The sequence below is a fragment of the Ammodytes marinus genome, assembly GCF_949987685.1.
Source record: "Ammodytes marinus genome assembly, chromosome: 4".
NCBI classification, from domain to species: domain Eukaryota; kingdom Metazoa; phylum Chordata; class Actinopteri; order Uranoscopiformes; family Ammodytidae; genus Ammodytes; species Ammodytes marinus.
The window spans coordinates 31,762,621-31,819,996 of NC_137233.1; the positions used below are offsets into that span (position 1 = coordinate 31,762,621).

Genomic DNA, 57,376 nt, shown 5'->3' on the forward strand with positions numbered 1-57,376 from the left:
AGGGTTAAGGGGTTTTGGTAAGATGTGGCGTTCATATTTTGGAATCATGTAAGGTAAGACAGAAAGGGAAGGAAGCAGGCTTCAGAGGACACTTCTGGTTTGTGCAAATAGGAGACTATAAGAAAAACATTTTCATAGCGAGTTATTTACACACACACAAAGCAAACACATTAGGTGCACTAGATCAAATATAGATTCTTCACAAGCCAAAAATATCATGCACATTTTACTAAGGCAACTTCATAAACTGCAGTAGATGTCAGCTGTTAACACTGAGTTGAATCACAGGGGGCACTGTAGCAAGGCAAGTCTGTTGAAGTAGAAACCATTGTACAATGGAGTTTGATATTTATATTGGAGCCATAGTTTTATGGTAGCTTATGTAGATGTACATGTAAATGTAGAGGTACTGTGAATGAACAGCAGTGCAGCAACTGTTGCTATTTCAGTGTCCGGACTGCTCGTGTAGGCTATCTACAACGTAAAGACTTTCAGGACTCTTTGAGAGGGATGTTTTCATATCATCACATATATATGTTTTTTTAATTGCGCCAGAATATCCAGGTATCAAGTCCATCATCAGCACCGCACATTATTAGCACATTAAACTGCACATTATTAGCATTCTCTATGGTACAATACGAGGTTGCAACCTTTAGTTTTGTTTGTTTTACAAGGCCGGCAGCCTTGTGATAACATTTGACTGTTTATTTAGCTTGCTAGATCATTTATAGGTCAGCAAAAGACACAACTCGATTAAATACTTTGTAAAGATACACACCCTGAGTTTGTTAATAGCAAGTTCCTCTTAGCATCAAACCATCTTTTCTTACTTTCTTTGAGGTTTGAGTAACCTATCAAAACTTATTCTAGTTCGTGATTTTCAATGTTTCTTGAAGACTTACCGACAAATTAATAATAAATAAATGTAACCCCGTCACTGTTGAGCTGGAAGGATTTTTTTGTTTACGATTCGGAAGTGCCACTGGATGTTATAACAAAATCAGAGTGTATATTTAAGCTTCACCTTGTGTGAGCCAAGTCTAAACTTTACTTAGAAAAACATTAAGCCGCTTGTTTCTGTACACCTTCAACTGTATACTGGTTCTATGTGAGGAAGCTACCATACATGGCCAGAGCCCTGGGTATGTTCTGAATGGAAATGATCAAGTTTTTTATATGTTTTCACTAGAAAAGTGCAGTATTGCAGCGCAGTTTTTTATTTTTATTTAGGGGACTATTTTCTCATGGGTTCAAATGGAGGTATGTGTCAGCAGCATAATTATATAATCTCTGGTGTGTGTAGCCAAGTAATGGCTTGGGATAGTGCAAATGTGTGCAAATATGTACTGTATTTGTTATGGAGGCAGAGTGTAGCTAAGCTCAGTCATTTTGGGGCGCAGTACAAGCCCCGTGGTCAGCTGCCTTGGAGATGAGTGAGGGCACATTTGTTTGTGTGCACATACAGGTGTGTGTGCACGTGGGGGAGCAATGCTTTTGAGTGTACTGAGCTGTGTTTAGCCTTTGATTGAGCTGTGATGGTCTGAAAAAAGGCAGCTCCTCCACTGTGTGTCTCTGGTCCTTCTCCCTGACCTCTAGAAAATGCTTTGTCTTCGGTTCTTTCCTCGAGCTGAGAAGAGAAAAAAAAATTTAGATTGATTGAACACTTCATTTGACAATCTTGAAATCCAGCACCTTTTCCAAATGGATGTATGTTTTTATTGATATGTCGGATTTACTGATAATTTTTAATTATTCATTACTGCCTTTTTAACACTGTGGAACTGGTGAAAAAACAGCATTATGTTTCGCCTTGTATGCAAATACAGTTGTGAAATAACAATAATGGAAATCTTGATCTTTTTTAAAGGGATTATTCAGCGTTACCTAGCACCACTTGAGACAGCTTATATTCGTCAGAGAAAGCAGTTACTCATGCTTGCACACTGAAATACCTTTCCTCTGCCATTTGTAACCTTTATTAGTTGGATGCTACTCACTGGCATAGAAAAAAGTGTAAATAAATGTTTGTATAAATAGGTGACAGTAATCTCCATTTAATTAAAATAAAAGCCTTTGAATGTTTTAATTTTTCTTTTCAGGTCCTCTGAGTCACTTCTCTGTGGTATTTCTTATTTGTGTCAGAGTAAACCAAATATGCATAATGGCTTTTTTTTGCGGATCTTGCTTATTATCTTTGAAAACACTTCAGCCTATTGCAAGTTGTGTTCAGCAACACACTGAGCTGGACATTAAATTCTGTTTCATTTAAGACAGTTCAGGAAAACTTATAGTATGTATAAGTCCTATAAATACTATTAAGGTAATATTTTCCTTTGAAAATTGAAATTGTTCACCCTTAGAGTAAAACTACGAAATGGACAATGCCTACACACAGGATGTGCATATTGCGCACCAGATTCTCATTAACCACTAATTGTCACCGTCTAATGCTGTACAAAACATGTTGCATGTAGTCAATTTACAGAACTGCTATAGTTGATCTGTATGTGAAGAAATTAGTTTGAATAACAGTGACTTGACCAAAGTGAAGCCCATGTTTTGAGATTGCGTGGCAGGCGAGCCCCAACCACACCGAGTTCTACCATCATCCAATGCTGTCTATATACTATCTATGGTGGCAGGCAGCTTACCTAAAGGCTGGAACACTGAGCTGCGGTGACCAGGGTCCTTCTGCAGCTGCAGCTCTCTGAGGGAAAAGACTGAAGCCGCTAAAGAGGAAGAGTAGGAAAACAGAAGACACCTATGAAGCACACTCTATATTCTATTCTACTCACACTCTATACAATCATAAGTGTGTTCTGCCTTCAATTTCTAAAGGTTTTTCATACAGGAATGCATTATTGCCACATGCAGTTATACAATAGATGTTATCATAACCCCAAGGTTATAGCTCGACATGCGAGCTTCAAAGACATAACCAGACATGTGATCGTGTTAATTCTTTTATTTTTCAGTTCTTGCTCGTGTGACTACTTTCTTTTTGAATCCTCTGTATTTTTGCAAAGTGTCCTTGGATTTCGTGAAAGGCGCTATATAAAATGAAGCTATTATTATTATTATTATTATTATTATTATTATTATTATTATTATTATTATTATTATTATTATTATTATTATTATTATTATTATAATAATAACCATTTTGTATAGTTTAAAACAAATCTGGAAACCACGTTTTATAGTTGCACAGTAACCTGTAATGTGTACATTACATTTTGCAATTCTACTTTCTTTTTTTTTAATGTTCAAACTTGTTACATTTCACAGGATTCAATGTTTTCATGTCCTTGGCCAAGAGTACATACTGCAATGTAGTGTGTGTGAGACAGTGGTAGCAAACCTTGGGTATAGGCTGTCATAATGCTTCATACTTTGCAGGTTGTGTAACAATATTACCTCATGCAGTACACTAATATTCGGCTTCTAATCCTTAAGGATTGGATGTGTGTTCATCTTTGTGGCAAGCTGGCAAGTCAAGTTACATTGTCACACACTTTGGCAGTAACTTCAGAAATTTCACAATCACAGACCATGCCTCACTTGGAGGTTCGAGAACAACTGACCAACATATTCAGCAGCTCAGCTGAACCATCAAAAAGAAGAGATTCACTATATCTAAAGAAGGTTTACATTCATATCGTAAAACTGACAAGTGTGAGTCTGTATGTGTGTATATATACATATATATATATATATATATATATATATTGCTTTTTGTTGCTCGTCTGTCAATAACAGTGATACTGTCAAATACTTGTTTTAATGTGTGACAACAAAGACTGGCAGTTAAATCAACAGGCAACATGCTAAAAATGCAAAACCTTTAACAAAACATCTAATTATAGCAAATAATTGGCCACGTAGGGTTTGTAAAGATTGTACCTGCTGGCACACTATTTAACAAGACCACTGGTAAACTCAGCAGGTACATTAAGCATAACCAATAGTGTAAATCTAGCAGTGTGTTCTGAACTGTTCAGACCGTTTCTTTACCTTTATCCCGTGCTAGTAATGGACACTTTTCTTGGAATTGTTGTTCAAAATGTGCAAATTGACATATGAACTGTGTGTTTTTTTTTAAATGGCCAAAGCTGAGATTTCAAGGTAGCACATTGACAGTGTCAGTGGCATTTGGCTGTGTCACATTCTAAGTGTGCTCAGAGCTGTTGTTGACCTCAAATACACATACAAGTTAATTTAAGGGTGTGTTCACCACCGTGTGCGTCTGTGTATTTATGTGTGTGTGTGTCTATGTCTTACTGTCTGCCAAATTGTGTATGTTATCCCCCAGGCTCTGGAAATAGGGGTGTCGTAGAGCAGCTTCAGCGGACCATCTGCACCTGGTGTCGTACTGCAATCAGAATACAGAAGCAAAGTGATTCAATTACGACCGCCTCTGAAATCACACTTCAGTTCTGTCTCATGTAAAGGTGCGTGAAGGCTTACTGTGACATACCAGCAATAGAGCAGTCAGTAAGTCAATCCCCTCTGTGTCCAACCTGATGGAAAGCAAAGCAATCACTTCAGTTTGTGTTGTGACTATTCAGGCCATTATTACACGAAGATACTGAAAATAAGAGTAAATAAAGGAGGGGTGAATCTTCTTAAGGTTCCTCCCCCCCCCCCCCCCCCGCCCCCCAAAGGATCCCAAAGTGATCTGTTGTTTTTATCTAAAGCAATATTCACTATAAGAATATCAATGTTAAAGAACAGATCATTTCTCAGTTCTTTTAATTGACACAACTTAATCATCCAAAAGTGTTGAAGTTTGTCTTGAGTTTACCAAAATATAAGATTAACAATAAACCATGTAACATATTCCACAAAGGGAAAGAGAAAACACCACTTCACATACGCATACAAGGTCTGTGTTCTAAGGCCAACTGTGGCAATGTTATTGTATACTACAGACTACACACTACCAAAGTATGAGAAAAACAACCCTCTATGTTTTTCTCCAATTTCACCTTTCTGTTCAAAAACGCCCCCTCATTAATTTAGCATTACTTCCACCTGTGAGGAGTCATACCCCCAGATACCCCTGGAATGTAATTGGTAGTATACAAACCAGCAGTTATATTCAGGGCCAATCAGAACAGACTGGGCTTTTTGGAAGGCGGGGCTTAAAGAGACAGGCGCTATAACTGAGCATTTCAGACAGAGGCTGAAAAGAGGCGATTCAGCAATGGCACAGTGACAAATTAAAAGGGTTTGTTTTTCGGAAACTAGGCTACACCATAAAAACAGTTTCTAGTAGAAACCCAAATTACAATTTTGAACCTAAAATGAGCAGAACATATTACTTTTAAACAAAGAACCCTGCTCTTTAATCATAACATTATCACATATTCTAGCCCCTTGAATTGTTATAATGTAGGGCATGGCAAGGACAAAAAGTTTCCTTGTGCGGTATAATCGTTAATGACCAAATACACATTTCCATCAAGCTCAGCTGTAGCTAATATTTATTGATGATTAGAACATGTCAACATTTTAAACAGCTAAATGAACAAACCAACCATGTTGACTTTGACATTGTCACTTGTGTTGTGTTACCTGGGCACGTGGTTGATGAGGGCTTGAGGTCTGTATTGAGGAAAGAGGTAAGACTTAAAGTCCTCATTACTGCTGATACCAGGCCATGTGTCTTCTGTTGGCGTGCCTAGAAGACCAAGAGACACAGAGGAAAGTGTTGGTGTAGCTGGCACCAGATATACTGTGACTTATAATATGTGTTCTTACGTGTCTTATGTTCCTGGATATTAGCCTGGCCTGTAAGATACGGTAATGTGCTACTATCTCACCTATAAGCCTAAAGACTAAGTGTAGCTCCTCCTTCACTGTGGCACCAGGAAACATGGGACGACCTGTTGCCATCTCAAACAGGATACAGCCTACGCCCCTGGAGGATGAGGGAGGAGATGAAGATGAAGCCAAAAAACAAGCTGTGTTCATCAAGTGCAAACAAGTGCGGCGTGAGTGGGAACAATGTAGCCTTTTATGATATCAACTGTGATGGGTTGTAAGACGCACATCATGTGGTCTGACGAGAGGAATACGTAGCTAAGGTGAGCTCACAAAAAGGATGTTGTGTTGCCAGTGAGTCATACTGTATTTTTAATCCTCAGTGGATTTTTACCCGGAGGCGCGCAGAGTTTCTCACCGTGGCAAGCTGCTAATGAGCAAAAACACATGAGGAAGAGTGTGTGACCAATAGACCAACGCTACATTTTTTATCACTATTTACTCATCTCTTACGACCTGGGAGATTTAAATATATGCATGATTCATGATCATTCTTGGTTGATCCTCAAGCTGTTAGACAGTTTAACTTACTGATAAAACAGCACAGCTCAGTACCAGGGCTGACACTCACTATATGCTCCGTTCAGATCCAGGTCTAGTTTTTTAATGGAAAAATTCAAATAAAAACTGGTGTGGCTATTTACTATCACTAGGTTCGAGCCTCTCCAAAAAATATCACTTCTCACTAGATAGAGATAATGTCAACCGTCACAATCACACAACATAGTATTTTTACCCCACCATGCTCTTCCACGTATAATAGTTGGGACAGTTTGCAGCGTAGGAGGTCCAACCAAAATAATCAGAAGTTAATTGTGGCACCGTGTGGAGCAGTCGGCTGTGTTTGAAGGCAAGTTCATGTTAGATCACTGATGAATCAGTCATCCATATTGTACTGCTCACCACATGTCGATGGGTGTGGAGTATTCTGTGGAGCCCAGCAGGACATCAGGGGGCCGGTACCATAGAGTCACCACCTCATTGGAGTAGGTCTTAGTGGGGACAGACTTGGCCCTCGCCAGGCCTGGACAAAACACAACACAGTCAGGGTTTAACCGTGTGAGGACTCAAGTTACAGCAGAATGGCTTTTTGCAAGGCTATTTTAATGCAAACCTGACATTTGGGCTAGTATTCCCTGCGGTACTACCTTTGGACCAAAATGAAAAGTTTGATCTATTTAAGTCTTTCCTTTGTTCCTTGTTGTTGCTTTGTGGTGAGTTGTGTCCTGTGTGTTCTCTGAGTTTCCTGTATTCCTTTTTTCCTTTTTGCCTTTTTTGTCATTTTTGGAGCAAATAAATCGTTGTTTCCTGAAACTGTCTGCAATTGGGTCCTACCTGCCTGCCTGCCTGCCACCCGCTAACCATAACAGCTACACCTCATAGCTACTTAGTCCAAACGTACTGTATACACAATGTGTCATCATAAAGTGATAAAGTGAGGGAATACTGGCGGGTTTATCAACGCTTTCCTTGCACAGAATTGAGAGAAACCCAGGGAGAGAGGCACAGTTGCTAGGATACAGGAAATAAGGGTGCTAAAGTAATCAGGACAGGAGATCTCCGAATGGCAGTAAAATATAATTGGAGGAAAACAGTGGCAGCAAAACGCGCTATTCCTCTATTCCCCGAGGGCCTGTGTCTTTTCGACCATATATGTGTGTTGTTGATGCCTAAGTATGCTATACATGTGAGCCCGCTGTGAGTTTTTTCCTACCAAAGTAGTTCTCTGTTGTTGTTGAACAAGTATTGTAAATGTTTATACTGTATGTACTGATAGGTGCTTCTTATTCTTTGTTAGCTTGTTTACCTTATTTTAAATACATTGTTATATTTTTCTTTTTTTAAATTGTACTCTTATTTAAATGTTGTTCTTATTTCTATTTTATTTGCCTTTTTTCCATACACCCTAAATGTGTGTTCGTTTGTGGTGATGTTATGTGTTTTTTTATCCTTTTCTTCAAAAACTGATTAAGTGTCAAAATAAAATTATAATAATCAGGACAGGAGATCTCCGAATGACATTACACATATAATTGGAAGACGACAGTGGAAGCAAAACGTTCTACCCCTAATTCCCAAGGGGCCTGTGTCTTTACGACCATATTTGTGTATACTGGACACATGTGAGCGTGCTGTGAGTTTTTTTTCTTACCGAAGTCGGCCAGTTTGAGTTCTCCCTTGTCGTTGATGAGCAGGTTCTGAGGCTTCAGATCTCTGTGGAGGATTTTCCTGATATGACAGTAGGACAGGCCACGCAACAGCTGGAACATGAAGATCTGTGGGAGGGAAAGTGAAAATGTTGAATATAAACAATGACTGTATACTGTAGATTATAATGGATTTTTAAAACCACCGCGGGTGCCATATAGTTATAGGAAAACACCTCTAGCATACTCTATGACAGGGGTGGCCAACCCGCGGCTCGCGAGCCGCATGCGGCTCTTTGCCCAGCTTCGTGCGGCTCTTCAGTTCATATCAAATTATGTGATTATAATTTTTTTTTTTTTTTTTTTTTTTATACTTTTTTTTTTGTGGGCCTATGTGTGTGCATGTTCGCAAACGTTTCATGCGGCTCTTACGTTCGTTTTACATGTTGTCTATTATTTCATTTTTTATTTTATTAATGTGTAGGCCCTATGTGTATGCCTGTTCGCAAATGTTTAATTGAGGACGCAACATAACGTTCGCAAACGTTTGGTGCGGACGCAACATAAAACTGCCCGCTCAGCTTGGAGGGAGGTTTTCCGTGAGTAAACTATTTGTGTCAAGTTCGCTCCGAAAAAGAGTGGGAGAGTTCATATTTTTTGTTGAATGTTATGGCAGGCCATTCTGCCTTATATGCCAGGTGTCATTTGCGCATTTCAAGGCTTCAAATCTTCGGCGCCACTTCAGCTCTCTCCATGCTAAAAGTAAGTCCCACAAAGCAACATGCATAGTAAGAGAAAAACGCTATTTTAAATTGTTATATTTATTTTTGTTTGTGGACTTGGTTGAACTGAGAGTTTGTGTGTGAGGCAGTGCACACAATGTTCATTGTTGAAAATGACTGCCCTGTCGTCTTTAGTACTGTAGGTGTCCAGTCCTGTCATTATCACAGGGGCGGCCTTAACGATCTGGGGGCCCGTTTCAAGTCCTAGTGTGGGGCCCCCTTTTTTTTTTTTTTTTTTTTTAATAAATAATGCTTGTGCATGCATGTGCAAGCTCCCCGCGAAAATAAAAAACGCCCCCCCCCCCCTGAAATCTTACTGGCCACCCCAGTGTCCCTCCCCCCAGTTCAAATGTTATTTTTTATTTTCATTTTATTTTTTTAATTAAATTTTTTTCCTGCTATGTGTCCTAGTTCAGAGATGATATGTATTTTTTTTTCTTTCTTAACCTTTTTTGATAGGTAGTTGCCAAGTTCATCACACAAACACTCCAATCCACTGATATGAGATCAGTTTGCAATTTTCAATTACTAAATTAATGGTAGGACTGTGGCCACTAGAACTGGTCTCTGGTCAGCAAAGGTCTTGAAAACAGCATAAGTGTGCTTTTGACATGCGTGCCACCCATGCATGTGTATAGGCACGTGTCCCAGCAGATTTTTTAAATCTGAATAAAAAAAATAAAGTTTGTAGTTAGCGAGTGTAACATGTTCTTAGCAAGGGCAGACTTTCATAAATAAAGGTTTATTTTTTTAGCAAGATATTTGGTCAAAAGCTAGTGGTCATCCGTCCCTCTGTGCAGTTGTTAGGCATCTGGCTGCTAGCAAGTTATGTTGTCTTGCTAATTTTACTATTCATCTGAGCTGAAATAAATGACTTTTTCCTTTATTATCTTCGCCAGAATGCATCAGAATGCTTAGATTACATGTTAAAAACACAAAAAAATCTTCAGGGGGGGATGCCCCCAGACCCCCCTTCAAGGGTTTAGTTTTCTGACAAACATTACAATGGATACTAACATGATTTGGGCATTTGGGATTATAAATCATCTTTGAATTGGTTGTACAGCATATCACATGCTATTCATTCAGGGGTGCGATGGCTACCCCACTCTAACTCTGTGGCCCACCTTGGCCACCCCCAGTCAAAATTTCCTGGAATCGCCACTGTGTGTACCCGTGTGTACGATGTGGCTCTTTGCAGTAACACAGTAAACAAATTTGGCTCTTTGTCTCTGACTGGTTGGCCACCCCTGCTCTATGACCATTATCAAGCTTTCACCTGCATTTTCTCCCTCCTATTCAACTCTCCCCTCCATCTGACCCCTGTATGCCTGTTACTAAAAAACATTAAAATACGAACTAAAAATAGTCAATATAATTTAGGGAATAAGACTTTCAAGTTTGGCTAAAAAAAAAAAGATTAAAAAAATATGCCTTGGGAAATTTTGAAAAACACAAGTCATTTGAGGCGACACACTGCAGACAAAATCCTTCTTTTTTTTAAAGCACTGGACAGTTTTGAGATCTGTGTCTATTTTGCATTTTGTCTTCTTTCATAATAGTATAAATAAAAGGTCCAATAAAAATGTAGTTGTTTATTTAACTAATCCTTGTCTGTTTGCGTCTGTATATTTATCCCATACAACCATCTTTAACAGCTAATACCCCCCCCCCTCCCAAAAAAAAAAGCAAGTTCTCAAATCAGTCTTAATTAGAAATTTGATGCACAACCTCATGTCTCAATTGACCACGTACAAATCTCAATATTTTAGTCACAAAGTGATCACTATATGTGGGTTTGCGTCAATCTCAGCAAATAGAAAATGTATAAAATTGCCAGGATTCAAATGAGTCAAACGAGTTCCTTTCCTATTTTCCTTCTGGAATCCAGAATATTTAATAATTTTAATTTTAATATTTAATAATTTTATAATAATTAATTATTTTAATAATAATTCATTCCACAATATAACGCCAGCAGCAGCAGCAGCAGCAGGGAGGGACAGAGTTAACATAGGTTTATGGGTGTGGCTCACCTTGACATTATGCATGCTCATGAGATTCCCGCAGTTGTCCAAGTACTGTTTAAGGTCACTGTCCTAAGAGACACAAAAGCCAAAGTGTTCACACTCCAATCCATCACAAAATCTGCTTTGTTACAGTTGCTCCAATTTACAAAACATGAAGAAACATCTAACATTATAACATATAAGATTTAGAGATGTTGTAGCTTAATAAATACAGTTCTGGAAAAAAATTAAGAGACCACTCCAAATGTTTAGTGAGTAGAATGAACATTTTGGTTTTATAATATAAACTACTGACAACATTTCTACCAAATTCCAATACATTTGTTGTCATTAAGTGCATTTTCAATAAGTTATGGAGAGATGAAGATTTAAGAAAAATACAGACTGGTCTCTTAATTTTTTTCCAGAGCTGTAGGTATATCAAAAAGAACACACACAAATATATAAAAAAAAAATAGAAGTTAAAAGTAGGAAATAAGAGAAAAAATAGTCTGATGGACTCTCTAACAGGCAGTATGCACGGTGACCAGAGGCCAACAGCTTTCCCCCAGCATGCTGAACTAGTACGCACCAGATACTCAAAGACCAGAGTGAGGCAGCGCTCGGTGTGGATGATGTCGTGCAGCGTGACGATGTTGGCATGTTTCAGGTTCTTCAGTAGAGACACTGGTTGGACAAGGAGACAGGAGAGATCTTGTCTTCACTCATTCCATACACAATTCTAGTCATTTTATAGCACAATACATACTACTCTTTATAGAATAAATGTTTTGCAGTTATCATGCCTAATCATAACAATCGCCATTTATACTGTTAGGAAATGATACAATTATTGCACTGTGACTTTGACACTCAATAAAGAGGCAGAAATAAAATGTTAAAGTTATTTGTTTTTACCCCGAGCTGTTTTCCCACCACCCATGTTTCATTTTCAATCATTTACCAGCTGAGTAGTTCTTCCACTTAATTTATGGATTGCACATAAGCGCTCATCAAAAACACACTCAAAAATCAAGTTTATTATGTGCATGCCCGAGTAACGAGGGCATGTAAGTGTCCATTAAACTACATATAAGTGGGAGGGATAGATGAAAACGTGCTCCAGTCACTGTCTCCTACAAAGGTTTGCCCTAAAATAAAATAATCGTCCACCTGAGGGCAGCACCTCTAGACTGGAAAATGTGTGTCTTTGCTGATTGTGTGTGTGTGTGTGTGTGTGTGTGTGTGTGGGTGTGCGTGCGTGCGTGCGTGTGTGTGTGTGTGTGCGTGCGTGCGTGCGTGTGTGTCTTTACCCTCTCTGATAGCAGTGCAAGGTGCTCCCTCCTCGTGCTCCAGCCGAATCTCCTTCAAAGCCACCAGGTTCTCTGTTAGTTTGCTCCGCCCTTTGAACACTGTGGCGTAGGTCCCCTGTGAAAACACAACTCTAGGTGACATTCTGATAATACTTCACCCTGAAGAGCTGTTGTGTAGGGGAAAGTATTATGGCCATGGGAGAGAAATAAAAAATATTATAATATGCACTTTGAGGGAAATCAAAAAAAATATGTTGAGATTAAACTAGACAGTTAAAGACTGCTGTAAAGTTAGAAAGATGTTGACAGATCAATAACTCATAAGCAAAACGTTATTAAAACGTTTTTTCTCTCCAGCGTTGTACTTACTACCAGACGGTACTCTCGTCTAACAGCCCGCTGCACATAGAGAGCAATATATTATCAGTCTGGTTTCAGTAAAAAAAAATAGGTTGTATCCAATTGTCTGTCTTACGACGGTTATCGATCCCAGGGGTTTGAATTTGGCAGCATCTTTCCTTGTTTACCGATTTAAGTTTATTTTCGACAATTCAACTTTATTGGTATTCCTCCTCTATTTTCCCTTCCCTCCCATGGCCCATCATACCCCTCTGTAATTGTGTGAAATGCCAGCAGGTGTTCTTCTTCTATTAATAGAATACAATAATTAAGTTAATTTGATAGGATGCTGTTTACTTTTACTGTCTCTTTACTTTCTCATCATCATACATTGCACGTACATCGCAACGGATAATTCATTCCAACCGACTGAATGAGGACAGAAGTTTGAACCGCCATTATCTAAGAGTGGCATCAAAACTTACGCAAACCCTTAAAGATCTCCTATTATACTACTTTTCTGGTCTTATTTTCTTGTTAAAAACTGCTATAGAGCAACCTGACACGAATCACATCACAAAAAACCATGTAGATTTTCGGGACACTCTTCCTCTCACCCTAGTGAGCACAGCAGTCTGCTCCACACACTGATTTGAGCTTCTCCGCCCTCCCCCCACTCCCCCATGGTTATCTCTATAACATTACATTTTTCTTATTTTAGTTATTTACATTGCACCTGCTTTTATACACTCATTTTAATGTTTAACTTTGTTTTAATATATTGTCTTTGCTTTTTGTTGCTTTATTGCTACACTTGTTGTTAATTTGCTCGTAATTTTATTGCAAAGTGTAATATAAAATAAATGTATTATTACTATTATTAAATATCTTGGCTTTGCAATGCTGAAAGGCCATCTTGCATTATGTAGTAGGTGTTCTAATAAGTGCACTTAATAAGTGCAAATGAGCTGTTGCATGCTGGAAAGAGATCACAGCATGCCTCTGTGAATGTCAGGCTATGATAATTGACAGCATAAGCAGCTCTTTTGGATCCCTCACTAACTGCTGAACCTTGTGACTTGAGACTAACACAGACATCCTCTGTAACGAATCACTGCTGACTCTGTACAAGACAGTTACCGCTCTCAGATGAATGGTGAAGGATTAAAGGTGGAGTCAGCGATTTGCTGGAGAAGGCCCGCTAACAAAATCACTTATTATTACCTGTCCGTGCTGAGTGTGTGCTGGAAAAAAGCAAATCTGGTGAAAATACACAGTCTAATCTCTGTAAACTAGTATGTAAACAACGGTCATGTAAACAAAAGGGGCCCACTTTGCTCGCAACATGCCAGTTTAAAGAGCCCAGGCTGTGTTTGAACAGTTTTCTTTTTTTAAAGCTGTACACACACACAGTAAGGACAGAATAGCTGACTACCCCTTTAAGTGCACAGGCTGTGTCATGCAATCCTAAGGCCCTCCTCGTCCAGGGCATGACCTTGCATTGTGATCAGAGCACAACACATGCCCATGGTGCGAATGCAGATTTTTAAGGCCAAGTCCAACTAATGCAAAGAAATGGACACGTCATGTGGGTTACTATCTTTTGCCTTCTAAAGTCTAATAAACAAACACAGTGGGTGGACCTCCATGTTGACGGGCCTTTGTTTTTTCCCTGAGAGACTCGACTCACAGCTAGGCCTGGTTGTATTTTAATGAGGACTCGCAGACAACTTGATCAGCGTGGTGGATTATATTTTTCATGCTCGGTGGCTGCTAGTGGGTAGTAGCAGTCGACCACACTCGTTCTCTCACCGTGCTGCCTGTCAGCTGTGTCTGGGGAGATGTTAAAAGTTGAATGTGTGAGTAATTGGCAAGAGACTCACCTCACCCAGTTTGCCGAGCTTTACGTACGTCTCCAGTTTCCCAAAGCCTATGTCAGACTGCAGGCCAAAAAGAAAAAAGACAGGTTCATCTTACAGGTCTTAAGGTTTAAAGTATCTCCTGTAGATCACACCTTAGAGATCATTAGGACAGTCAAAAGATCATACTGCTCAAAATGTATTTGTATTAAAAGCTGAAAAAGAATGTGTATTTTAAAACAAAACAACAAGCCGAATAAACAGAAAGCCAGTACAGCTGACAATATGAGACGAACTATTGATAAGGTTCTTTGTAAATATACGAACGATAGATAGATAGATAGATAGATAGATAGATAGATAGATAGATAGATAGATAGATAGATAGATAGATAGATAGATAGATAGATAGATAGATAGATAGATAGATAGATAGATAGATAGATAGATAGATAGATAGATAGATAGATAGATAGATAGATAGATAGATAATTAGATAGATAATTAGATAGATAATTAGATAGTTATATAACTCCCTAACCAGTGAGGCACGTCGAGACATGCGACTTATAGGTTTGCAGAGGGGTGAATGGTCGCTCTCCAGCTGCAGTTTCTTGAGGAACTCTGGAGGCAGGCGGATGTCCATGGGCAGAGACATGCGCTTACTCACATCCTGCAGGGAGGGAAACACAACAGGCCTACTATCTGCTTATCCGTCTTTTAGTGATAGTGGAGTTACACGTCTTTTCACACTTAATAAATAAATAAATACGTTCCTTATTCATATGAATGTCAAGAGATATGCACAAATGCTTTCAATAAAAAATATTTGAAACAATAAATAAATAAATACATCTTCAGCACAAAACATTAGAACCCTTCATGTTTTTTTTTATCCCAAATGACTGTCAAACTCCATGCCATATAGTCCACTCCAACAGCCTGCAATCTGCTCAATTAGTTCTATTGCTATATGTCCTTCTATTATTATTAAAACAACACTGAGAAGCAGTATTATAATTGACACTTTAACACATTTGTTTCTGTGCATGGTCCTACAGTACATTCTTATTAGGTTTACTTTACCAAAATGTTAATAATCACTTTATTGAAAGCTGATGAATAACTTTCCCAAAAAAGTGAACGGCTCTGAAAATGCAGAAACACATTTCTCTCCAGCAAGATTTTTTTTTTCATAAATTATTTTTTTAATTTTTTATTTTTTTTCAAACATTAAAAGATTTTTTTTTTTTTTTACAATAAACAAGTTTCCTTGTAACTAATACTACAAGGAATAATACTGACGGATGAGCTGCTCTGCTAACGTGCTGCTCTATGCAGCCTGTGACATTCCTACATTCATTCCTTTCTGTCAAAAATAATGTCCAAACATTTTTCTTAGCTTTTGTTATTAAAAGTTTGTTTTGGGGAATATAATAACCATATCAAAATAGCGTTGTTTTCACTGATGGTCTTGTTTTCTGTTACAGGTCATTTATGATCATCGGAGGAAAAAACTAGATTGTTTAATGAAAATTTTAAAGTTCCTCGTAGGAGGTTTAATGTTGGCTAAACAGGTAAATTAGCTATTCTCCATCACAGGTTGAAAATACATGGTTTCCAATAGCTGTATTCTTACATGTTGTATCTTCTCAGCTCGACAGACACAGTTACGTATATCGAAAACAGTCAGGAAGGTGTGTGAAGCCAACAACATGGACTGTGTGAGCTCTGGGCCAGGTCTGTTGATAACTCATTTAGGTAACATCTAAATCTGTTGAAAGAGTTCTGTTGAATATCAACTAAACATCTATTAATAGATAAACTTATAGTTAACTAGCAGTGAGTTGAATACATGTTACTTATCTATTGAGATAGTTCTGTTGAATATCAACTCATTCACTGTTGACATGCAACTGCATATCTACTGATATGCAGTTGAGTGTCAACAGTGGACTATCAAAATAAATAAAATTGTTACCTTAATTAACTCCAAATAGAAACATTAAGCTTTAACTGTCTCATATTCAAGTTCTGCACATGAAATACGAAAAAGATTTGTTACTGCACTGATGATTAATAAAAGATTGTTACATTTTCTCTCATTTCTGTGTAAAACACATCAACGTACTATGGATTATTATAAAATGAGTGGCATGGCATTCTCACTAGACAAGCCACTGTGGATTGTCTAAGCTCCCAGCCCCTATCTCTGTCGCACCATTATTTCTGTCTTTGGCATCACCCCCCCAGTGCTGTCTGAGCTGTCACTTCCATCTGGCATAGCTTCACTTTTATTGTCTGGTACGAGCTGTGTGAAGTATGAGAAAAGACCAGAAGTGAATCACTTTTTTCTGAAAAGGTGGAACTGTGAAATTTCCAATAAGAAGTCTGGCGCTATGGGGGAATGTGGCCCAGCCTGTGAGGTGACTCATCTCAGTGAGCCAGGCAGAGGTGGGAATGGAGAAATGACTCCTGGGGAAGAGTGTAATACAGGCGAACGAGCCACGGTCGACATCTGTGCCGGACTGACATTTCATATGCACTTGAAGAACGTACACAGCTCCTTATCAGGGGCCGTATTCACAAAACATTTTATCTTAGCGCTAAGAGTACTCCTAAGGAGCACTAAAAGTTCTTAGTAAGGAGTAATTTCTTAAAACCTATTCACAAAGCTGATAAGACCAACTTTTACTAAGGAATGGGAGGGACTCCTAAGGTAAGACTAGAGGGCGGTGTTGACCCTGTTGCTATGGATGATGTCATATTCATACCTTCTATGCCCACAGTGATTGGCTGAGAGGGAATGAGAGCTAAGAGTGAATTTATGATAGAAACACTGTGGGAGATATCCATATTGTGTTGCTGTATTAAAGTAAAGAGTTTTATATACAATTAATGACAAGTGACACTGATTTAACATGACACCAAGATACTGCAGGGTTTCCCACACATTCGTTCACAATTAACCTACAATAGTGCACGCCATGCACTCTCACTGTATTTCTCTCAACGGTGGACTATGCAGCAATAGTCAGACAGCGCCAAACCAGGAAATTCACAATTTAGAAACAACAGCCGGCGAAATCATAAAGTGCATGCGGAAGGAAAAAGGCGAGACGCGCAACTATACAGTAGCGGATCTGTGGAACGGAGGAGATGGTGCGAAGCGCCACATATAGGCCTACTCTAGTAACACATTAACCCAAACGTGACACCAACAGTAACTTTCAGTGCATCGTAAACCCAAAGCAACTGCAGGAAAAGGAACTTAATAAATCATTTTTTATATAAATATAATAAATATAAATGTGTCTATACTTTCTAAATATAGCTTTACTAAGATCATTAAACCCTTGCAGCTATTAAGGTACCTTTTGTAAAGCTCACTAGCATTAAATCTCTCCAAAACACCATCAAATGACTGTCTATGATTTACTCTTAGTTACTCCTCTCGAGGACTCCTAGCTTTTCATAGATTTAGGAGCTAGTTTTAGCGCTAAAATGCTTTGTGAATTACACTTTTCTTAAAAAGTTAGGAGTCCTAAAATTAGGAGTGAAACGCCCCTTATTTTTGAGAGTTACTCCTAAATCAGCACGTTAGGACCTACTCTTAGCCTTAAAATGTTTTGTGAATACGGCCCCAGTTCTTAATCGGGAACACGTAAATAACCGCGGAAGAAAAAGGTTGGCACCTTGTGACTACGGCATGACCGGAAATAACACTGTGAAATATGGAAAAGCTAGGAAAACTAATGAACACTATTAACCTCTGTATGAGCCGGTGCTACTGACCTCCATGGAGAAACGTCTGTGTTGTGCCTTGCTGTGGTAGTGGAGGTGGGATGGAGACTGGGCTCCAGGTGTGGTTGATTCAGGGCTTACTGGACTGGCATCGGCAGACGGAGGACCCAACCTATCTGGAGTCAGGCCTGGCAATAGAGAATCATAAAAACTTGACATTTGCAGATGCACAGACAGTAATAATGACAATGATTATTCCCTAAGTCTCTGGAACACAAATGTGTCATCCCAAAAAGCCACTGCTTTAATGACTGTAAAGGCCATGATGGCATATGATTCACACTTATTTGGTACTGTATCTTTCAGTGACAACTTGTGCCCTATGAACACATCCACTTTCCTTGATTTTCTCCACTCAATTATTTAGTTTACCAAAAGTTAGTGGCTACAGAGACACTTTTAGAGCTGACATTAAACACATCGATCCCCCGGGGCTGAGAAAAAATCATTGAAGCCATCAGACCCTGACAAATAATTAGTAGATAAAGTGAAAAATGTCATTACTCACTTCTTACCAACATTTTTATATTAAATCACCCCTGGCCTTATCTTTATTTTTGTCTTGGCAGCTTTAATCTTTCTGAATTCTTATGCTACCCTGTTTGTCGTCTTTATGTTAAGTTACGGCTTTAATACTGGAAAATGTTCATGGGTCCCCAGCTGTTTCAGATGAATGCTAATGTCTTCTGAACTTAAAAAATACGCAAGTGCTTACAAACAAGAAGTGTGTGATTAACTTGTTGTAGATTCTCTCACATAAACAGATGTGTATTAAGGGGTTATGGGGATGCCTCCATTGCAGTAGCATACATGCCTTTTATTCAAAAATGTAACTATGTGTCAGGGCTAGGATGGTTACTTCACAGTCTCCATTTAATACCATTGACAAAGCTAAAGAATATCCGATACATCTAACGAACGCTAAATAAAATGGACTCTCTGTTTCTTGATTTCAGGGACGAGCCCCTCATCAAGACAACATTTATTGTGTGAGCGCACGAGCATAGCAGTGTAGCAAGCTTTTCCAGCCATGTTGTGGGGGGAAGAATGGACTTTTATCCTCATCATTATACAACATTGCTTGTGTTGTGTCTTGTGTGTTTGATGCCTGGCTGCCGGGTATCTTTTGAATGTGCTTTGCTCTGAAGGTTTTCAGCTGGGTTTTTTGATCTCATGTTATACAATGGTGAGTGTTGGCAGGCGCGCGGCAATGTGAAGTGGACAGCATGTTTTTCTCAATTGTATCGGCAGCATCCATCTAGACATGTGCATATGTCTTTTTACAACCGTTCCCATGCAATGGCTTTACAAGTGAAGAGAGTACCACTGCCATAAAAAAAGGCTTGTATATCCCTTTAAAGCCCTTCTACACGCAGAGGTTCATATGTAGGCCATACACGCAAACATTAATGTCAACTGCTTGATTTATGGCCACTGTAGGACATTCAACAGTGTTGTACAGTACACTAACTAATTAGTTAAACACACACACACACACACACACACACACACACAAACACACACACACACACACACCTCATACGATATATCAAGCTGCTTGTGTTTTGATGACAATAAGGGCCAAGGTGGGTTTTAGATTTAAAATGCTCTGATGAGTTTAGAAAGCCGTTTTTATTAACAATGCTACAGGAGGGCTTCTAATAGGTCACTTTCTGTCGTATTGATTGGCAGTGTAAATGGGCTGTGGGGATGAAATAACAACCTGTTTGGCAGCCATTTGAATATCAGAGCTACAGCGCTCCTTTGATCTCCCAATGCTAATTAGGGTCGGTGATATGAGCTCACACACACACACACACACACACACACACACACACACACACACACGCACACACACACACACACACACACACACACACACACACACACACACACTCACACACACACACACACACACACACACACACACACACACACACACACACACACACACTCACACACCACGCACCACACACCGCACAGTGCATGATTACAATGAGATTTGGATGGATGTCTGTCTGGTAGACAGCTTGTTAAGAAAAGGACAATCTAATATGGTGCACAACAAGATGTTTTTTTTTCAGCATTTCATTCTGAAGCAGAGGTTACAGTGAGAGGGAGAAATAGGCAGAGAGGATGCAGCCATGGGGTTGGGTTTTTCAATAAGCTTCACAAATAATGGCATAATGAACCCATAAACTATTTACTATTTTTTTTATAAAGTTCAACATTTCAAATTGAACTGCTGTTGTTAGACTAAGTTCTTGGAATGAAGTTTTAATTGACTTTAAAAACGCTGTATTTAGTTTTTACTGCCACAGGCAACTTTTCAATAGAAGAAAATACTGATTAAATAAAGATTGATACTTTTCACGATGATCGAGCGATGCCATTTCTTCAACTGTCCATCCCTAGTGCACACATAGATGTGTAGCTCACAGAGTTAGGGTTAAGGGTTATGGCCCATGATTAGACTGTTTCAAAGGGCTTAAATCAACAGACTTGAATAATGATAAATAATTGGTTATTCCTTCAAAAGCAGTGTCCACGTCTTGCAGCATATTCTCTGCAGAGACAATTAGGTGTTAGCTCTGATCAAGAAGGAGCTCTCAACAAAGCGCTGATGTGTCATGGTGGCGTGTGTGCTTACTCTGATCATTACATGCACACGTTCTCAAGGGAACTAAGGGAAAACTAAACAGCTTTTAATGAACGAATATATGGAAAGTGAACGAGGGGATTCTGCCTAATAAAAAAATATCAGTGAGTCAGCCACTAAGTCCTGGTTACCCACTGAGTACAAACTCAAATAAAGCAATACACTCTCATGTAATTGTGTGTGTTGTGTTACTGTGTGTGTGTGTGTGTGTGTGTGTGTGTGTATATGCAGCCTAGGAGGATGCTAATGAGTTCATCGTGCTCAGTGGTCTGAGACAAATTATTTTTTTGTGTGTTTGTCAGCAGGATCCAGCTGCTCTTGTTTTTAAATGTTAGAAACAAATGTTAGAGAGCACAGTGATCTGTTAAGAATAAGGAAAAAACTCACCTGGGCTGTATATCTAATGAGACTTATACACACCATTATGGAGATGTAGACAAGACCGCTTTCATTTTTAGTGCCATGAGGTAGATGAAGAGAATAATGCCGCGCTTGCACCTCTGCAGCTATCATGCTGTATCACGTTTGCTTAATCCGTACTCGAACAGAAGTGTCAAAACCATCATGTGATCTATTTTTTTTTTACCTCCGTACAGAAAAAAGGCTATATGCAAATGAACATGTTTCCCAAAAGGTCAAATCATTCGTTAGACCATACGTAGACCATTGTGTAACATCTCACTGTTACAGAAATGGGCATGGTGATGATGTAAAGAGCAGGGTGTGTGGATGAGAGCTAATAAGAGAGAGAAGATAGTGTGGCTCAGGTCCTTCCTCTGGCAGCATCTGAAGTCTACCTTCATGTTTTTATTGTCTGCATGCAAACAACATTTTTTGTCAATGATTGTACTCCTTTGTGATTTTTCTATCGGTCTGTCCTGCAGATGGGTCATCTATTTCGTGTCTATCCATTACTCTCCCTGAGGTTTCTCAACACACTTGTAGTTTTTCCTCAGTCGAGCTAAGGGTCTAAGGGCAGAGGGTGTCCATACTGTTTTCTGCTGTGAAGTGGAAATGTCTTTGTGTAAAATTGGGCTATATAAATAAAACTGATTTGATTTGATGATGAAGAGAGGGATTGTAAATAACAGACAGGCTACCGGGTTTGGGTCAAAACGCCTTCTCCCTTTGCGTCTCCTTGCTTTTTCGTCACTCATTTGTTGATCTGCATTTCTCTGTCCTCCTCTCCCCTCTATGTCTCGTTCTCTCTCTCTCCTGACCTTCTGCAGCACACACTGATGGGGACAGATCTCCTCTAGGGAGGTTCAACCTTATATCCAGCTGCTTCCCTCCAACAGGCAGCCAAATAACAATCACACGGGAGGCAGAAGCTTCATTTGCTTCATTTTGATTAGTTGACTCAAATATATAATGTATATAATGAACATTATTTTCAGAAGTGTTATTATTATTTCCATGTCTGTATTTTAAATCTGTTTTTGATTGGCCTTGTGTTATATTCTAATTATTTGTATTTTTGATTTTCACAGGTTGTGAGATGTAATCATCTTCGTTTAAACAAAACAGGCCTGAAATATTTAAATTTATGTGTAGCAAATCTCACATATACTGTATGAAGGTTTACATTATTACAAATATCCAAGCCTTAGCCGAAGATGATAAAATCTAATCCTTATTCACACTTTAAGCAAATATCCATAATCAACGATGCACAGGATGAGGGTGCTAACTATCCTGGTATAGCTCTGTGATTTAAAGGAACATATACGCACTCACTGAATTCTTTTTTCGCTCCATCTCTCTGTAGTATCTTCACTGTAAAAAAAAAATCTACATTATAAAGCAGAGACACTTGGAAAACCTCATTCTGAGTGCATTCAGTTTTCTTTCTGCATTATCTGTCCCTACTTATCCCACCATAACCCTCATTTCACCTGCTGATCCTCGGTGGCTCACTGCCGGTGCTGGTACCAGTTGCAGCCGTAAATGCCCCAGTTAATCTGTGAAGGGCTGCTACATACACGGAAGGAAGTTAAGGCTTTTGTATTGGGTAAAAACCCACAGCTGTTGCACTTTGAGCTCTATTATTAGACATGAGCTGTTTCATTTGAACCTGGACCAATAAGACATAAGGAAGTGGAGCTCAGGGTTCAGGACTTTGAACAAGCATAAATTAACCAGTGGTTTATTGGTCATGAAATGTTGGCCATGCTGTCAGAAACTGAAAATCACTCAGACAGATAGAAGAGCTACAACAAATATCTTACAGATTTTGGTTGGGTTAAATGTTACATATCAGCAGCTCAAAGTTTGTGTAAATTATCCAAGTATTCCTTTGAGTTACAGTATGTGTGTATGATATTGCTGTGTACACTTTAGATCCAATCCCAACCCGAGGCATCAATGCAGAAAGCAATGTCAAATTTAGTTTGGTGAAAAAAAATATTGGTAAGTAGGAATTTGGATGGGTGTGTGTTAGCATAATCAGACTGTTATGCTACAGACTGAACATTACCATGATCTTTCTTCTTACATTAATAACCAGGATGCTTGAAGCTACATTGTTGGTTGTAATGGCTAACATGTAGCAAACTGGCTGCAGTTTTCCCAGCACAGAGACACAGAGCAACAAAAGCAAACCTTTGGGGTTTTTCTTTTTCTGGTTTCCTTATGAATTTATGTCCAATATCCTCTCTGATTTTAGTTTTTTGTGTTGGTCTCCTAGCCTGGCATTCCCAGACCTGCCACTAGGCGCTGGCAAATTAAATTTGCTGCGCCTGTTGGTCTGGACACTCTCCATTGAAGCTTTTTCAGAAAGTCCAGAAATCCTGGCTCACGTTTCAAATGGTTCTATCTAATATGGGCGCGCCAGAGCCCTTTGTATGGTGCTCTGGGGAGGACGTAACCGGATGACGACAGTGACGTGCATGCAACGTCAAAGCCGTGATAGTAAACATCAAAGATGGCTGCGGATATGTTGTGTGAGTTTGAGACTGCTTTGGCCTCGACCCTTAACGATTTGGAAGACGGCACTCAAATCTATCATTAGCAAGTAAGTGGAATGTTCTGTTTTGCCGACCGACCATGGCAAAAGTTTAATTTAACACTTTAACAGCTGTTCGTTAAACGAACAGGGCTTAATACGTCACCTTGTGCATCACTCTGATTGGTTGTAGTGCTATCCAACTGCGTGCAGTGGCATTTGAAATGCACGAGTAGGAGCCGCCCCTTGAGTTGGAAATTACTATTGATCGTGGCCAGACCCTCTATCGTTCAAGATATCAGGGTCTGGATTTCCAGGCTATTGGTCTCCATCAATGCCTAGGAAAACTGTTGAGGCTCAATGCTACACTGTGTTCACTGGCCATATACTATAGTTGCTATTAGTTTTGCCTGTCTGTCATTTCGTGCTGGGCAAGATGTGCTAAACAATTCAGTGATGGGTGCAACCCCCCCTTCACCTAATACACCTCCAGACCTCATCACTTTATCATCAGCATCATCCAGACATTCAGCTTACCAACACCAGTGTCTAGACTCCATCTTGAATTCCTTACCGCCTTAAGTCTTTGGCGATGGAGTCTAATCGCCAACTTACTTTGATCTTATCATGGGCACATTTCAGTAAATTAATTGTTCATTCTTCAACCTCCCGATTGAACTTTCGTTAGCATTACTATAATGAACGTCAGGGAACATCATCTTTTAGGGGGAGTATATCTTTATTTTATGGAAAGCATTCCCACAGCTAAATGGGGAGATGAGGGGTTCTTACCCTGAGTATGGTGTATGTTGAGCTGGTTGATCTGCTCGGTGAACTCATTCTCCTCAATGGTCTCAGTGCGAGGGACAGACAGAGAGAAACGCCTTTTAAAGTTCTTCATCTTGTTCATGGTGCTAAGGTGCAGACTCTGGGAGAAGGAAGAGAGAGAGAGAGAGAGAGAGAGAGAGAGAGAGATTGACCAAAAGACAAAAAAATCAATCCATCAGTGCACCAGTGTATGCATCAAACACGTGTTATGCATTTCTTAGAGCTATAATGCATAACTTCTGTCGCACCACCCATCAGGAATTCCGAGTAATTACAAAGACACTGTGGGCGCATCTACATGAGGTAAGCCTTCCGTGATCACTCATGGATTTCATACCTGCTGCTGTACGTCCAGGTTTTTTTCTTAGCAGTAGAATTAACAACTGAAACATTTCTTTGGGCTCTTCTTGGGGATTTTTCTTGAGCTCCTGTGTCAGTCTCAGGGGGTGACACCAGTTTTGCTGCCATACCGATAAATACAGAGATAGTTTTGTGGAGCTGATTGGCTTCATCAACTTTGTGTCAACTCATTGGGGCGATGGTTTGAATGTAACTGACATTCATTTATATGGAAAAAGCTGAATCAAAAAAAAAATGCAATAGCCTATTTGTAACATTTACCCATGTGATACAAACCAGAGACAAAGAAGTTTGAGGAAAATAGAATTCAAACTTTTCTTTTAAATAGATTGAACATTGGACACTGAAGTGTAAACACTCCCGGAATACACTGTCTGAGCAGCACAGTGTGATGTAAGGCTGTGTGATGGATCTTCATGTGCGGCTCCACCAAAGACAGTCTTGTGTGCTATCCTGATAATGAGGCAGAACGCAGCAGGAAAGCATCCCATCAATACCCTCTCTCCCACAGTAGCTTACGCAACCACAGCCAGCCCTATAGTTAGTCATTACTTTTCCTGTGCTTCCCCCCCCCCCCCAATCATCTTCTGTTTCTCTGGTCTGTGTGCTGCGGGGACTGGTGTCATGGGTCTCTACCAAGCCTTTTACTGACACTGATTTGGGCTTCTGTGTGTGTGTGTGTGTGTGTGTGAGTATGCTTCTGCTCATTATAGTGAAAGGCCACAGAAGTGTACATGTGGGTTCAATCGCAGCATGACTCCACATTCCCTACTGTTCACCCATTGACAACCCATACTGTTGTCTATGAGCAATATCTGTGTACTGACAGATCAAAACTGACTGCTGCCATACCTATACAGTGCAGGTTGGATGGCTGCCTGAATCAATTCAACACATGCTCAAAAATGCACACAACCTTTCTCAAAATACACTCAAATTGCTTGGGTGCATCTAGACCTAAGTCATAAGAAATCCACTTTATTAAAAAGCCACAAATTATGAGCCACATATTTATTTCTTTGTTGTTGTTGATCTGGCGGCTCTCGTCAGCAGGTGTCTCTGACTGTTACCATGGAGACACGGCTCTTAGTTCAGAAGAATAAGCCTATAGGGGTAGGTGGGAGGAGGGGGGAATGGGGCACATTCTGAAGGCTAAAAAACAGTCCTCATTTTTGTGAAACTTTGTACCTCAAGTTAGACCTATTTAAGGGATTATTGGTGGATTGTTTGCGCATGGAATCAATGGTGAGCAAGAAAACAGGTACAGGTAAGTATTGCAGAAACTTCCTACCGTGCAAATTCTAACTGTTTGGTAACCATGATAATTTAGGACAATAGCCATTACTGTTAAGGTTCACAATGGCAGGCAGGCAAGCAGAACCCAAACAGAGACAGCTTCAGGCAAAGGATAATTGATTCTCCTCAAAATGACAAAAAAAAAAAGCCAAAAGGCAAAAAAGCAAGGAATCGAAAGACACAGGCAACGCACATAAGCCAAGACTCACCAACGAACCAAACCACAATGCAAAGACAAAGAACAAAGGATCGACAAGGGGTATATATCAGTGATTCTTGAGAAGTGGGACAAAACAGGGTGCAATGTTGAAAAAATACAAACCCTATGTTTAGGCAAATTAAATGACATGTATGTATCCAACATATACTAAGCTACTGAGCTAAGCTTAGACACAACCTCCCAGCTTTGGTCCTTTTTATCAAAATGGGTTTTTTACCTTGTAATTTCTTATTTTGTGTCAACACCGTCAGACACCAAAAACACAAATTAATTTCCCCTCCATTTATGCTAGACCCATGAGATGTATTATGATGAAGTATTCACCAAGACTGACATATATAGGCCACAAAAAATATTTTCAAAATGTATATGAATATGCATTTTTTATATCGATTTTCCTCTATGTTCTTTAGTTGAACTGTGTAATAGAATTTTTACTTTAAAATGAACAGCAATCAAGATGTGTTTCAAATTTCAAAACACATTCTCATGTTAGGTGACGGGTTAGATTTTCACATATGACCAACCATTCCTCAACTATTAAATATCATTATGTATTGTTATCAAAATAATATAAATCTGACTGAGTTGACACATATCTGACGGAGTGGACAAGTATATCTGACAGAGTTGACAAGTATATCTAATGAATTTGACATATCGGACGATGGTGACAAAAACCCAGATAACCATCAAATACGATATATAGAATAATCAATAACGGTGATTTTATAACAGCATAGTATTGGTTGAGCGTTAAAGCTGGGGTGGAGGATTTGGGAAGAAAATGGCAGTTGGGATAGAGATTCGAATCTTCAACCGCTCCACTTGTTCTCTTTGGTCCCTCCCCTATGGTCACTCCCTGACACGCTCTACACCAACAAAGTTGTGCCAAAGTGAATGGACAGTCCCAACAGCCAATAAGAACAGAGAATCGAAGCCTCGCTCTGATTGGTCAAAGTGTACAGCTCATGTTAAAGGGAAAATTCGCCGATTTTCAACCTTAACTCATCTACCATAATATCCTTTGGGTTGCATTATATCCCCGTGTATTTTTTCAACATCGTCCGTTTCGCGGGGGCCGAGCTTCAAAAATCCATTCACCGGTGACGTTTCTGTGACGTTTCCGTGTCAAGGAAGAGCTCGTGCAGACTACAGACTCTTGGAGCCGAGCTCACCAACCCCCCTCTCTGTGAATCCAGGGGGCGGGCTCTAAAAGCACGTGCGAACCAAAACAAACCGTCTGTCCATGCCCATGGTCCGTGACAGTTTACTTGTATCATTTCCTGCATTGAAAATTGCATCTTTTCACACGGGCACAGACGATATGGATGAGGATACTTTAAAAAGTGTGTTGGCTGACTGGAATGAACCAGCAGGGTATTTAGTTGGGCCAGAGAAGCCTACACTGCTGAAGAAATTCAGCGAGGAAATACAGTATGCAGAGAGGCCGAGGCTGCAGCTGTTTCAGCCTTGGTTAGGGTTAGCCTTGTAAGACAATACAACTGGACCACCATTAGAAACCGAGAGACATTTTCAATATCCCAAAAATAATTTGGAAAAGACAACAAATACCAGCAAGACCGGGAGGGCAGATGATCATTGAGTGAGTAACATTATTTTTTTCTAGCATGTTGTAACGTTATCTTTGTCACATTGTGTTGTCTGAGCCATTGCACTGATGTTGCACTTAGCATGTCTATAGCACTTTTCAGAAGAACCCTTTACAACAGGTCAAATAAAATGACCAGTCTTTTGTTCTTACATTGGCTGCTATTGTTACATTATAGCTTTGTGGAGAGTAACCACTTGTTTTGTGTTTTAATTTCTTTAGACATAATCGACTTGTCACACGTCGGTTCTTGATTGAGTGGGTGCTCCAAAGGGGAGATACTTGGCAAGGGGACCGCATCGTCTTACCTGATTGTGTCATACAGCGCATCAGAGCCAAATATCCATCTCCAAATGGTCACTACAGGCGACAGGCTGAAGAAGACGCTACGTAGAAGCTACGGATGAGCTATGATCAAATATTTTGACCTGTAAATACTGCTGCTAACTATGGACACTGATTGAGATTTAATCATGTGAAAATGTGTCAATTCTCCTTGACTGTATTTACAAATAAAAATAATTTTGTATAAACATGATTGTTTTTTGTCATTGCATAGGTAACCATTTTAATACATAGGTTTGACTTATCAACTAAAAGTGAAATAGTTTCAGAGAATCAAACACTTTATAAGGCATAGATAGAGTTTAATATAACAAGCAAGTAAAACAGTGTGCATTATTCTACACACAACTGTAAAGTATGTACATATACAAATGTAAAAAAGAAAAATAACATTTTCAAAAGCTTTGAGTTTCCAGTGTGTTGGGAAAAACAATTGTAGCATAATGCTTCCTTCGTCAAGTTACTGTTGAAATATTGAGTGATGTTTAGCAGCAGCTTCTTCTGTAGTTGGTTTTGGACATGTTGTGAGGGAGGGCAGGCTGAGGGAGCTGTAGTGATGATGTCAGCACTTTGCAGGCAGCAGTCCCTTCTTCATGTGATGACGAGTTCTACGAGGGATGCTCTGAAGTGGTGCGTGTGTGCGGGATGTAAACAGTCTTCACAACAGAGTGCGTGGTCCTCGGACAATACACCATCTTCCTTTGGACCTCACCTGAAATGACAAATTATGATTGTATCACAAGGCCAGCACTGAAGAGATGACAAAAGAAAAATCAATGTGTTATACTGTAAAGATAATGTTGCTGTTGCAATAAATATATAAAACAGACAAACCACTATGTAACCATAGATAGGTCAGTCAGTTAGTGCACTAACACAATAGTAGTCTTTTGTCTAAGAAGACATCATGTTTATATTAGCAGCCAAGCATACTGTATGCCAGGGTGTGGCTATGCATTTGCATTAGGAAGAGCCAAGACGACACAAGACTAGGGACATCAGTGCTAATCACCCAGCCATCACCATCAGCATAGCAATTGTTTATGGTTTTGGAAAGCTGATCATTTTAACGACATCGCTAATAACCATGCACATGGAAAACAAACACACAGTCACACACAAACAGTCTTGCAAATGCAACTAAATCTTCCTCAAGGATACACAGAGGGGCCTACTGCCCCCCTCACGAGTTCACTTCTAACTTTAGCTTAGCGGCTAAGGTAACTTGGCTACAGCTACAACCGGTAGACTAATTCCTCCTTGCCCCATCTATCAGCCTTACACCGGGACACAATATTCAACAGCGGTGTGGGCAGCACAGTTATTAATGTAGGGGAAACACTGATACTAACTACAGTAGGCTACTATGCAATTTAGCTCACGTTAGCTTACCTTTATTCGGATTCTTTTTCCCGGGGCTGGGGCTATGCATCACGCCGGTGAATAGGCAACAGGTAGGGCCTAGTATCTTCAGCTTACGCTTACTCCTGCTTCTTTTCTGTTTCCTAAAGTTGGCGCATCTAGGCACATTATAGGACGGCATGTTTTCTTTGTGGTAGTAGTCCAACAGTGAAATAATACGAAGCGCGCTATTACTGTACTGCTTACACGGGTCAGGTCCGTGCTGTGTTTATGTCACCATGGTAACGCGAGCAGCTCGGAATCTGGGCAGGCTGCAGAGCGTACCCCCCCCGCGCAATGCATCCTGGGGCCTGTAGGAACTGTAAAAACGGCTACGTCAGCCCCGCGTCATCAGTTTAAATCCGAAATCATTGTGCTCTCTGCCAATTCGGATCAATTTTTGGGGGGCTTTTTTCAATAGACTACTAATATACTCGGCCCTGATATACCATTCACATGAAAATGGGCGAATTTTCCCTTTAACTTTGACCAATCAGAAATCACATACCTCAGCTTTAATTCAAGATTCACATTCTTTCAATCAGATTTGCTCTAACAGACTCACACCAAATCGCCTCATTTTGTACTGTACTTTTTTAAGAATCAACCATGACAAAAAAAGATTGTGAGAGTTTCCATAAATACAGTATTAGAAAAATTAAACCCTATTTCTATATTTAATATAATTATAATAACTTGAAAACTACCCAAATATGATGCCTTCACATTGATGATGGGCTCTACATTAACACTCCAAATGCGGGTAAATGTAGTCTTAGGCAAGTAAGGTATTGAGTCCACCCTCCACTTTGGCTGGTGAAAGATGTGTGCTCGGGATCTGTGCTCGTGCGGCGATAAACTTCACCAACGGTAATAACCGGAAGGACACGGCTCTCTGCTCTTAACATTACCGCAGTTAAGTTAGCGCGTGTGCAAACAGAACATTTCCTGTGCGCTTTCACATTAAAAGCCTGTTACCACCAACAGGATTTAACATATACAGCCACTCCCCCACCCCTTGTGTTTCTGTCTATTCTGAATAAGTTATAATCATTTATTGCCACAATAGAGTCATCTGTACTCTTCTTTAACCAGGATTCAGTCAGAATCAAGACATCTGGATCTGCCTGGGACACTAAAATCTTTACGTGGTCTAATTTATCATGCTGCAATAAACTTCTAATATTTAAATGTAGAAAACCCAAGCCCTTTCTTGATTTAAGAATTTGTGGTGAATTTAGCTTGCAGCTAGGAAGCATTGCTTGTTTTTCAGGGTCATACAAAACAGGTTTGTGCCTGTAGAGGGAGCCAACGTTAGAAGCAGCAGGTGGATGGGCCGTTGGAGGTGAGGGAGGACAGTCAGGTGTGATGTCCAGAGCTGGAGGAAGTTTTGCAGCACAAATGGAAGGGGAGTATAATTCATGTTGAGCAACAAGACAGACATACCAAAATAAAACAGGAAACACAGGGACACCACCAACACAAGACAAGACACAGACAGACCATGACAATTACAGATTAAAGAACAGTTCCCCAATTCGCTGTTCCCATATCCTCATTTGAAATAGGAAAATGACATGAATGATTTACGCAGAGGCTGTATCGACTGACCCAGATAAGGTGCACTTTGATGATAACACACTTGTCAAAATAAAGTTTTGTGGAGCTGATAAGCTCAATTGCTAGCTAGAGCAGACACGTTTATCAAAGCTCCACCTACAGGTTGTCCTGAAACATTACTTTCGACGGTTTCTACCAAGTTGCTTGATTACTAAATGTTAAAAAAAGGTCCATTGAAGATGTGGTGCCATTGTAGCAGGGCTGTACGCTTATTTTTTTAGGTGGTAGTGTAACCCAGATATATTTTCAGTCAGCTAATGCTTTTCTGTAATATCACTGTTTTTGGTGTGTGTCTCTTTAAGGGTTACGACCACTTTATGTTGCGGCAGCTTTACGACTGCTGTTTTACGGTGTGTGTTATTGTTACCTTGGAGACGAAGTTTTCGCGGGTCTCTCTTCTTCAATGCACAAGCAGTGTGGTCAAGCTGTGATTATTCCGCTGTTTATTTTCTGAGTTTAAACTTGTTAACAAAAGTATTTAATTATAATATTTACTGTGCCAAATTACTCGTGTTGCTTTTGACAACATGCCGGAAGCTGTCGCTGAAGTGATACAAGAAGAACGTTAACAAGGAATCGCCACGCCGAGTGACTGGACATTGAGGAAACGTTGCCGCTGTTTCTGAGGGCTGTTCCAGGGGCTCGTGAGCTCGTGAGGAGCCGTCGACATCCTTTGAGTATCCCGAGGAGTGCAGGCAACAATATTAAACCACCACACACACATATATAGAGCTCTATATAATATTATTGCTGGCCAGCACTTAACTTTACTTTATTATTTTTTGGAGACAATACAAGGACATTTCAGGATATTTCTATTTTTTTGGATAAGAAGACCGCTCGGTAATTTTGTTTTGTTTGTTTTATGGACTGTGTGAAAGAAGACCGTTCGGTATTCATTTTGTTTTCATGAACTAAGAAAGAGACAATTTATATAAGAGAACGAGCAACATCTCGTCAGGTTATTAGTACGGAATAACAGGTTTGTTTTGAGACTGTTTTGATATTTGGTTTAACTACATTAACAAAGGGAAATATATTTTATTTTTGTATTTTATTTTCTTATTCTAATTGAGGGTTTATCAAAATATAATTACATGTCTACATGATTTAAAGCACACTGTTACAAGGTTTTTCCTGGTTTCATAAGGACAAAGTAGGATGCATTTCAGTCCAGTACTTGAATAAATCTGGATGATAGTAAACTGCTATCGTAACCCGAGTAAATTCTGTTTATTGGTTACAGACAAAAATTGGCGCCCGAACAGGGACTGAAGTGCGTCTACTTGAACTTAAATATAAAAACTCTTTAAAGTATAATCATCTGAAAATTGTAAGGTTGGGTTAATTGAGAAAACAAAATGGAGTTTTGTGACATGTATGGTTTTGACCCAGAGCGCACCGTTATGCTTAAGGGTGTCCCAGCTAAGGTTAAACTGGAAGATGTAAAAAGGGTTTTTGCATTACTAGATGATGTTGTTGGAGTGCATCACATTGACAGCCTTCCCAATACCATTCTGTGTCAGTTTAGCGAGTCTTTAACTCCAATGCTTCTAGACCGCCAGCATCCAGCTGATGACTCATATTGGGAGGTTATGCAGATAGATGAATACTGTCCACCTAAGTCAGTCAGTGAGCCACCCACAGATGATGTAGTGCCTCTTGCTCGTGCTATTGATGACATGACAGTCAATTTCAGAGAGCAGGTAAATGAGTTAGCTCTAACATACAACATGAGCCCCATTACTTTGAATCAAGTAGCAGTGAATCATATTTCTGGAAAAGGGGATAGTGACAAGGGCCCAGTAACTTCTACCCCAGCATCTGCTCTTAAAGCCCCGTTATTTAAAGCACAGTCTACCCCTAACCCAAGACCGGTTGTCTTCAGTGCTGATAGCTATGCATCCAGTCCAAGACAGGCCCCTAATGACACTCTGCTTGTTGACCCCCTCCCTGCAGATGTTCAGAGAGTAATCGTGGAACATATTGTAAAACACGACTCCCTGGTGTTCATTCCACCTGCAAGAGAACTGCGTCCATTCTCTGGAAATTCTCCTAAACCTTCTACAGAGGTGGATTACAAAGTGTGGCGGCTTAGAGCTAAGCAGGTACTAAATGACTCCAGCCTGTCAGAGGCACAGCAGCGCCGTATGCTTCTTGATAGCCTTCATACCCCTGCTTTAAATGTGGCTTTCTCTATTGGAGCCCAAGCCCCACCAAGTGACTATCTCCATGAACTAGACAAGGCGTATGGTAACGTTACAGGAGGTGAGGAGCTGTATATTCAGTTCTTAGAGACCCATCAGGACAGTGGGGAGAAAGCATCCGACTACTTGCGTCGACTCCAAACTCTGTTACAGGAAGTAGTTGAAAATAAAGGTGTAGCTAAACAAAATGGTGATTCTCAACTATTAAAGCAGTTCCTAAGAGGCTGCTGGGAAGACAGTATGATAACCACATTGCACCTAAAAGAACAACTCAATGACCCCTCCCAGAGCACGCCCACTTTCTCAGAGTTGCTGTTCAAAATAAGAAATTATGAGAAAGAAAGTCAGCTAAAGGAAATGAGGAAAAAGCGACATACTGCTGGGAGCACAACCAAAGTTCATACTAAGACACACCTAACTACTGATGAGTCTGAGCCCCCTAGCAACAAAGTCCTAGCGGTGTGCGATGTTAACACTAGGGAGCAGCTTGAGGAGAGAATCAGACTGTTAGAGGCTGAGCTAAAGCAAAGTGTCACTACTCAAAATGCCAATCCCCCCAGATATGATAGAGCAGGACGAAAGTTCTCACAGAAAGCAAAAGGCAGCAACACAGCTCCACCACTCCAAGCTGTGCCCACAGATAATCTCATTAAAGCGGGCAGGTTTTGTTACAACTGTGGAGAAGAGTCACATATAATGCCGCAATGCACAAACCAAACAAATGCTGTGCTCGTGCAGAAGAAACTTTGTGAGAGACACCAAACTAGACAAACCCAACGTCCACTAAGCTACCAGCAGACAAGCCCCCAGCCAAATCTGTCTTTAAACAGTTAAGGGCTCCTGCTGTGGGACAAGTAGGAGCTCAGTGTCAAACTAGTTCCCCTGTTTTGAGCCAGTGCATGCATGAACCCCCAAATGCATCAGCGCCTATTCAGATTCCAGCAGGACTTGTTGGAGAGCCTTGTGATAGTGAAGCATGGTTAGATGGAGTCCAATGCAATTGCATAATTGACACAGGGTCGCAAGTGACAATCATATCCCAGTCATTTTATTCCCGTTACCTTTCCCACAGACAGTTATTCTCTATTAAAGATGCCCTAAACATTGAAGGTGCAGCGGGACAAAAGGTTCCATATTTGGGCTATGTTGAAGTGGATGTGCAGTTCCCTAAAGATAAATGTGGCACAGACCAATGTTTTCACATCCTAGCTTTAGTAAGCCCAGATCAGTCATACAATGACAAGCATTCTCTGCTTGTAGGTACTAATGCCCTGCGTCCAATGATCCAAGACTGCATTAAGCAAGGCGGAACTAAGTTCCCAGAAACCCTTCCTATCCAGGCCAGCTGGCTAATGGCCTATGCAGAGTGTGATAACCGGACTGAAGCCCAAACAAAAGACGCCAAAGTTCTGCGTGTAAGGCTCAGCAGCAAAGTACCCATACGCTTGAAGCGCGGCGAGCTTTGTACTTTAAAGGGCATCTGCCACAATAAACCCGGTGAAGGTGAATTCCAAGCTCTTGTGGGTGGTACGGAGGAAATACCCACGCCAGGAGGCCTTATCGTCTATGATCAGATAGTGGATGTAAAGCCTCAATCCCACAATAAATTTAAGCTTGTGGTCAAAAATATTTCTCAGCGTGACATCACCTTATACCCCAAAACAGTCATTGCTGAGTGCTCTCCTATTGACTGGGCAGTGCCCGTTTCACACTCTGACCAGAACAAAAAGTCAGATGTTGCCCTTCCGCAGACACATGCTCTGTCGGTGTCACAAAATGAAAAGATCAATTCAGCAGCTGACATCTTCTATCCTGATTTCAGCGACAGCCCCATAGCACCAGAACTAAGGGAGCACATACAGGCTAGAATAAACAAAGAAGTGCCAAATGCGTTTTCTAGACATGATCTAGATGTTGGTAACATTGCAGGAGTCACTCATCGCATAGAACTTGACACTCATGTACCATTCAAAGAGCGAACTCGACGTGTCTCACCTGCCGACTTCAATGACTTAAAAAGGCATCTCCAAGACCTTTTGGCCATAGGCATCATAGAGGAATCACATAGCCCCTACGCCTCTCCAATTGTCCTTGTCCGGAAAAAGAACGGAGATCTGCGAATGGTGGTGGATTACCGCAGACTGAACAACTTGACTAAAAAAGATGCCTACCCATTACCTCGTATAGAGGAGACATTCTCCCTGCTGTCAGGCTCAAAATGGTTCACTGTTCTTGATCTAAAGAGTGGGTACTATCAGCTGGAGGTTGAACCCTCTGATCGGCCAAAGACAGCATTCACAACACCCTTTGGAACATGGCAATTTCGGAGAATGCCCCAAGGCCTGACCAACTCTCCAGCAACCTTCCAGCGAACCATGGAGAAGGTGATGCAAGGTATCAACCTCCAAGAGGTTGTTGCTGTTACTAGAATTATTTCACCAAGTGTTTGAATAATTGAAACTGAGTCAGGCCTTCTTGGAAGCAGATGAATTTACTTGCAAACAGCATACAAGGGTCAAACAACAATGTACCTGGCTTGATACATGGTTGAATACATCGAATGAACAGTGTACATGGGATTATATGCAAGAGAAGTTGGTGTGTGCGCAAACACATACTAAGTTTGGTGTGTCCAGCCCTTGTTTTTGCTGGCGAAAGCAGAAATGTTTTTAATTAAGCAGATAACAGGATATGGGAAATTTAGGGAGTCTTTTCTCCTCAACTACTGTGCATGAATGCGTCATACCTCTGTATTGTGCCAAAATCTTATTAGGCTTCAAGGCTAAACAACAAACTTGTAGCAAAACACTTTGGAGTTGAAACTACTGGGACAAAGTTCAACAGCCAGAAAGCATGTATTGTGCATTAAAATATTATACAATAAAGCAAATTAAATTCTGTTAACATTCCACCCTTTTTATAATATTTAATGCTACTTTCAGGTAACACTTCAAAGCAAAAGGGCAAAGGATATGAGTAAATATATTTCAGTCAAGCAGAATAATATCAAGTACATCAACATCACAGTTGTGAAAATGCAAGTGTGTACTGGTGCTATATCGTCTATGTACAGTTTCAAGGAGGACAGTCTTTGTAGAAGCCAGGGAACAGGAACCTAGGTCGTCTTGATGGTCAACAAGTCCTTTTTGTGGCATTTTGACGCAAAGTGTCCTTCATATGACAGTCACTGGGGGAATGGTTATGTAGGATATTACCATAACCGATTCAGATTGTTCCTCAGTGTCCAATTGTCCTTATTGAAGAATGGTCAGCTTCGTCTTCTCCTTGCATCTGAAACAGAATGAATTTGAGCAGTAACATGTTCTCAAAAGAAATGCTCATCATTCTGCCAGGGTTGTTTCTAAAATATCATCCTATCCATTTTGCAAGTAATTTAATTTTTAAAATGTAAAATCTAATATCAAATTACCCAGTAATCTATTTAAACAGGGTGAACACCCCTATTCCCTCCAATTGATTAATAAAATTCACCAATTTAAAACTAGAACACCCTATGTGATGTATTCTAAACAAAACAAATAAGTCTACTCTGCAGTTGTAGACTATTGACAAACATAACAAAACAAAACAAATAAACAACCTGTCATAGACTAACTCCCTGGAGCAGTACTATATCCCCAGGCTAAGTAACAACAAGCAGCCAGATATCAATTTGTTTCCATAAAACCTTCCCGAATTACAAAGAACTCTCAGTTTAATGGAACAAACTATATCTGTCAGAATAAAGGGACCACCCTCGACCCCACACTAATGATCATCTAATTACGTACGTGAGACTTTTGTTTTTGACAGTGTAAATTCTCAAACACCAAAGGCTGAGATAGGTTTGTCTCTAGTGCATCTCCCCAAACACTACAGGTTGAGATAGGTTTGTCTCTAGTGCATCTCCCCAAACACTACAGGTTGAAATATTTTTCTCTTTAGTGCATTTTCCCAAACACTACGATCAGTTATTCTCCCTTACGGTAAAACCATGAGAAATACTGCTTCATAAACTAGTTTATCTACCTAATACATAAAACAAAGGAACTACCATAATTCCTGGACAAAACAAAATCAGCTGTTTATATTCACCTGATTTCAAGAAAGCCTCGACTCGCTCAGTTTTGGCTCTGGATTCCGTCACCCCTCCTCCGTCCAAGTAGAGTCTGCAGACAGCCTCTTTTGTAGCTCTGTTTACTGGAGGTCTTTTGTCGAGAGATCTTGGACTCCCCCGTCTTCACGGTGCAGGCTCTTCTTGTCCAGAGAAGAGGATGTTGGATCCGGCTAACTCGAAGGACCATTTGTTACTAGAATTATTTCACCAAGTGTTTGAATAATTGAAACTGAGTCAGGCCTTCTTGGAAGCAGATGAATTTACTTGCAAACAGCATACAAGGGTCAAACAACAATGTACCTGGCTTGATACATGGTTGAATACATCGAATGAACAGTGTACATGGGATTATATGCAAGAGAAGTTGGTGTGTGCGCAAACACATACTAAGTTTGGTGTGTCCAGCCCTTGTTTTTGCTGGCGAAAGCAGAAATGTTTTTAATTAAGCAGATAACAGGATATGGGAAATTTAGGGAGTCTTTTCTCCTCAACTACTGTGCATGAATGCGTCATACCTCTGTATTGTGCCAAAATCTTATTAGGCTTCAAGGCTAAACAACAAACTTGTAGCAAAACACTTTGGAGTTGAAACTACTGGGACAAAGTTCAACAGCCAGAAAGCATGTATTGTGCATTAAAATATTATACAATAAAGCAAATTAAATTCTGTTAACAGTTGCTTTCCTCGACGATCTCATAATATTCTCCAGCTCTTTGGAGGAACATGAGGAGAGATTAATGAAGGTTCTCAAACGCGTCTCTGATTTTGGCCTCAAACTGTCCCCTTCCAAATGCAAATTCTTCCAGACCTCTGTGAAATATCTAGGGCATGTGATATCTGCTGAGGGAATCCAACCCGATCCTGACAAAGTTTCTGCTGTAAAAGAATGGCCCCGGCCTCAAACAGCCAAAGAGCTTCGGTCATTTTTAGGTTTCACTGGGTATTACCGAAGATTTGTGAGAGAGTATGCTAGGGTTGTTAGGCCTCTAAATGATTTGTTGAAAGGAGATCTAGCGCCCAGGCACAAAGGCCCTAACCACTGGCCACGAAAACAGTCACATCCACTTGGTGCATTATGGACCCCTGATTGCCAAGCAGCATTTGAGCTAATCATTGAGAAATTAACATCTGCCCCGGTGCTTGCATTTTCCAATTGGCAGCTCCCATATGTGCTCCACACTGACGCCAGTATGACCGGTTTAGGTGCAGCCCTGTATCAGGTCCAAGATGGCCAAACCCGAGTGGTAGCGTACGCCAGTCGTGGTCTCTCTAAAAGTGAGAAAAACTACCCCGTGCATAAGTTAGAATTTCTCGCCCTTAAATGGGCGGTCAGTGAAAAGTTTCATGACTATTTGTACGGGGCTAACTTCAAAGTGCTAACGGATAACAATCCTCTGACATACGTGCTGACAAGTGCAAAGTTAGATGCCGCGAGCCACAGATGGCTTGCTTCTCTATCACTGTTCAACTTTGACATCCATTACAAATCTGGTGTGCTGAATATTGATGCTGATGGGCTCTCGAGGAGACCTCATGAACCATCCGAAGACGATGAAGAGTCTCGAGAGATGGACCAGAGAATTTCAGGTATGCTAGATCGAGCTAGCCTATCACCTGAGGAGTTCCAAGTGTTGGATGGGGAGACAGTGAGCACTCTTTGTATGCGCCATGGTGTCAATGTTCATGCAGTTTCACAAGACAATCAGGATCCGGACACTGTGATATCTGCAGTGGAAACTCTCTTGTGTGATGAAAGTGCGGTCCCTGATGATCTGGAAGATCCAGTCCTTGGGCCAGGACAGTCAGCTCTGCCAGAAATGTCTATGGAAGACTGGCATCAGTTGCAGAGGGAAGACGCAGCTTTGGCACAAGTTATTCGTATACTGGAAGATGAGCTTGACACTGAGGTATTTGATAAGACGACTGTGGAGCCAGAGGTAGCTCAACTCTTACGAGAGAAATCAAAGCTACTCTTGAAGAACGGAGTGTTGTGCCGCAAAGTTCTCAATCAAAGAGGTGAAGCGTTTCATCAACTTGTCATACCCAGTAGTCACAGAGAAAGAGCCTTCCAAGGTATTCATGATGAGACAGGCCATATGGGTATTGAGAGAACTTTGGAACTAGCCAGAGCAAGGTTCTACTGGCCGAAGATGGCAAAATACATTGAGACAAAGTGTAAAAGCTGTGAAAGATGTGTCAGACGAAAATCTAGGGTGCAAAAGGCATCCAAACTAGTCAACATCAAAGTCAGTGGTCCCCTTGAGCTAGTCTGTATGGATTTTCTGACAATTGAACCTGACTCAAGAGACACTAGAAACATACTGGTCATAACTGATCACTTTACAAAATATGCACAGGCATATACAACTAGAGACCAGACAGCCAAGACTGTTGCCACAGTGTTATGGGAAAACTTCATTTGTCACTATGGTTTTCCCCGCAGGCTGCATAGTGATCAAGGAGCCTGTTTTGAGTCAGAAGTTGTAGCAGAACTTTGTAAGCATGCTGGAATCGCCAAGTCTCGCACAACGCCCTACCACCCGAGAGGGAATCCGGTAGAACGATTCAACAGGACTCTGCTCGACCTCTTGGGAACGCTGGAGGACAAAAAGAAGGAGGAATGGAGGAAATATGTCAAGCCCCTTGTACACGCATATAATTGTACACGGAATGATGTGACTGGCGAAGCCCCTTTCCTACTCATGTTTGGCAGAGAGCCGCGTCTCCCCATTGACCTCTGTTTCGGCATCAGTCCTCAGGGTCACAACCCCAAAACGCACACACAATATGTGCGAGACCTAAAGAAAAGACTCAGACACGCATATGAGCTAGCGTCAAGAAATGCTGAAAAACGGCAGTTGTTGAACAAAAGGCGCTGGGATGCTAAGGTAACCGCCTTGCCTTTAGAGGTAGGGGATCGAGTCCTTGTGAGGAATCTGAGTCTCAGAAAGAAGCACAAAATCTCTGACAAATGGGAATCCACTGTTTACGTTGTTGCCAAACAGCCGGATGAGAGTATCCCTGTGTATGTTGTCAGGCCCGATAATGGTGAGGGCAGAGAGCGGGTTTTGCATCGAGACATGCTTCTTCCCTGTGGGTTCCTACCTGCAACCTTAGAAGCAGATCCTGTGAGTACTGATGTGCAGGCAATCCCGACTCAAGTTTCTGAGGTGACTGATGAGGGAGATATTGAGGATGATTTGTCTTCAATGGAAGTGGATCAAGACTTGGAAACTCAGAACACGAGCCCTGAAACCCCTGAACAGAGTACCTCTCAGTCTCAAAATCCCCTAAATCCTGATGCCCCTGCCCCTGAATTCATGTCAGATCAGCATGAGTTGTCAGACACTGAGACTGTAATTAGTCCAGGCCCGTCCCAGACTAGGCCTCAGAGAACAAGGGTACCACCAGCTTATCTTAGTGACTACCAAGTTGGTCGCAAAGCCCATTGTAAACATCACACCTTAAGTCCCCCTACACAGCAGACACTGTTTTATGGTTTCTTATTGTCCTTGCAGCAGCAAATTGCAGGGTTAGTTCAGTCTCTAGCCGTAGGTAGTGACGGGGACGTCACATTTTAAGTGGGGGAGGATGTAACCCAGATATATTTTCAGTCAGCTAATGCTTTTCTGTAATATCACTGTTTTTGGTGTGTGTCTCTTTAAGGGTTACGACCACTTTATGTTGCGGCAGCTTTACGACTGCTGTTTTACGGTGTGTGTTATTGTTACCTTGGAGACGAAGTTTTCGCGGGTCTCTCTTCTTCAATGCACAAGCAGTGTGGTCAAGCTGTGATTATTCCGCTGTTTATTTTCTGAGTTTAAACTTGTTAACAAAAGTATTTAATTATAATATTTACTGTGCCAAATTACTCGTGTTGCTTTTGACAACATGCCGGAAGCTGTCGCTGAAGTGATACAAGAAGAACGTTAACAAGGAATCGCCACGCCGAGTGACTGGACATTGAGGAAACGTTGCCGCTGTTTCTGAGTGCTGTTCCAGGGGCTCGTGAGCTCGTGAGGAGCCGTCGACATCCTTTGAGTATCCCGAGGAGTGCAGGCAACAATATTAAACCACCACACACACATATATAGAGCTCTATATAATATTATTGCTGGCCAGCACTTAACTTTACTTTATTATTTTTTGGAGACAATACAAGGACATTTCAGGATATTTCTATTTTTTTGGATAAGAAGACCGCTCGGTAATTTTGTTTTGTTTGTTTTATGGACTGTGTGAAAGAAGACCGTTCGGTATTCATTTTGTTTTCATGAACTAAGAAAGAGACAATTTATATAAGAGAACGAGCAACATCTCGTCAGGTTATTAGTACGGAATAACAGGTTTGTTTTGAGACTGTTTTGATATTTGGTTTAACTACATTAACAAAGGGAAATATATTTTATTTTTGTATTTTATTTTCTTATTCTAATTGAGGGTTTATCAAAATATAATTACATGTCTACATGATTTAAAGCACACTGTTACAAGGTTTTTCCTGGTTTCATAAGGACAAAGTAGGATGCATTTCAGTCCAGTACTTGAATAAATCTGGATGATAGTAAACTGCTATCGTAACCCGAGTAAATTCTGTTTATTGGTTACAGTAGCACTGGTGCTAGCAAGCAAAAAAAATCAGTAGCACAAAAATAAATTTGGTAGCACACAAAGTATGATCGAAAACTTGCATAACCTTAACCCTTACATTTCGCTCTAATTACCTTTGAGCATGTCATCTTGGTCTCATTTGAGAATCTAAATTAATATTATATCCTAGTGTGTGCAGTAATAATGATAGAAAAATGAATAGGGGTGCACTGATTGCAATTTAGACAAAATAATCTAACCTGCCAATTGCAATTTTTTGATGATTCAGAATTATTTCTCCCCATAAAAATAATATCTATATATTTTTTGTATATACATATAGTTATTATATTATTAATAATATTTTTTTTTAGAAAATGTCCTATTAATTAAAACCAAACTTTAAAACATTAAACATAGCATATTAAATAAATAAGGCTACATATTGGCACAATTGAGGATAAATTAAATAGGTTGTTGTGAATGTGTTGGGAGTAGCTCTTCCGTGGCTTATTATTTCAAACTTTGTTTAAATAGACTACTGTTGACTTTTCTCTGCAGCTGAATGAGTTGCCTTTCAAGCTAGAGCACTAGTGCTGTAAAGCGCTAACTTCCTGTTCTTACCGGCTTCAAAACAAAAGTCAACTCACGTTTGGGTGGTAACAGGCTTTTAATGTGAAAGCGCACAGGAAATGTTCTGTTTACACACGCGCTAACTTAACTGCGGTAATGTTAAGAGCAGAGCAAGAGCAGCGTGTCCTTCCGGTTATTACCGTTGGTGAAGTTTATCGCCGCACGAGCACAGATCCCGAGCACACATCTTTCACCAGCCAAAGTGGAGGGTGGACTCAATACCTTACTTGCCTAAGACTACATTTACCCGCATTTGGAGTGTTAATGTAGAGCCCTCTAAGCAGTGTTGTGCAGCGCTCCTCAGTCTCTCAAAGCAGCATCTGCTCGTTAGCAACCTGTGCACTTGTGCGAGTGGACTTGTATTCATCATCGCACGTGATCAATTTCAGTAGCAAATGCGATCAAAACTGTCGCACTGTACAGCCCTGCATTGTAGCATTGTGGCTCCAAGCACATCCACTGTTTTGTAGGAGGGATTTTAAGCCAAATCACTCAATAACAACTGAAGACAGTTTTTCTCTCTCTCGTTGAGTATTCATTTATTTTCATGCTACAGCATTAGACTTACCCTCCAATCACACACAACCAGTGAATTAATGGGCTGGAGTCAAGCAGAAGATCAAACATGAACATTGACAAAGGCTGGATGGCTTAATACAATATTGGTTTGATGGCCTTGGCTCAACTGAAAGTAAAAATCTGGCAGACGTTTTGGGGTTTGCAGTGTCCTCATCACAGCCACTCAGCACTGGTGTAAACAAAACCTTTTTTTTAGCTCCTCGGAGCACCTTTAATCTATTGTAGGTGCTATTTTACTGTATTACAAAATCCTTTAGCTATAGTAACACAAACAAAAGTGGTTAGAAAAAAATTAATTAGAGAAGCTTAACTTATTATACTGTCATTTCTGAGGGAGAAAGTATGTATGTAGGTGTAATATATGCACACAGGCTTGGCAGTTAAGAAAAATACTGAAGGCATCTAAGAATCAGAGTGTGGGTGGGAGCAATAAATTGAACAACCAGAGAAGACAGTGCAGAGAAAATGAGAATGTCTACCTCCAGAAAGGAGAAGCCTTTAGAAATCAATCAAATACAGCTTGGGGCACTCTTTGATGGAGAGGGAAACCCCATGTTGGCGGCACACAAGAGCAAAGTATACCTGCCACAAACAGTACTGCTAAAAGCAGGAATGCCAACCTTTTTTTCTATTGCGTTCATAACACACAATTATATTCAATGAGCAGCTGCTACAGTAACACAGACCCCAGCCGTACATTGTTTTAGAGCTGGACATACTGTATACAGTAATCATCCATCATGACAGTGAAGGTGAAGTAAACCTCTTTTTCAAACCCGCAAAGATATCTAAGCAAAAATAATTGACTGCACCATGCAGTAGATTTCTTTGAGCTCGCTGTGAATATTCTGAGTGTGATGTGATGATATGATATGAAACTGGCAAGAATGAACATAAACCATCTAACAATTATTAGGCATTTATTGTTAACTTTCCGACAAAAAAAGAAAAACAAATATCAGAGTATACCAGTTTAAAATGGGATAATAAGAAATGTGTTGTTCCCTCTTTTTTCAATTTGTGTGGCCGCCTTAGGGAATAGTAATAGTAAGGGAGTGCCTCCAGTGAGATTCATCCAGGAGTTCCATTATGTACTGTAGTTGACTCTGTGCTGTACAACTAAAGACCTACTGTATTTGTGTCACATGCAGAGTAAGAGTGCTCTACACAAAGAAATGATCACTGCCAACGCATACTTTGACCTCATTAACTACTAATTCAACACCACTGCATATATAGCACACACTGTGGTTGACAACTTGACAAGGGTTTTTATACAAGAAGAACTGTAAGACAGAGATTAGTGCAAACGATTTGCATCCCTTAAAAGTTATTCAAAATATAGCACAGACTTTCCTTGCTGCTTAAAGTTTGGAGACCCAGATCAAAAAAATCATGGCCAGGAATGTATTCAAAACACAGGATCTTTGAAACCTTGATAGTTGAATTGAAAACTCGGACACGCACATCAATCAAAGTAAGACCTGGAGCCTCTACGGATTCTCTTTTTTGCATAGGAAATTTCCTTTCCTAACGAGATGACCCGGAACTACTAGGCAGATAGGTGGTTCAAATTCTCAAAATGCTTAGGAAAGGAGCCTCGATTCATCCTTTAACCCTCCTTTACCATAGGTTACTCCTGACCAACCTATGCGAAAGCAAAGGAGATAGTGGTATCCCATAATCCTTTACGGCGGCAAGATTTAAAGCAACAGGCCACCGCCGGAGTTTACCGACTCTACACAAATACGAACGAGAGGTAAAACAGAAGAGAGGAGAAGAAAAAAGAGGAAGATTTAACTCGGCTAAAACAAAATACCCCCCCCCCCCATAAAGATAATAAAGAACTCATAAAAGACCAACATCATAATAGTTATATTCGTAGCACATCATTTACACCATAAAAAAATAAAATGCAAACTTCACATTTAATAAAGATTACTGGGGGCAGTTCATTTCAACATCAACATAAGTGTAGTCTCTTTTTTTTCCATATGTGAATTGGGCTTCAAGTGGCCTTAAATATTCCCCTTGGTCAAGTCCAATCTAAGTGATTCTCACTCTGTTGGGGACAACCTGATTAAAATCAATATGAAAAGAACGCATGCATCAAACAAGCGTTTGTTGTGGTCCATTTTCGGAAAATAGTGTAGTTTCACGCTAGTGACTCACGTCAGCAATACTCGCCGTCGCGCAATGACGTCGGTTAGGAAAAGTGGGGTCAAATTCATTTTAAACAGTGCTGTCTTTTCCTATGTTCGAAAGGAAGCACCTTTCATCTCTCCTTAACCCCGATGACGTTTAGGGGTTAAGGTATAGGAAAGGAGGCTTAAAGGTTAGGAGATTTGACTATTCGTAGATGCCCCTGTTTCGTTGTTGAAGCTGTGCACTGGGCCCTTTCGGAGGTGTTTAAAAAAACATATTTCTCAAATGTCTTAGTACATGATGTTAAGTTGTTTGAGCCTTTGATTGATATACATAATGTTCTTGCAGTATCAAGCTTGGCCACTAAGCCCATTGGTTGCATAAGAGGCTGGCGCTGATCCTGGGGGGGCCTGAGCCGTATACTCTCAAACCTGTAAATCATGGCTATAAATCACTAACTTGCCCTTTGACGAAACAGCAGTGTTTTGCTGAGAAAGACGCAATATGTTTGCTGTTTGCAATGTTTCACCTCATGGAGAGAGAGAGGCACATGTCCTTTCACAGCTTCTCCTAGCCTGACCAGACCAGCCTGATATCTCGCCTTCAACAAAGGAACTAACGTGAGGTCTCAATGCTGGTCTCTCATATGAGCTCTCCCACAACTTGATTGCATGGGTCTCCAGTGAGAAAAATGTACTGATTGCAAAGTGGACCGTGTGTGTGTGTGTGTGTGTGTGTGTGTGTGTGTGTGTGTGTGTGTGTGTGTGTGTGTGTGTGTGTGTGTGTGTGTGTGTGTGTGTGTGTGTGTGTGTGTGTGTAAAGAGTAGAGTTGCTCTTGAGTGATGCCACCTAATCTCTGATAAACTTTAGGCTACAAGCATCCAGACACATACATTTTTCCCTCCTCCAAACAGGGGACTCTGTTGTCCACAAGATAAATTAGGCATACCGCAATTTTTACATCCCCCCCCCCCACCACCACACACACACACCTGTTTGACTATATCTTTAAAGAGGACCTATTATACTACTTTTCTGGTCTTAATTTCTTGTTTTACACTGCTATAGAGCAACCTGACACGAATCACATCACAAAAAACTATGTAGATTTTCGGGAAGCTCTTTCTCTTATTTTGGCGATCCAGCACGTCCTGTCAACACTTGAGTGTGTGTGCTTCGGCAATCTCCGCTCCCTCCGCCTGTGCATCGGCCATCTCCGCTACCCTCCCCCCCTCCTGCAAACCCCACTCCGTTGTGATTGGTTACCTTCCTTCCGGAACACTTTCAGTGGCGGGAAGCGCGAGCATGGACCTATAAGGGCGCGAGGCAGACGCGAACAGGGAAGTGACAGCATTACCATACATGGAAACATCCGCGTGGTGACGTCACACATTTTTATGCGACGTCACAAATTATGAAAGGGTAGACCGCTTTGAAGACGTGACTTCTCGACTGGCTAGAATAGTGTTTAGTGCTCTGCACAGACACCCCAGACGGTCAGCAGGGAATACGTCGAAATGCATGTAAGTCATTATTTGATAATTTAGTATGGTTAAGCATGACTATGAATCATCATAACAACGTGTATAGGTCATAAAAGTCAAAAAGCATCATAGGTCCTCTTTAAGAAAGACTGTCCTCGAACAAGAAGTGGTAGCATTTGATGTTTTTTCAAAGACCTGAACCTGTTTCTATGTTTTCATGTTACGTATATTGTCCAGGAACAAAGATGTAAACACTAGCACAGCAAATACTTGAGCTGAATTAACTTGAACATTCAAATAAGTAACTCGTCTAAAGCAACATCTTACAAGGTTTTGGAATGCTCAAACAAACACTGATGACCTGTTGATAGGGGCATCAAAGCAAAACATGTCTGTGGGGTCCTGAGAAAGGCCTATTTCATAGTTGTTTGAAGGTTTGGAGGAATAGCTGGTCCAGTACTCAAGCAAAGTGTAAAAAGAGTTTTTTCTTGTAGAGTCTCTCTCTTAATTTCTTATCATTCCTTTTAGTGCGGAAAAGGCTTTGAAGTCCTATATTGGACTCTCGTGTAGCGTATAGGATTTATAGAAAAATAACCCTAACCCTAACCCAAACCTGATTGATTTGGGATTTTCTTTTAATTATTTTATGTTAGGGCAAATATTCAAGGGGACTAAGCAGGGGCGATTTTACGATGAAGCATAACGTTATTTTACCTAAAAAATTTGAATTTAAAACGACATTTTAGACCATTATGGTATCATGGGGAAACATTGAATTGAGGAGAAGTGTGTTTGATCCAGCAAATAGCCACATGTTAGTGGTCTAGTGACCCATGTCAGCTCCGGTTAAATGCATATATACGGCTCCTCTCATGTGTACTCATTTAGAATGGGGCCAGCTGATGTGAGGTCTAGATGGTTTTATAATACAGGTCAGTGGGCACAGTCGTCAGAAAACATGACACACATTTACCTACGTATACAGTAAGGCAAGGGGCAGGCACGGAGATACACAACAGTGACTCATGCTGAGGGGTGATCTCAGACACAAAACTCAGATTTTTAACCTTCGGGCAAATATACTTCTCTTTGTCTTTCACTTTGGTTTGTTGACATTGAATGAATGAATGACCGAATCAGAGAGCCCGCTAAAAGAAGCAGCTCTGGCCCAGAGTAAGGGTAGACCATTTTCCTCTAACAATGACACTACACTGTCCCTGTGTTCCAATACCCATACGATCTTGTGGTCTGATTTAGTATGCTTGAAAATACCCGGATGCCTACTACATCCAGCTGACGGAGCCTCCGTATAAAAAACAACCAGAGATGAGACAGATAAAAGCAAGAGGCAAGATCAAGCAGCACAATATGATATGATATGATGTGAATTAAATGGGTAAACGTATATCCAAATTGGATATGGTCAGCTGTAGTACAGTATGCAGAATAGAAAAAAGAAAGAGTACGCGATTTGGAACGCAGCGTGTGTTTATCCAGTGAAACCTGGCATGACAGCTTCCTGTTCCTGACAGCAGGAGATACTGCCAACACAAGCTGTGATCTCTGGGAGGGGTCAAGAGGGATGGCACAATGAAGGATGAAGAAAGCAAACAAACCCATTATGTAAGCAAACAAACAGAACAATAAGTTAAGGTTATTTTGCTCAGGAATTAATGCAAAATAAAAAAGGGCCAGATCTCTAATAAATTGCGAAGAAATAGCTCCTGCAATCTGCCTCGTTATAGCACCGTATCCCAAAAATAATTTGCAATGATTATATGCCGGTGCTGACACGCCCACAAAGTGAGTCAGCTGCGGATCTCTTCCCAGTGTTTCCCACCATTTCAGGCCCTTGTGCTTTTGCGCACTGTGACATGCCCTGCGTTCCAATTCATATACTCTTTCTTTTTACTACACTACATACTCAAGTACAGAAGAGTTTTAGGGCCACAGGAGAGAAAAAAAAATTAGATAAGGAAGATTTTTTTTTTCATTATGTCTAGACATATCAAAAATAAAGACGAATACTCCAAAAATTAGAGTTAGTTGGGCATTTATGTATTTTCAGCATACTACAATTGACGTGCATGTAATGGGACATCCTAAATCTTTTTCTGGCATACTAAATAGTAGGAAAGTATGGGGATTGGAACACAGGGATGGATTCTTAATCAGACGATCGGCTAGGATTTGATGGTGATGAATGTTCTATACTCTGCTACACATCCACACAGGTCGGCTGTTACACACAGATCACAGGTTTATACGGTGAAACAAATCTTTGTGAATTAGGTGGACATTTTCAACAAGGCTTATTTGCATAGGACAATTGGGACAGGTGCAGCCAGTACGTGTCTGCTTGGTAGTGCAGTGTGAGTGCATGTCCCACCTTTGCATGTGCTTTGTGAATTCAACGCCATCTCTTTCGTCTCATTTGCAATGGTTTTGAGGCCGCAAGGGGCAGCGCAGTCCTTTAGTTGATTTGGCCCTTGTGTGAGGAAATTATCCTCAAATTGCTTTTTTGCTTTCTTCCTTCTCCCTTATACATTGCTTCTTTACCCACACTCTTACAGTAGATTGATGTGTTGGCGTGAGAAACAAATGGAGAAAGTCAGACAGAAAGAGAATGAGAACAGATACAGAGAGACACATACAAACACATCTTGTCTGTATTGTGTGTGTGTGTGTGTGTGTGTGTGTGTGTGTGTGTGTGTGTGTGTGTGTGTGTGTGTGTGTGTGTGTGCGTGTGTGTGTAGTGATGGGTCATATGCGCCACAAGTGACCTTGGGCCTGAGGTTGTATTATTGTGTGCTCCAGTAGTTCATATGCGCAGAAAATACCGCACTGTACAACTGAACACACACACACACACACACACACACACACACACACACAAACACTAGAAATGAATGGTGGTGATAATGCTGTTCCAGAGAAACAAGAAAGAATCCCTCTGTGTTAAGGCAGCTAATCCAATTTGAGCTGCCATTAGCCAGTCATGTTCCAACAGCAATACAGACATATAACGGTGTCTTTGAATCAGTGAAGTGCTTGGTGAAATCCATAGCAACATAAGAACTTCTATATAAATATTAGGTTTATTTTCAGGTTTAATATGACAGTGTACTTACATGTTGCAACGAACAGTCAGTATCTCCCTGAACAGTATTCTTTCAATTGAATGCTACAGAATCTTGACTTAACTGCTGTGCAAGAAACCCAAGAGAGTTATACCCATGTCTATTGTATGACATCTTTATGATAGCGTTCTTTTTTGCATCTGCCAGACATACCTCTCTTTTTCATCCTTTCTCTCATGTGTCCTTCCTTGGCTCCCCATCCAACTCACCTCCCAAAATCTGCTCAGAATGCTTTAAACTTAAGCCCCTATCTCACTGGGCTGCGACAGTTTGCGACAAGTTGGAGAAACAAAATTGAGAGAAAATATGCGAATTATGTGCGAGCGTCGCACGGCCGGAATGTCAGTCTCATTTTTGTCTCAAATCAGTCGCAATTTTGTTTCATGTCGCCAAACCCTCGCAAAAGTTGTTTCACATTTCTCGCACTTTCTGACTCGCAGTTTAGAGACTCCCTCGCGAATAAAGTCTCCAACAGTTGCAGCCCAGTGAGATAGGGGCTTTATACTCCGCCAGATATTTTATCTAGTTAACCGTCTGTTATACACATTCTATGGTTCGTAGGTGATTCAACGGCAAAAAAAAAAGTTCAAGCTGATCTACCAACGGGTGCCCACTGAGGATTGTGTGTTTAATAACACGCGCTCTCCATTTAGTACGTTTGCCTAAATGAATATGCAAAATCAGGCGTTGCTTCCCGAGTGTGCGAAATATGGGAGGAGTAGATGCAACAGACTTTATTTAGCACACGCACCGTGATTTACAAATCCTGCAAATAATTGCGGCCGTTTTGATTGCGGCGATACTAAATACATGTGGCGAAAAAGTGTTTTTCTGCTTGCCCCTTCTGCAACAGTACACTGCTGAATATTGCTACAACGGCGTCTCCCCTAGACTCTGACTGTGCTGACCCACATCTCCATAAGGTAACAACACACTTACTATACCTAAGAACCTCATACAAACCCACTTCAAACCATACTGAACTATCCCTTTAAGAGCAGTGATAATAACGAAGCAACTTACAGAGAAAAATTACAATTCTAGCCAGTAACAATATATCCCCCTGTCTTTTTTTCTCTGTCTGTCTACATGTCACTCCCTGCCCCCCATGTGAACAGTAGACCTAGTGTGTCCTGTGGCTGTGAGTGAGTAACATCAGTGCTGGGGGTCAACATCAGACTGGCCTATTGTAGCACAGGCCACCAGGCTTTGCGCAACAGGCCACACATGTCATGGTTGTTGTTGTTGTCTTGTTCATGGTGGCCATTTTGATTCCAAGGGATTTTATACATATTTGACAAGAAGTTCTCTTGATACTTAATATATGATAATTCATTGTATTGCTTAAGATACCGCTGAGATAACTAACACCTGTTTGAGTAATAGATCCATGGGTTTAAAGTTTCACTATGCAGTTTCAGAGGAGGGTGATTCATTAACATTGGCAGATCCTGCAGTTAGTTAACATATTTACTATACATGTCATTCTTATTATTGAATAATTCTATTATCATAAATCAAAACAAAATTATTTTGAGTCCCCTGGAACCAAACGTAAGAATATTATATTTTTATTAAAAAAAACTGTGGGCCAGTTGCTATAAACCACAACAACAAGTGAAACAGTAACTTTTCAGGAAGCTGTCTAACTTCAAACAGTGTTCCAGGGATCAAATTGTCATGGAGTGTGAGGAAAGTTAGTTTATTCAGTTAGGACAATATAGGCCTAAATAGGAAAATTCTCACCTCTCTGACACAACCAAAGTTACAGAGTGCACCTTTACATGCTTTACATTATGCCAAAGTAGTACATATTGATTCATTATAACATGATGAAGCATTTCATGGCTTTGAAAAATGGTCACTGTGGCACTCACGTTACAAAGTATACCTACCAGGAAGGTGCACTTGCACACATGTGTTTGGCAAAAACTGAAGTAGGGTTAACCTTTTTGCTGGACGTATCAGTGTTAGCACAACTACTTTCATACAAAATAAATCCTCAAGAGCTTAGCCCACCAAGATGAAGATCAATAGAAATGTGTAGGTCGTTGTGGATAAAAATGTTGGGTAGTGTTGGCATGTATTTGCTGGATCCCCACACACTCTTGTGTTTACAGTGTTTCCATACGGTTTCACTTGAGTGGATGCGTGTGTGTAAACATGTCATGTCCATAATAATATGTATGAATTTACATTTAGGTAAAAAAAACAGCTGTTGTTAATGGAATGGACAGATCGAAGATGAAACTGGACAGTATGTTAACAGGATTGGTGGTCGAATCCATCAGAGAGAACATGAAACCTGTTTGACTGTTTGATAGGGCTTTGTTTTGCTGACAATGTGTCTTGTGTCTCTATTAGGCTGTCAACTCCTGAACCCAATCTAACCAAACATGCATTCACACTGACTGTCAAGTTGTCTGAGTGACGTGAGAGTTGAGTCAGTGGTGCAGAAGGTGAGATATGTTACTGCGCGATGTGAGGAACGACTCCAATTAAAAATATCTCTGCTAATGATGGCTTAGCAGAAAGAAATAACACGAACTGTGCTGATGATGATGAAGAAAGAGAGGGAAAGAGGGAGGAAAAAGAAAGACGTAGTCAGGAGATAGCAGCAAGACTAATGATGTAATTTGGTCTAATCCATGTCTGTTTGTTGTGAGTAAAAGCATGGAATTAGTTGAGCAAGGCTAAAAGGGCATGCTATGAAAATTAGATTGGGGTACTTCACCTAGTGGCTTTGGCAACATTCATGCATAATGTGTGTGTATCTTTCCCCCTCAAGCAAGTTTGATACATTTGTAGTCACATGTAAATTTGGTATTTTCCAACAAAGGCTACACAGTTTCGTGTCCTTGTAAATAAAACAGCTCAAGAACTTCACTTATTGCCTCGTACTGGTTGAAGTTTAGGCTTTTAAAGTAGTTTTGGCACAGCTACTGTGAGCAATACCTTGGGGTGATTGTTCCCACCTCCTCTTCTTAATTCAGTAGCAAGGTTTCAGTGTGGGATTTTTTTTCAGTAGGTGTGGTGGATTTGAACAAGGTATGTGTTTTTGGGGATTGATCCAACGAGCAGAACTTTCCGACAAATTTCACACAGAATTTGGTTTGGATCTGTGGTTGGATAATGGATGTTCATGTATCAGATTTTATTTACATACTTAATGTGGTGCAACCACATACAGTACACCTGGACCGCTAGAGAGAGCTTACCTCTGCATGGTTAGTAGAGACAGAATTGGCCAATGCCATGTTGACGATGACTTATTCATTTGTAATAAATCAGTCACATAAAATGTATTGCAGATAAAAATAGCTTAATGTCAGCGTTCAGACCCTTACACTTGTCAGATTGCTTAACGTCACATTATTTCTGTGTGATTATTCCGATGTGTTGGTTGTTGGGACTTTTTCCCCTTGGTTTTTGGCTTGTGGTTTCTGCTTCTGACAGCAGCAGCTCTTTGACTTAACAGCTTACAACAAATGATACATTTCCCAAGGTGGCCTCTGCCTCCGTCAGTGCAAGCAGCCAGACCTCTAATAAGACATCGCAGCTGCATCACTAGACCAGCAATTTGGGAGAGAGGAAAGAGGCTCGCAATTATGTAAAATTGTCTTAACACATGGCTGAACATGACAGTTAAAAAGTGAACACACTGGCCACCCTCCTGCCCAGAGGAGCAAATCCTGAACCAAACTGCTTCAGTCTCTGTCACAACATTTTTTAATTGTCCATTAGATTGTCCATTTAATTGTCCATCCCCTTAAAAACAACATGATCCTAATATAAAGGAGAGGTGGTTTGAGATATGGAGGGTATTTTCTAAATGAGCAGTATACAAGCTAAGCTGTTAATACACCGCCCACCCGAGAGAGCTTCTGAAGTTTATCCGGCGTGAATGAGGAAAACATGTCCAGCAACTGACAGCAATACTAGCCCATATTAAAGGCATACTCAGTCATTGTAATGCAAAATACTTTTTGTTGAAATCTGGGAATATCTACTCACCATCGGCGACCTGTCCATACTGTGTGTGCGCTGAAAAGAAATCCTCTGTAAACGGCCATGTTGCTAGCTACGGTGGGACCTCTTTGTTTACATACCAGTTATTTTTTCTTAGTGCACACACAGTACAGACAGGTAGCGCAAGGTAAGAAGATATTCATTGTTACTATCGCTGACTCCACCTTTAATGTACCAGTGGTGATTGCTTGCCATACTAAAAGCTGTGAAAGCTTGGAAGTGGACCTTGTGCTGAGGAAGTTTTGTTCGAACAACTTGCAAAGAATGCATGGAAATGTTCCGACGAGGACACACATCACAGATAGGCTTTGCACGTGTTTTATGAGAAAGGGTATGCATATTTTGGTGAATAACGCTGAATTTATATAAGGAAATACCCCAGGGCTCCCTGTGAAGACTGAGGACAGTCAGTGCCAGGGTTGTGTTGTGAGCACGCACAGGGAACACAGTGTTCCTTGATACAACCTGGCAACTTTGCATGTTGGCAATTCAAAATAATAGAAGAACTCCTTCGCTGAGAAATTATGTAACATTAATAACCCTATAAATAGCTCACTCAGGTTGGCCCGGGCAACCAGTGTAAACAAAAACATCTCTTCACGATACCTTTAGCAGGGACTGACCCTGAGCCATCATATCTAATGAGGAAACCACCTCTACCGCTAGAACACTGCTGTCATGGACACATAGATGACAAAAGATGCTGCTGTACGAAAAGCAGACTGCCCTCCATTTGGTGTCTTTGACCGAATGTTTGCACGTATCTGCTCATCTGTGAGGGGCTGATCAGTGCTGGTGCCACCGCTGATGTTGAATATGGTAAAGGTTTATTTTCACATTATTATGGCTGGTTGGGCCCAGGGGCTGTGTGATGAATAAGGGGGACTCAATAATAAGCTCCTTATGTAAACATTAGCATTGTGCCTTAGCTTGCAGCGTGCTAAGGCCAATGGTTGCTACCGGTTGCAAACCCACAAGATAATACAGTAACAACCACTATCTGAGGCAAATGGCTGTCTGATCAGAAATTGTAACTGTACTATCATCACGTGTGGAAGAATTGAGATTATGACCCATTTGAAACAGACATGGACATTCTTTGTCTGTTTGGCATGTTACAGTAGGTTAGTAGGCTATTAACCGCTGCATGGATGGCACCACAATTCAGTGTTCTGTATTGATCATCTTGCAACATTCGTGATGCAAAACAAACATTTGAAATGAAGCTAACACTTCTGCCAGTAACAGCCACATAGTAAATACAAAATACATTTAATTTTCTTCCAAATGTTGCTTCAGCACATGTAATGAGTCCAACCTTTGGGCCCATAAGCCGTGTTTCCCCTGATTGGCCCAGACACACGTCAAGCTATGCATTTTAGCATTACATATATGCAGCTTACAGTGATACCAATGGAAGATTTAACCTTTCATTAATCTTTTTTTAAATACTTGATTTCAGTGAATACCCCTCCCCCCCACACACACACTCACGCACACACCCACCCCAGAAAAGAAAGCAATTATATTAATGACACAAGACATTAATTAAGATTTCCTGGTGATTTTCAATGTGCAACCATTACAACATGTGCCGTGTAACCTCTCACTTACATGTTAAGACTGTTATGTAAGTTAGGGAGAGCACTGCAGCAGAGACTTAATGCTGCATGATTCAACAATGTGTGACAATGATATGGAAAAGGGAACCTGCATTTTGTGTGCATGTACTCACTGCACACTGCACACACACACACACACACACACACACACACACACACACACACACACACACACACACACAAACACACACACACACAATAACGGTTGCAGGCCTTTTTTACTGTAGGTAAACAGTGCTGTGTATACAGTGGATTTCTGTCTATTAGAGTGGCCCCGTCTTACGTTACTACCGTTCCAGTGTCAGTTTACATTTGAGTACTAATGCATAAGGCTCATCAGAGAAAGGGAGATAGGTGGGATGAGTGAGTGGGTGGGTGAGCTGCAGAGCTTTGGGATGGCTTAAGATGTTCTCATTGCAGTGGTGGACACAAAACAAATGAAGCATTAAGTTAATAGACATTTCAAACTTTTCAAATTAAGACAAATAAAGATATTAAGGATATAAGATACTCTATTCAACCCTGCGGATACATTTGAGTCTCAAGCAGCTGACACAAACATTTAGGAAACTCAACACAACAATTCCATATAATGAATAAAAAGATCATACACAAGACACAAGAGAGTTGAAAATAGTGTGATTACCAATATAGGCACAGAGCTATCACTAAAGGCCAACAGTTGTATATGGAACCATATGTGCCTCCTCCAATTAGCAGAGAAAATAGCGTGATATATTAAAAAACACGTCTGGCATTTTGCTACTATGATGCAAGCTGTGCATGTCAAACCTCCAGATAGAGCTTCAGACCATGAGAAGATAAAAGTAACTAACTAATGTGGCCAATTAGCAGACCCTGCTGGAGTACAAAGAAGACCCCCCCGAGATCTCCTCCAGGCTAATGAGGAATCCTGATTAAAAATAATGAACACATTTACTGCTAATACTGTAGCTCAAGTTCAGCCCCTTTCCGCAACAGGTGCCTACACCATTGCTGTCTAAAGGCAAGACACTGCAGGCAGAAACTGTGTTTTTTTTAAAGCATTGGTCAATTTTAGGATTTTCATTTATATTGCTTCCATAACATGTCTTTTTAATGAATTTTATAAATAAAATAATGTACTTTAACGTGTTAATTTGACCAAACCTCTGTTGGTATCTGTATATTTATCCTATACAACCATCTTCAACTGCCATGATATCAAAATTTGTTTTTTTTTCAAAAGCCACATTCTGAATCAAAGCCACAAACTACATGAAGCTTTCCATACTCACTATTCTGAATGTTATACCAGATAGATTTTTTTCATCATTTGTTAGACATTGTCAAATGTGCATATTTATTAAAAAACATTTTTAAGAAATTCTAATACAAAACAAAAATTATTCTAATGTCAGTAATCAACTGGCAGTACAACGGTGATATCTATAAGTTAACATTGTTTACCTTATTCACCTAC

At 40.5% G+C, this 57,376-nt stretch overlaps 1 protein-coding gene and 1 long non-coding RNA gene across 2 annotated transcripts; both read right to left on the bottom strand.

The window, feature by feature from the left end:
- Window positions 1-1,595: 1,595 nt before the first annotated feature.
- cdk18 (cyclin dependent kinase 18) lies at window positions 1,596-24,595 on the bottom strand (the record flags this gene model as incomplete). Its single annotated transcript, XM_080025700.1, has 15 exons — window positions 1,596-1,630; window positions 2,655-2,732; window positions 4,285-4,375; window positions 4,481-4,523; window positions 5,581-5,686; window positions 5,829-5,926; window positions 6,733-6,853; window positions 7,982-8,105; window positions 10,795-10,857; window positions 11,360-11,454; window positions 12,081-12,195; window positions 14,303-14,359; window positions 14,820-14,951; window positions 18,074-18,210; window positions 24,478-24,595. 15 exons carry the CDS (start codon window positions 24,593-24,595, stop codon window positions 1,596-1,598), a joined length of 1,413 nt encoding a protein of 470 aa, XP_079881826.1.
- A 4,032-nt stretch (window positions 24,596-28,627) lies between these two features.
- LOC307249804 lies at window positions 28,628-30,176 on the bottom strand. Its single transcript, XR_013844847.1, has 2 exons — window positions 29,739-30,176; window positions 28,628-29,058 (listed from the first exon to the last, which is right to left on the bottom strand). It is a non-coding gene; the product is annotated as an uncharacterized lncRNA (long non-coding RNA).
- Window positions 30,177-57,376: the final 27,200 nt, after the last annotated feature.